Genomic DNA, 72,089 nt, shown 5'->3' with positions numbered 1-72,089 from the left:
TGTAAACCTGTGATAAAATCCATTGAAACCTCCTCCCAACGTTGGCTTGGGATGGATAAAGGTTGTAATAGACCCGGTGTCTTAATTGTTTCAACTTTATTTTGTTGGCAAACCAAACATTCCGCTACAAACTTTTGAATATCTGATTTAAGGCCATCCCAAAAGAATTCCTTCTTAACCCTGTGGTAAGTTTTTAAAAATCCTGAGTGCCCTCCTAAGGGAGAAGTGTGCAATTCCATAAGAATCTTTTGTTTTAGCTGGGAATTCTTACAGAGGTATAAGCGATCTTTGTACCATAACGAATCATTTTGCCAGCTAAATGTATCAGAAGTACTTGAATCTTGTTGTAGCTTTCGAATAAGTGCCCACACTTCTTCGTCATTCTTCCATTCCTCCTTTGCTTCATTTATCCAATCTGGTTGGATAATAGAAATGGCACACAACAATGCTTCCATATCCTCATCCTTTCTTGAGAGTGCATTTGCCACCACATTATGCTTCCCTTTTTTGTAGATGATTTCAAAGTCGTAACCCAACATCTTTGTGACCCACTTTTGTTGCTCTTCAGAGGATAATCTTTGTTCTAAAAAGTATTTAAGACTATCATGATCCGTTTTTACCTTGAAGTGTCTTCCCATTAGGTAGGGTCGCCATTTCTTAAGTGCATGGAGTATTGCCAACATTTCCTTCTCATAAATAGCTTTGCTTAAAAACTTTCCCTTGATTGGACGACTTTCAAAAGCAATGGGTCTTTCATCTTGCATTAGAACAGCACCAATTCCATTTCCTGAAGCATCACATTCCACAATAAAGGTTTTTGTGAAGTCCGGTGTAGCTAAGACTGGTGCTTGGCACATTGCCTCCTTAAGATGTTTAAAGGCCTTTGTTGCTTCCGGAGTCCATGAAAATGAATCTTTCTTCAATAATGTTGTTAGAGGTGCTGCTATTCTCCCATAATTCTTAACAAACTTGCGATAATACCCTATCAACCCAAGAAATCCTCGCAGATGCTTTATGGATGTGGGGATTTTCCATTCCTTAATGGCTTTAATTTTGCTAGGATCTACCTTAACTCCTTCATGAGATACAATATGACCCAAATATTCCACCTCCTGGACTCCAAAGAAACATTTGGATCTTTTTGCATATAATTGTTTCTCCTCCAATAGTTGTAGCACCTTGTCAACATGTTCAACATGATCCTTCCAAGACTTGCTGTAGATTAGTATATCATCAAAAAATACTAACACAAATTTTCTAAGGAATGGTTTGAAAATTGAATTCATCAAACCTTGAAATGTTGAAGGTGCATTGGTAAGGCCAAAAGGCATGACCAAAAATTCATAATGACCCTCATGAGTTCTAAATGCCGTTTTCGGAATGTCTTCAATCTTCATTCTGATTTGATGATATCCCGAACGAAGATCCAACTTGGTGAAGTAAATTGATCCATGCAATTCATCCAGTAATTCATCAATGACAGGAATGGGGAACTTATCTTTAATAGTGAGCTTGTTGAGCTCCCTATAATCTGGACACATGCGCCATGATCCATCCTTCTTGTGCACCAATACTACTGGAGCTGAGAAAGAACTTTGACTCGGTTGAATTATACCAGCCTCTAGCATTTCTGCAACCATACGTTCAATTTCACTTTTTTGGACATATGGATATCTGTACGGCCTGATGTTTGGAGGAACACTTCCTGGAATCAGATGAATAGCATGATCATGATCACGCATAGGTGGGAGACCTTTGGGAGTCTCAAATACCTTGGAATGATTGTCCAGGACTTTTTGGAGATCTGGAGAAATAGATGATTCCAATGTGGAAACATCTAGCGAACATAATTGTGCAATTACACCTCTTTGCTCCTTTTTTAGAAGCTTTGTCATGCCATTAGAGCTGATTATCTTTCCTGGTTTCCCTGCAATACCCCTTAACTCAACTTCCTTTCCTTCCACAGAAAATTTCATGAAAAGTTCTTGAAAATTAAAAGCTATTGTACCCAAGGATTGTAGCCATTGGACTCCTAGTACAACATCAGCACCTCCCATTGGAATGGAAAGCATTGGGCTAGTCAATACATATTCTCCCATGGATAGCTTGATATTATGGCACTTTCCAGAACAATTTATTGTTCCTCCATTTGAAATCATCACTTGACACTCTGGTGCTGGATATAGGAAGCAATTCAATTCTTTTGCTACCCTACAATGAATAAAATTGTGGGTGCTTCCTAAATCAATCAACACTATTACCTTTTTCTTCTTGATTTGTCCTTCTATCTTGATGGTTTGAGGAGTGGTAATTCCCGCCAATGCATTACAAGATATGGTCGGGTTTATTTGTTCTTCATCTAGGCTTTGTTCCTGGAATATATCCTCTTCTTTTGACCTTTCTTGCTCCTTTTCTTCTTCCTCTTCACAACCTATGTAGAATAATTTCTTCTCAGCACACTTATGACCTTTTGTGTATTTGCTATCACAATTGTAACAAAGCCCTTTTGCTCTTTTTTCTTCCAATTGTTGTGGTGTCAACCTTGTAGGTTGTGGAAGACTATGGGCAACAACACTTCCGTCTTTATAGTTGTGAATGGTATGCTTCCTAGTTGCCATAATTTTGCTTTCCATTTTTCTTGCTAACCTGAATGCCTTTTCTAATGAATCAGGTTCCCAAAGGCGCACATCATGTTGGATATTATCCTTTAAAGACCCTATGAACACATCAATCCTATGCTCCTCTGGAATATCTTTTACCCTTATGTTCAATTTTTGAAACTCCTCAATGTGCTCCATTATTGAACCCTTTTGTTTGAGACTTATCAATTGGCTAAAAAAAGTGTTGCTTTTTGTATCCTCATAATGTGCTATCAATTCTTCCGTAAAAATTGCGCAAGTGATAAACTGTTTACGAGAACAAAGCCATTGATACCATACAAACTGATTTGGTTCCAAATATAAAGTTGCCATACGTACCTTTTGTGTGTTTTGCACATTATTGAGATCGAAGAATTGCTCCATCTGTAATATCCATGTGGCGGGATCCTTGCCATCAAACTTCCTCATATCGATTTTTGGAACATGGTGAGTCTTCAATCCAATATTAGAGTCTATGGAATCATGATTAACATTTCTTTTGTTCTCATCATGAGTTTCCTTTAGTATTCTTTCACCCTTAGTGACTATTTCTTGTAGCAACTTATCCATCTTATCATCCATGCCATCAATTTTAGCATCCATGCCATTCACCTTAGCTTCCATGCCATCCATCTTAGCTTCTACACCTTTCTTTAAACCATCCATCTTAGCTTCTACATCTTTCCTTAAACCATCCATTTTAGATTCTGTTGCTTTTTGTGCAAGTGACACTCGTTGCACTTGTTCTTGTAATTTTGATATATCATATAGCATTTCTTCTTCTTCTTCATGAGTCATGCTAGAGATTTCAGGCTCCTTACTAGGTGTTTGCATTTTCTTTCCTCGGGGCATCAATTACCGATAATAATTCTCTAATATGCCCTTTGAATTCCTTCAAAATAAATTTTCAAACCAAGCTTAAGCAAAAATTAAAGAAAATCTACACACCTTTTTTCACTTTGTAGGAGCTCGATATTGCCTCCGATGTATCTCTGTACTTTATGATTATCTAGTTCTAAATTTGTGACCTGTAGTAGCCCTCTGTGTCCTCTTTCCAAATGCCACAATTCTGACCCAAATTGGATTCTCCAAGGAAGAGTTATGCGAAATCTCCCACAGTGACTTGATTATAGACTAGTTCAGTAGAGTGAACTTGTACGACGTGCCACGTGTGACTGTTTCAACCTTTGACTCTGAAAAATATATAAAAGAAAACTACCATCCGTCCTCTTTCTGTAAATTCTTACGAAATTTCAATCCGATGCTCAGAAAGAAAGTTATGATGATTTTCCCCAGGTCACCTGTTTTGAGTGTAATTCAGGAGTCTGCAAAAAGACCAACTTCCTCAGATCATATCTCCGAAAATATCGCGCGAAAAACTCTGAAATTTGGACCCAAGGTTCAGCGCGATTTATTCTCAAATGGTTTTTTTTTTTCGACTTCTGAAACGTCACAGAAAAAAAGTTATAGCGAAAATTCCACGATGACCTGTTTGGAGCAGCGAAACCCTAGAATCCAAAGCTCTGATACCAAATGTTATGAAACCAGCTCACAAAAAGATAGAAAAGAGAGATCCATGCCTTAGAATTCAGCCTCTTCGAGGGGGAAACCTCCTTTACATTACATAAATGAACAATTCTTGGATGATACAAATGACAAAACCTCCTTTCTATATATAGGAGTCTAAGGAGTCACAATATAATCCAGCCGACCTAACAATGATAATATAAAGCCACAAAAATAATAATAGAGGGATTCTATGGGGCACAGAAATAACAATATGTGGGTAATAGGGGCACAACAATATAAATAAGGGGTATAACTACAATAAAAATGGGGTAATCACTAGTATTATAGGGACCCAACACATATAAAAATTTTCCTTTGTTTTCTCTTACAAAATTATTTGGTGTAATCATGCATTGTTTTTTTCTTCTAATCTTAGTGTCTTCTAGAAGAAGAACTTTCCATCTTCATCCAACTTCATTGGTGTTGTTGATATCCAACTCAATATCTTCCAACTCAAAATAATCTCTTTTGCCAAGAAATTTGTTTATAATAGGTCGTTGATGCATAGATTTACCTATTTGTTTAAAATAGGTAGTTGATACATAGATTTACCTAATTGTTTAAAATAGGTAGTTGGTACATAGATTTACCTTGCAGATCTAAACCACTTTCGGAGATCTTCAGTGATTGAATATTTTTTATTCTTATTTATTTTATTTTTTAAAGAAAGGAAAATATAGATTGCAATGGCTCACATGCACAAAGTGTGATTTATAAAACATTTCCATCATCTATCTTATGTTACTATCTTTAGTCAAAATAAGAATGACTATCGTAATTTGAGCTAGCTTCAATTATGCTTGGGCAATGTCTTTCTTCACTACAACGATCTCAAAGAAATCATTCAAAACATATCCAAGCTTATTGAAGGAAATACTAGTTTTGAATAAGAAATCCTCCCTCATTGAATCAACAATCATGGGCCAATACCCCTTTTCTTTCTAATGAAGATGAATTTGTAAGTTGATTTATTTCTTTCCAAATTCCCTTTGAGACTCTTCAAAGGACAAAACATTTTCCCCTTTACATTTCATATACCTAAAATGATGATTGTTTGCCTTCCTCTTTACAAGTGCAATTAATTTCATCTCTAAGTAACATATTCTTCAACTCCACAAGTGTGATCACTCTTTGTGTTTGTGAGTGTGGCCACCTTCATCTTTGTGAGCGTGATCACCCGTCATCTCCATGGGGGAAATGACATTTCTCTCGATAAGCACAATGACCCTTCACCTTCAAAAGAACACTTAACATTTATCTCATGAATGCAATTTCCTTTGTCTCCACAAGTGTGATTTATCTCCATTTGTTTGCGTGGTTATGAGTTCATTCCCTCTAAAGGTTGTCATTATTCAATGCCTTTAAAAGTTGAAATATAGTTGTTAAATGCACTTTAATTTCTCTTTATAAACAATAAGTAATCACCAATTTAATAAAGCACACCTACTTGCCTTTCCATCCCATTTTTGGAACCCCTTTGGATCAGCAATCCAACCATGGACTTAAAATAAAATGCATGCAATCAAACCCTTAGAATGAGATCTCAATTCCATTGCTAAGAAGTTGGAAACACAAAATGCCACAACGACAAAAGCATAAGAAACCATTCATAAAGCTACCAATGAAAAATCACCAACAAAAACCCATAGCCCTCCACATACAAACTTAGTTGAAAATGAAACCAAAAAACATAGCAATAAAACCATCCATTTATACAATCCAAACAACACATATGGCCAAAAGCTACATTGCATTTTCATGTTGCCCATATAATCTTCAAGAACACAATTACAAATGCAATTCTCTAATGACAAAAACAAAATAACATGCACACATGCCTCTTTCCAAAAAACATAACATAAGACAAAACGCATAAAGAACAAACATAACATAGTTCCATTCCAATGACTCTCCCATTATGTACTATAAAAAATCACATAAACTTGTCCATGTAAAAGCCAAAAATCTAAAGTTTAACAAGGCAACTTCCAAACAAACAAACAAACAAATTTTAGTACCTACTACCACCATAAACTCACATTAAAACATTAACTACTAAAATCGACAAAAACAAACAACAATCAAGTCCCAAGCTTTTTCATTATTTTGGTGGTGGGCCCTCCTAGTCTTCTTCACAATAGTTTGTCCCAATAAATTTAAATGTGATTTAAAAAGCACAATATTTTCAATAAAATATTTTTAAGCATCACTAACTTTATTGATACTTCCTCTTGTTAAAAGGAAACAAAAAAAAATCATTTATTTAAAAGAATAGTTGTCAAAGCTTAAAGTCTACTTGGAGGTAAAAGAACAGTTGTCGTAGCTTAAAGTCCACTTGGAGGTAGGACTAACAATTGAAATAGACATTTTGAATGAGATTTGGTTTACATCAAATTTTAGTCTCAAATCTTATGAGAACAATGAGAATGAAAATCGCTTTAGAGAGATTAAGGTGCCCCCTTCCCTATCACCAACTAGTCTTCTCCACAATAGTTTCTCCCGTCAAATTTAAATGCAATTTAACAATCACAATATTTCAACAAAGTAAATTTAAGCTGTCAGGCCAGGGTAACTCCAGAATAAGCAGAAGAAAAACTGATATATTATTTCATTAGAGAACTATTGTTTATATACAAGAAGGAGACGGAACAGTTCATCTTCTTGATGACTGTTCACGTTCCAGTTCACCCATCCGTTGAGGATTAGGTGTCAACATTCCCCCACTTAATCTGAAGGGATGTTGGTGAGTCCAAGCATCGTTCTAAATCTTTCAAGCTTTTCTCTTCCAAGCGCTTTGGTGAAGATGTCTGCAATTTGCTCGTTTGTGGAACAATTACGGAGATGGATTGTTTTGGCCTCAACATGATGTCGGATCAGATGATATTTAGTATTGATGTGCTTAGTACGATCATGGAACTTTGGGTTCTTGGCCAATTTTATTGTAGAGGTGTTATCAATCATGAGTGGAGTTGATTGTATTTGTTTTACCTGCAAATCTTCAAGAATTTTCCTGAGCCACACAATTTCTTTCGTTGCTTCAGCTACTGCCACGTATTCTGCTTCTGTTGTGGAATCTGCTGGTACTGATTGTTTGCGTGATCTCCAGGAGACAACTTCTGATCCAAGACTCATAGCATATCCTGAAGTAGATACCCCAGTTTCTTTGTCTCCATCGAAGTCTGAATCAGAGTATCCAATCAAGTTGAAGTCGTCCACCTGTGTATACTTGATTCCAATGTCTTGAGTTCCCTTCAAGTACCTTAGAACTCTTTTTGCAGCAAACCAATGTCCCTCACAAGGCTTTTGCATAAACCTGGAGAGGATTCCAACAGCAAATGAAATGTCTGGTCTGGTAGTAGTGAGGTAGATGAGACTTCCTACAAGCTGTCTATACTTTGCTGCATCCTCAAATTCCTTTCCTTCAATAGATGTGAGCTTCAAGTTTTGTTCCATTGGAGTAGAAAGAGGATTGCACTCTGTCATGCCAAATCTATTTAACAAATCTCCAATGTATTTCTTTTGAGAAAGAAATATGGATTTTGGATGGTGGGTTACTTCAATGCCAAGATAGTAATGAACATAGCCCAAATCAGTCATTTCAAAACTTTTTCCTAATTCTTTCTTTATGGATGCAATATAGCTTTCATTGTTCCCTTTCATTAAAAGATCATCTACATATACCACAAGATATACAACTGTTTTGCCAACTTTCTTGACAAATAAAGTTGCATCATCAAGATCAAAATGTTTGAAGTTGAGTTTCAGAAGATGCTCAGTTAGTTTTTCATACCAGGCTCGTGGTGCTTGTTTGAGGCCATACAAGGACTTCACAAGTTTTCATACTTTGTGTTCATGTCCTTTCACAGCAAATCCTTCAGGCTGGGACATAAAAACATTCTCTTTTAGATCTCCATTCAAGAATGCAGTTTTTACATCCATTTGATGGACTTTCCAACCGTTCTGAGCAGCTAGTGCAAAGAGTGTTCGGATGGTGGCCCATTTTGCTGTGGGGGAAAAAGTTTCCTCATAATCGACCCCTTCCTTCTGTGCAAAACCTTTTGCCACAAGCCTAGCTTTGTGCTTGTCAAGTGAGCCATCAGCTTTGTACTTGTTCTTGTAGACCCACTTGCAGCCAATTGGTTTGGCTCCAAATGGAGGATCAACCAGCTTCCAAGTGCCATTCTTTATGAGGGCATCATACGCCTTCTGCATTGTTCTTTCCATTCATCATGAGAAGCAGCTTCTTTGAAGGAAGTTGGTTCAAAATCTGTAGACAAGTTCAATTCACAATCATAAGTAACATCCATATCAACAGGTGAATTAGAGTTATCTACATCACCTCCATCTTGTCGGTTTGTATTTCTGGTTCCTGTTTTTCCAATTTCATCAGGATGAACACTTTCAAGTGTCTTTGTCAGCCACTTTGGGGGACCTTTCTGAGATGGTCCAGGCTGTTCTGTTGATTGAGTTGGGACTGAATCAAGATTGAGTCTCCCAATTCTATCAATTACATCACTTAAAGCATCATCCGTTGTTGGAGTTTCATGCAGGGGAGATTGTTCTTCAGAAGAAGATTCCACATGTTGTTCTAGTATAGGAATCCCCCCTTCAAGATGTGGAATCTGATTATCAAATTCTTGAAATGATTTCGTTTTTGCGAATCTATCCAAGCGATCAAGTTGCCGCTCAACAACACTGTCAGATTTGGATGATTAAAGAAAAATGACATCTCTAGATGCAACAAACTTTTTATTTACTTCATCATAGAGACGGTATGCTTTAGAGGTGTTTGAATACCCCAGGAAGATACACTTACGACTTCTAGCACCAAGTTTGTTTCTATGTACCTTTGGTATTAAAGCATAACAGGTGGAACCAAAAATCCTGAGATGTTTTACCGAAGGAACATGTCCATACCACAATTCATAAGGAGTCTTGTTTCTTATAGCACTAGATGGACATCTATTCTTTATATATGCAGCACATAGAACAGCATCAACCCAAAACATTATCTTTACATTTTTGAAGAAAAGCATGGATCGTACCATATTCAAGATTGTTCTATTCATTCTTTCTGCTACACCATTCTGTTGGGGATTATAAGGTACATTTGTTTGATGTTTGATCCCATGTTGGCGAAGATAGTTTTCAAATTCATTTGATGTATATTCTTTTCCATTATCAGTGTGAATAGACCCAATATGAGATTGTGCATCATTTTCAATCCACTTATGAAAATTCTTGAATGTTTGAAAAGCATCAGATTTGTTCTTCAATAAATAAACCCAACACATTCTGGTGTAATCATCAATAAATGTCATGATAAATTTATTTCCATTTGCAGAAGGAACAAGCATTGGACCACATAAATCTGAATGAATGAGTTCAAGCTTCCTATGTGCTCTTGAATGTGAATCATGAAAAGACTGTTTGCTATGCTTTCCTAGAATGCAAGCATCACATTGCTTATGTTTTCTAGGAATGGTAGGCAAACCAGCAACACCATTTTCCTTCAACAAGCAGAGACTATCATAGTTTAAATGTCCAAATCTAGCATGCCATAATAAACTTGACGGAAGTGTACTTTCTTCATGATGAGAAATATATGAGAAATGTTGTGCATGAGCAGAGGTTCCTTGCAGTTTAAGAAGTCTTTCTTCTTCTATACCCCTCATGACAAGTGAGTGGTCAGATGCCTTTCTTACCTCAAGCTTGCCATCAAACATATGAATGGAGTGACCTTGCTGGCAGATGTGGACCAGGGACAACAAGTTTCTTTTGAGCTGTGGGAGATATAGAACATGATCCAGAAGAAAGTCTGGAAGACCCGGCAGTTTAAGCCTGATTGTGCCAAGCCCTGATGGCTTGATTTTTGACTGATTTGCAAAGTATACTGCTCCATCAACATTGTCAGTGAAATCTTCAAAAAAAAATCTTTCCTATGAGTCATATGACAGGTTGCTCCTGAATCAAGCAACCAATCATTTTTCGAAGAAGCAAGTGAAGCATTAAACAAATCTTCATTTACTCCAATGTTACATTGTGCCTCAATATAGTGAGCGGATTCAGGTGCTTTACCTTTGCCTGTGTCATCAGTTTTACCTTTCTGCTGGTTTCTTCTCTGCTCAATTTTGTCCCATGGTAGCTTGCATGTAGAAGCATCATGTGATCCATTCCGTTTGTAGCGAATGCAATGCAGATCTGCCTTTTCTCCTTGAGAATGTCTGCCCCCCCGCCTCTGAAGTATCTTCCTCTTCCTCTTCGTCCACCTCTTCCTCTTGTAGAATCTTGAGCAGGATGCTTTTCTTTATGAGCAAGGCAAACAGTCTCTTCAGAAGATTCAGGGACTGTCTTCTTTCCAAAGGCTTTCTCTCTTTTAGCAAACTTTTTCACAAGAGAGTCAAAGGTTATATCTTTAAGATTTCCATTTGCTTGTAATGACTCAAGATAATTGGAGTAGGTAGGATAAAGTGCTTTGAGAAAGGCAATAAGAGAGATATCCAGCTCAACCTTAGTGGATTTAATATCATGCATTATAGACTTTATTTCAGATGCAAGAGCAAGAGGATCATTATTTTTCAGTTCAAGAGTGAAGGGTTTAATCATGAGCTGAACAACTTCAAGTGCAGAATGTGTATCATAGAGTTCTTTCAGCTTTTGTAAAGCTTCAAAGGCAGTGGAATAGGATGAAATATGACGACTTACTTCTTCATTTACAGATGCTGCGATTAATGCATAGGCTTTGCTGTTCTTGTTTTCCCAAATGACAAGTTCTTTATCTGATGTAGGCTGCACAGGGTCTTTGTCTTCTTCTCTGACACACACTCCTTTCCACAACTCATTGTAGATGAGGGTGTGTTTTACCATCTGAGACCATTCAGAATAGTTCTCCTTGCCAGTGAGAACTATTCCGACCATAGAGATGATTGAATGCATTCTGTAAAAAAAATGTCTCTGCTGATAAAAAAACTTCTGTTGATAAAAAAACTTCTGCTGATATACAGTGAAGTAGTATTCAAAAAGGCAACAGATTTCAAATACTTTTATATCCTGTTTCTTCAAATCCCTCCGAGGATACTGTATCCACTATATTTCATATCTACAAGCTCAGTTTATAACTCATTCAAATGAAGACCATAATATATATATACTGGTTAATATAACCACATCGCACATATATATATATACATGATTCAACAGTGAATTTTTTTTTTTTTACTGCTAAACTCGATACCTCAATGATAGAGAAGTGAACTGCCTCAGCATGACGTTAATATTAACAGAAAACAATGGCTCTCGTATGTCGGAAAGGAAAAAATCCCCCCTCGATATGCTGCTAGCTCAATGAATACGGCAAAGCCATAGAAACGCTAGTCAAATAAACCAACACAGAGCACCATTTGAGAAAGCATAAGAGACTTGGTAAAGAGGAGCACGGTTCATCAGCAAAGAGGAGCACGGTTTATCAGCAAAAAAATAGCGCATCAAAATCACATTATCTTAGCAAAGAGGAGCACGTTTTAAACTTTCACTGTTTCAGCACATTGCGTCTCATGCAAGATGCATTGGTATGAGATCATTTCATAACCAAGTCGCAAATCTCATAACAATCCTTTTGATAGAAGGGCTATACTGATTGCAAACATACGCTTCAGATGTAATATTAGATTGGATTGCTCTACACCGTAAAACAACTACTGCCACGCAGCATGGAACCTTCAAATTGTTTAATCGATCTCATGAAGACATCATTTATGTAATAATGCCACAGCAAAATCAATGCTGTAAATTGTAAGTACCACAATTCCTGATCATAATCCCGAATTCAGAACGTAACTACAAGGATTCAAACTTAAATGAGGTTTTGATGCTCCCTTTAATCAGAAACGAAACCAAAGTCAGCCTCAAAGACAATATTTGTGTAAAATACTTAAGCCAGAGAGCAGTCGAAACGATTGCAGGGACAATGGATTGGAGATGAGATATCTAGTATAGTGTTTCAATACCGCCTGCTGCGTCTTCCATAGCAGCCGAAGCTCAACAGGTACACTTCTTGCGTTACATCGAAAAGCAGCTCGTAAAGCTCCAGCATCTGCTCGGGGCTTCCGTATTCAGTGCTTCCGTATTCAGGGTGAAATTCCAGAGAGCAGATTATGTCAGGACAGAGGCAGCGCTGGTGCGCCAGAGAGCGTTATGTCAGGACAGACAAACGTTCAGGCAGAGGCGCCAGGCAAACGTTCAGGCAGAGACGTTATGGCCAGAGGAGTTACAAGGAATCTGGGACCTGCGCTCTGATACCATGTCAGGCCAGGGTAACTCCAGAATAAGCAGAAGAAAAACTGATATATTATTTCATTAGAGAACTATTGTTTATATACAAGAAGGAGACGGAACAGTTCATCTTCTTGATGACTGTTCACGTTCCAGTTCACCCATCCGTTGAGGATTAGGTGTCAACATAAGCATCACTAACTTTATTGTGGCTTCATGTTAAAAAGGAAATAAATAAATAAAAATCATTTATTAAGAACAAGTGCCAAAGCTTGAAGCCTACTTGGAGGTAGGACTAACAACTGAAATAAGCAACAATTTGAGTGGGTTTAGTCTCCATCAAATTTTAGTTCTCAAATCTTATGGGAAGGGTTGAGAATGAAAATCATTTTAGAGATATTAAAGGGAATCTTATACGAAGGGTTGAGAATGAAAATCATTTTAGAGAAATTAAAGGGTGTCCAAACCAAGGTGGTGATAACATCTCACTATGAATAAATCATTCTTCTATCCGATATACAAAACTAACTTTATCCTAAACTTAGTTGTTATTTAAAAAAAAGTGTTGAGAATGAATATCATTATAGAGAAATTAAAAGGTGTCCAAACTAAAGTGGTGATAACATCTCACTATGAATAAATTAATTTTCCATCCAATAAACAAAACTAACCTTATCTCAAACTTCAAACTTAGTTATTATTTTTTTTAAAATGGGCCAAGGGTTGTTCCAATTGTTGAGGTGGGCCCAGTATGATGTGTAAAAATCTAAAAAAAACTATACAAAACATTTAAATAATGTCGGCTCATAAAAAAAAATTGCACGTGAAGAAATTGGATGCCTCTTCGGATTATTGCTTCTCTGAGTTTTGTCTTGACCCTGGGCCACCAAAACATAGAAATTTCGGGTTATTGCTTCGCTGAATTTTGTCTTGAACCTTTATTTTGGTTGTCTGTAATATTGCATTGCGTTGCAACAGTTGTTTGAGACCATTTGGGCGATAAAAAGAGAAGAATGGACAGTACATATTTTAGAGCAAGAATCCCACCTACTGAACCTAAAGCAGCGGAAAGTGAGAGGCAGTTGCAGAGCTCTGTGCTGGCCAAGCGACCTCGCTATGAATTTGAATATGATAATCACCTTTTAATTAAGAGGTATGGTCAACCTGATCAAAATGATGATCGCCTTTTAATTAAGAGGTATGGTCGTCACGATCATGGGTTGTCTAGTACCCCCGGCTATGTTAAGGGTAGATGCGAAGACAACTCGGACCTCCGAATTGGAGAGAGAGGCACCACAAACCCAGATGGGGTTCAATCATTGATAGAAACCAGAGAACAATATGATCCTCTTGCACCTTATAATTATGATGATTATCGTAGTGAGTTGCCAATTCGTGGTTCTGATAATGTTGACGTAGCAGCAGATGCAGCGAGCACACTGTTTGTTGAGGGCATTCCAAGTGATTGCAGTCGCAGAGAAGCAGCTCACATATTTCGCCATTTCCGGGGTTACAAAGAAATGAGGCTCGTCAGTAAGTCCAAGGAAGCTGCAAATCAAGGTGAAGGAGAAGCCAGTGTTAATGCTGTTCTGTGTTTTGTGGATTTTGAAAACCCCAAATGTGCTGCAGCTGCTATGGAAGCGTTACAAGGGTACATTTTTGATAATGATGATAGATATTCCCCTTCCCTAAGGTTGAGGTATGCATATCCTTCAAGAAATAGAAGTAGGAATGGCAGTAACGATAGATTTGCACGCAGTAGCAATCGAGGTCGAGGTCGTGGTGAAGTAGGTGAATATCGAACTCGATAATTTTGTCAACGGTTTTCTAAGATTCGTTTTAGAAAATCAATACCTCTTCTGTATGGGGTTCAGTTCCTTTCTTTTTAATCGTTCATAACAGTTATGTGACAATTATACCATGAAAGCCAACTGGGTTTTAGCTCTCGTGATACATATCTGTTTTAGAAAATGGAAGGTAAGTTGATAGTACATATTGTGTGTGGGTAGGGATTTAATTTTAACATAAAATGTTAGAATATCTTTAGCAAATGTCATGGATCAAATGATTAGAATATATTTAGCAAGTGTTATGATGGATTAAATGATTAGAATATCTTTAGCCTGTATTATGGTTGGATTAAATGTTGAAATTTATTTTTATAGTAGTTTTTTTCAGTGTTTTTAATTAAATTGATTAATTAAAAAATTTTATGAAAATTATTTATGGTTTGTTGAGCAAGTGGTATTAGTAAGTTTTTTTTTATAGTAGTTTTTTTTAGTGTTTTTAATTAAATTGATTAATTAAAAAAAACTTTCATATGAAAATGATTTATGGTTTTTTGAGCATGTGGTATTAGTAAGTTATGGTAAGCTATCTGTAACACCCCTCCCTTGTGTGCTAAATTATTGTAAACCTAAGCTGAGGAAAGCTAGGTGTGATACCCTCCCTTGTGGGTTAAATTATTCTAAACCTAAGCTGAGGAAAGCTATGTGTGATATGTAATATGAAAAGCAAATGTGTTATTAAATAAATTAATAAAGTAAATCACTTGAAGGGTGGAGCACCAAGAGAGAGGAGATTCTTGCCAAATCTCATTGAGGAATGGGATAGAGATGAATCTTTCATGATAAAGCTTTTAGATGTGATTCTAGATAAGCTTGGATGGATTGCAGATCCATCAGATGGATGGGAGATAAAGATCCATCGGACATAAAAGCTTTGCGGGATATAAAGGCAAGTTTTTATGAAGAAAAGCCTTGTGGGAGATAAAAATGAGATTTTCTTAAAAAGACCTAAGCAAATGGAAAAATCCATAAAGGCGGGACGCAACTAATGGAAACTAAATCATGAAAGAGAGTATTAAATACCCAGTGCATTGATCAATTGAGGACAGTTGATCCTTGGCAAGAACCTTGGCTCGGGGGGAATCAGAGGTGATTTGTTGTTGGGTGGTGGTGCTCCTCCCTCCAAGTGATGTTTTAGTTGGCTTCATATGCGAGGAATGTTTTGTATGTTGGTCTATCACCCTTATGTTTATTTCTTTCTTTGAAGTGATTAAATCATGTAGCTTAGTTGTATAGATGATGTGTTATCTATATGGAAATAATTGTAGTCCTATGTATGTGACACTTAACGTATTTGAGTAGTGGTGGAATCATAGTAATTAGTTGTTCATACTTGTGTCAAAGAGTTGGATTACTTATGATTGACTCGCCATTATATAAGTTATTATGTGTTGGGGGCTTCTATAAGATAATTTGATGCATGTGACATTAATATAGTCCAAGGAAAATTTAGTAGAGGAATGTGATATGTGGGTTGATGCAATACTCGATATGTTGTCACTCCTTTAACATAAGTGGTCACTAGGTGAGGAAATTTAGTGCATGGGATATGTGTAGGATTGAGACAATAAACATAGCAGAGTATGTATGTAATGATTTCCTTAATACTACTATGAAGTCATCTACATAAGGTTGTCATATATATTAGTGTTTGAAATAGATTAGTTATGTTAATGACTTGCATGAGATGTTTTGTATGGATGCATGTGGTAATTTATGGTACCTTGATGTAGTCCAAGTTGAATTAAGTAAAAGGAACATAATAGGTGAAATTAGTGAGATTGTTGATATGTTGTTTTATCTTTAAACTTATGATATATCTTGTTTCTTAAGATGATGAAGAGCTATGCATGAGACAATATGCATATATGATTATGTTCTAACGCTTGAAAGGATGTAACCTAAGTCCTGACTATCTATGCTACGCATAACCACCATGATCTTACCTCTATTCAATTATGCATGTGGGACGGTGATCTTGATCCATAGCTATGCTAGCCATAGTAGACTTAGACCAATGTCCATTAATCCTTATAGGGGTTATATCATAAGTGTGATGGTTGCGTGTCATGATTTTTTTATATTTAAGGTTAAGGGATGATATAAATAGTGTGAAATATGGTTCAGTAACTTGTTGGTGTTTAGTAGTTAAGATTTTGAGTACAGTTGTCGAGATTATCAATGTAAACAATTATTGCTTAACTACACCTACAACAAACATTGAAAATTTACAATAATTAAAGAATTTTTTTTAATTAATGGAGCCTACGGCTAATTTTCCGGGGTAGGCCCAAGGGGTATGTTACAAATGGTATCGGAGCGTTAAGATCATTTTTTTTTATTATCTCGGTGATGGAGAGATTCGAGGCAGCCTGTTAATTTTAAATGTTGTATAAATACAACATCCTCGATAGAGGCAAGGGGCATCATTTTTAGGAGGATTAGAAGAGATAATTTTAATAAGAGGATTGCATTAGGCATTATTACAATATATGTATCAGGAAGGGGGATTAATAGAATGGAATAATATGAACTTATCTTTCCTACGATTTAGAATTCTCAATTCACTATTGTATGAGTTTCTCCGAGTTGTAAGAGAGGACATGAAACTTTAGACCCGAGGATTGATTATGAGTTTGTAATTTTCACAAAGAAAGGAAAGTTGGAAGTGATTTGACTCCATAAGGGTGTTCTACAGGCACAAAGGAGTTTCATCACTATTGCAGACGTGATCTCACACTGTGGATTTGTCTTTTGGCACTACAAGGAGAAGGAGAAACAAGAGCAAAGTTGCTTGCACTATTGTAACAACAGGTTCCCTGATTTGTAATCATTTTATTATGTAATTTTTAATTGCATAACATTAACAATCCATTGCTTTTTGCATTATTGTATGAGTATATGAGTTTGTTTATATTTCTACGAAATTTCAATTTGGTTCTGTAATTGAATGATAAGGCAATTTCACTATTGTAATTTATATTTATTCAATGATGTTTGTAAAGCTATCTTTGTAGTAATCGACAAAACTGAAAAGAAATATGAGAATGAATTTAATGGAACTAATACGTAATTTATTGATAACTATTTATCAGTAAATTCCAGGATTGTTTTCAAATTATCATTTTGATCAATGAACTATTTCTTAAACACCGTGGAAAATTAATATGTAAGTTGTATTCTCAAGGATCTAGCTACTTCTCACTTCTTTCAATTGACTGAATGAGGACTATTCCCATTTCGTTCTAATTAATTGAATTACATTTCTCAGAATTTATCTTTTAAAATTTTGTTCTAAGTAATGTATTTCATTTTGGTATTGTGCACTAATGTCGTACCAATAGTTTATGTTATTAAAAAAAAATTAGAACTATCTATGTAGCATAGAACAGAGTTAAATAGATTCTGAATTCATTGAGATAGTAATATGTTAGGAAATAACTATTTATTCTCTTGATATATTTCTATCTTGTTTTATATTTTATTGATTGAATGAACTATTTCTTTAGTTCATGAAGATTATTTAATGAATTCAATTATATAAACAGTCTCGTTTCCCTGATTAATTAATTTGCTCTCGAATTGTGAAAAAGGCTATCCTTTTTCCAATTCAAGATATGTTGTAGATCTAACCCAGAAATATATGATAATGTAAATAAACCCAGAAAAAATAAGAGAGAAATAGATAGAAATGCTTCTTTATTATCAAGACCCTTAAGGTAGGGCAACACCATACATTCACTCCTTAAGGAAGGAGAACACTCCACAAGCCATATGCCTATTCATACAATAATTCTTCTCTTAATATCCCTCCATGTGGAGTCTCTAGCCTCTATATAGGCCTCATACATACAATACCATGCATCATTACCATGGTTTCCTCATACCATCAACTAATACCATGGGCCCCTTACATTATTATTAACTACTTGTGGTCCCTTACATGACATGGGTTAACCACCTTATTTATTACTATGGCCCATCCCATTATTACATTATTACCATGGGTACCTCCCTTGGTACCCCATATTATCCCCCCTAGGTATATAACATTCCACCCCCCTAAGCATGTTTCGTCCTCGAAACATGGGAGGAACACAAATAATAAGATCTACTCAAAAGAGTAGTCCACTGATACCATGCACGTGCATCTAGCCATCCAAGAGAAAGGTGAACCCTTGATCTCGCTGGTGCCTCGCTCACTTGAAATGGAAGTTGACCGTGGCAGCTCTTCTGTGTGTAGTAGGTGGATCGTCTCTCCTTTCTATCCGTCATGTGACTACTTGGTTTCCATCTTGATGGTTGTCTTGCGGGGTGATGTGGGTGATGATATGTTGAAGTTTTAACCCACGATAGCTTTTGCTTGACTTCACCCTGCTTGTTGGAAATAATACTGAGAGGGGGGGTGAATCAGTATTATCAGATCAATCAAACTTTTTCAATTTCATGCTCAGAAACATATACGCTACTTCAATTAAGTGAACCCGCGTGTACACGCTACTGTGTCTAATGAAACTCGCGTATATCCAGAGATCTTATAATTCAGTTAGCTTAATCTTCAGTAAATGCATCAGATCATTATTAAGCATATTAACAGTAAACAGGTGCAGAATAACAGAACAGAACATCACACAAGAGCCACACACATGAACACCATGATATAAGGTGGAAACCCAATGTGGGTGAAAAACCACCTGCTGCAATTCGTCTCTTTCTTCTTTAATAAGAAACTTCTTTTACAATGCACTGGTGCAGTCATTTACCAGCACGCAGGCTGCAACCTGCAGAGGGCTACAACCCTCATAGCTCTTGTACTAGCCGATCCATTTACTAGTACGTAGGTACCAACCCTACAGAAGGCTACAACCTTCATAGCTCTTGTACTAGCCGATCCATTTACTAGTACGTAGGTGCCAACCCTACGGAAGGCTACAACCTTCACTCGTTTTCCAGCTGCTCCTGGAAGGGAGCTACAACCCTCTTGGCTCTTGTACTGGCTGATATGTTTACCAGTACGTAGGTGCCGGCCTACGATCTTCCCGGGACCACGTTTCATACATTTTCATACTGGATCCATAAGACAATCATCATTGTAGTACAACCTGCATCATTAATCACTGAAACACCCAATTCTGAATCACTGTAACCCTATCAACAATAACCAGACAATCATAGCAACAACCAGATCCAGCTCCATATTCAAATATCATACTTCACATTGTATACGCTACTTGGATGAACCCAACCTGCGTGTATACGCTCTTTTACCAAAACCAACTCGCGTACAGATCTATAAATTCAACCTTAAAACTCTGCAGCTATATCAGACATCAAAACATACCCAGATCATAATAATAAACATGCGTCAGTAGATCTAGTCTATCCAGAGTCAAACCATATGAAGATAATCATTCCAAGCCTTGAGATCTCGTTCCATCATTCATCATCCTCCACATGGGTGAAACCTTGGTTCAGATCACCAACCCATAACCAGCACTTGGATCACACACTTTCTCAGATCTTCATCACTCACACTTACGCACTTTGGCCTAGTGATCTTCTCCTTATATAGCCTTAGGCCTTGCTCAATACCAAGAGCCAAAACCATAGTAACACAATACCATCAACCTCGAAACTAGGGATCGACACGTCCGTCGAGACACCATGGTCCAAAACCATAGGCACAACTTCCAAGGATTAACCGCCATGGACCAAAGGTACGTTTTCACATGTACGCGCTTTTACTGAAGCCAACCTGCGTGTACACGTGGATTCTCCTTGCTGAACCTGCGTATATCTCTTTCTTGTCCTGCTGTACTGAGATCTGTCCTCTGATCAAGTTGCCATCACCTGTACCAACCTCTGAGCACCTGTACCAACCTCTGAGTGAGTTGCCATCAAGGACAACACTTGAAACATAATGCCAACACTGCTGTGGTGCCTTCTTTTTTAATATGACTTCAACCACTGAGCCCTCCTCTGATGTATCATCACCTGTAACCTTTTCTTCTGCAGCCTCTGTTTGTGTTTGATTGTCGATCATCAAAGGCTCATCATCTGATATGTCAGTCCCTTGAACATCTTCTGCTTCAGCCTCCATGTGCTCTACCTGTTTATGGATGGAAATATCCTGTAATGTAATTTTCTTCTTTTTATACCATAGCTTTAGGAATTTCTTCTGCACATTAATATTGATAGTACCCACGGATTCCATCCAAGGATATCCCAAAACAACATCCATATTATCCATCTCTGAAGCATAAAAATCACCATGCAACACATATTTATCCATAGAAATCTTCAAATCCTTGTACGCTTGAACATCCTCATTATCAACCTGTGTATGTTCAATTTGTTTTGCTGGGACTTGCAATTTTTTTGCCAAATTAACACTGATAAAATTATGTTTACAACTAGGATTGATAGAAACAATGATTTTCTCTTTCTGAATCAATCCATGAACCTGCAATAAAGATATACCAGTAGGAAATAACCTTTTACGTGGCTCATTCTCCTTTTTTCTAGCACGAGACCATTTGTCTAAAAGGACTTTTTCAAATTCTGCATCTGAGAATTCGGTCAACTGTTTGTTATCAAGTGAGAAATTCCATTTTTGAGCCTCGCCTCTCATATTAGACAACATTCAAAACTTCCAAAATATCCCATATGTGGACTTGTATCTTTGTATGCATTCTTCAATAGTAGGACCATCATCTTTTCCTGTAAAATATAGAGTCGCCATGAAGAAAAAATTCACTTACTTGGAAAAAATTTGCAATTGTCACAGTTTCGTCAATATTGTTCAGAATCTCTATTATAACTTGTTTTTGGAAATGGAGCAACCATTCTGCATCTGCCCATGTGATAGAAATCCTGATTCAGACACTGGAATTACAGATCTGCGCTGCTACTTTTCCGCCATCACCCAAAATTTCTGCAAAAAGAGCTGATTTTAAATCAGCGATATCTCCCTCATCCGGACTCCGATTCGACTGATTTTTTTTTTTGAAATTGGGTATTTTTTCCCAAAGAATCCAGATCTGCAATTAGATTTTGCAGATCTTGTACCAGGACATCTAGATCTGCGCCGCAAAATCGCTGCCCTGAAAATTGTCTGCAACCCTACTGATTTTTAAATCAGCGATATCTCCTTCATCCGGACTCCGATTCAACTGATTTTTTTTTTTTGAAATTGGGTATTTTTTCCCAAAGAATCCAGATATGCAATTAGATTTTTCAGATCTTGTACCAAGATGTCTAGATCTGATCTACAAATTCGCCACCTAAAAATCCCTGCAAAAAATGAAAAAAAAATTCTCCACGGTTTGCCCAAGAAAGTGCTCTGATACCAATTGTTGTAGCTCTGATACCAATTGTTGTAGATCTAACCCAGAAATATATGATAATGTAAATAAACCCAGAAATATGGGGTACCAAGGGAGGTACCCAAGGTAATAATGTAATAATGGGATGGGCCATAGTAATAAATAAGGTGGTTAACCCATGTCATGTAAGGGACCACAAGTAGTTAATAATAATGTAATGGGCCCATGGTATTAGTTGATGGTATGAGGCCTATATAGAGGCTAGAGACTCCACATGGAGAGATATGAAGAGAAGTATTCTTGTATGAACAGGCATATGGCTTGTGGAGTGCTCTCCTTCCTTAAGGAGTGAATGTATGGTGTTGCCCTACCTTAAGGGTTTGATTAATAAAGAAGCATTTATATCTATTTCTATCTTATTGTTTCTGGGTATATTTGCATTATCTTATATCTTTGGGTTAGATCTACAACAAGTGGTATCAGAGCTACAACAAGTGGTATTCTTGTATGAACAGGCATATGGCTTGTGGAGTGCTCTCCTTCCTTAAGGAGTGAATGTATGGTGTTGCCCTACCGTAAGGGTTTTGATAATAAAAAGAAGCATTTATCTATATTTGATCTTGTTATTCTTGGGTTATTTCTATTATCATCATATCTTTGGATCAAATCTACAACAATTGGTATCAGAGCTACAACAAGTGGTATCAGAGCTACAACAACCTTACTACAATCATGATCAATCATTATGCAATTCAACAAGCACATGGAATGCAAGTGTAAGAGACACACATGCAACTGGCATGCGTGCATTACCAACATATTCACTCAAGGAAAGCACAATCATGCTTTGATACCACTCTATAACACCCTCCTCACACATCTACCAAAGTAACCAACCAACTGGGGTAAACATGTGAAGAAAGGCTACTATGATTGGATTCGACCTCCTATGTGACCTTAAGGAAGTGGAATCGATGAAACACATCAACCAACCTATCCACATCAACAAAAGAACCATCAGGAGACATGTCGGCCACTCAAAAATCATGTTCGTGGATCCCACTGATGTTATAGACATCTTAAGCCTTAGTAACTCTCATGCTATAGGCATGAGAGCGTCCAAAAACTTAGATTCGCTCTCGCAGGCTTGCTTGCCAGCGTCCAGAAACATAATTTTCCAGTTTTGTGCCAACATCCCCATGATTTGATCCACTTTTTAGGGCCCAAAACCTAGGTCACTACCTAGAATGGAATGATAAATTAACATCAGTGAAAGATCAGGGAAATAATGATGCAAAAGAAATAAGTTAAACAAGACCTTAATGAGATCCTTACTAGCCATGACATGCATTTCATCAAATTCTGTAATAAAACACATAACTGCTGTCATAAAAAACACATATAAACAACATAATAACAACATAAATACTCATGAAAGTACATCCCTATAAACTACATATAATCCATCAAAATGTTCATAGAAATACAAGGAGAAATAACCTTTCATTAATGATGAAAAAACCAAACTTGGAATGGGACTTCCACATTCCACCAGACCATAGAATAGCTTAACCAAATCTCTCTTCAGCCATTCATCCCCATGCCATATTCCAAGCATGGATATGGTACTCAACCAAAATAACCACCTAGGGCATACCGAGGCTAAATCACCTCATCCTCATCAATAGAGACCAGGATTTACCATAATCCATCCCAAATCAGTGGGTCAACACAATGAACACATCGAAACAAAATTTACTATGATCTCCACCCGATCACTAGGCCAAACAAGCATGGATGCCACCAGATTTATCCACCTACACCATGAGGAATTTTATTGTCTCCTAGTCTCTCAGGCTTTACTGCAATCCAAACCTAGATCACTAGGCCCTAAACCGAGACTCATGTTCTAGGCTTTATGACATATCCCAAACCTAGGATTACTAGGCCCAACAGAGAGAAAACCACCTCTTTCCTTTACCATATATGTTGTCATTCACTGGAAAGGATTCTTAGGCCCACTGAGGGAACACAATCTTGGCTTTACTACAACCAACAATCTGGCTCAAGGGTCACTGGGCCAGTTGCTTTATCCTAATCCACAGTCCAGTTCAGGGACCAATAGGCCATGTGCTCTATAATTTGGAGATCCACCCCACTCAGCTTCGAATCCATTCGACAATTCATCTCAACCAAAGCATGAGAACCCCATCACACCATGGCTATCCAAAAATGGCAAGGCTATGCTGAAAACACTATTACACATGGTAGAACCCATGCCATGATAGAAAATAACAACATGCAATACCACGCATGTCAAATCTGACAAAGGAAACTACACATGCAAATCGATACATGCAAAGAATCCTGTTGTAGCTACTTGATATTGCCCTTCGTTCCTTGATATTTGCTTCCTCTTGCCTTCTTTGCCTTTCTTAATCTAATGCAAAATTGCTCCAAGAAAATTCTAAGTGTCCAAGAGCGAGAGAGAGAGACAATAATGAGAGAGCTCCAAAACAAAACTGATCCAACCTTTCCCACTATTCCTCAGAAGCCCTTTTATTGATGAGACCTCTATCTTCTTCATTTCCAATTATTTTCCTTCATTTTCCTCCTCACATGCAACCTGTGACCTTTCACCTTCCTTTTCTCATAATTTACATTATTTTCATAAATAAATGTGCCAAAAATTCCATTTTTCCTTTCCAAAGCCTTAGCCATTGTCTTTTTCAAATTCCTTAACCATAAACAACCAAAAGAATACCCACACTAGGATGTCTTACCCAACATTCAGCTTGGAATACTTGTCCCATCACTGTGGCCTTATATATATTTTTACATGAGTTTTTCACTAGGGCTGTTACATATGGACCATGTATTGAAATGGACATAAGGTGGGATTTTCTATAAAACATAACGTTGTAGAGAATGACCAATCCATATCAACCATTGTCAGAGTTTTTCCCTTTGTGACTTAGGGAGGCGAAGGAAAGCTCATGTATATGAGAGAAATTTATGAACAAGTCATTAGGTCTTGATTCAAAGTCCTTTCATATGATCAATCCTAATGGGAGCATAGTGTAACATCTTACCATTTTTCTTCTCGGACCTTGATAACAAAAATAAAACAAAAAAAAAGTATTTGTAGGCTTGTGGAGTGATAATGCAATGGATAATAGCGATAATATTTACATGAGGTCATGCAGTGGTACCATGATTGTTCCTCACAATTCAGTGCATGATGGGAACATTTATCAATTAAAGCTATTATGTGATAAGTATTGTCCCAAGAAGCCTCCCAATGTAAGATTATTTTCTTGGGTTAACATGACTTTTGTTATCTAAGATATTGGAGGAGTTGAGTCGAAGCATTTTTCAATGCTTGCAAATTGGAGCAATGAGTATATAATGGAAGACATGCTCACATAATTGAAAAGAGAAATGTTGGCTTCTTATAATTGGAAATGCCATGACTAGGGAGTGCAAGGTGAGTTGAAAGAGCTCAAATGACGAATTGTTTGATGTTAGCCAGGTCATGGCATTTGAATCTTGACCCATCAAGAACATGATCGGCGATACAAGCTCTGCGGGTGCTACTCTGCTGCCAATTTTTTTAGAAATATACTCTTAAAGCTCTAAGATCACTGCAGATCTCAATTATTTTATGTGTTGGAAGCTTTTGAACATAATTTTCGGCACCATTGATGTTTTCCGACTCTTCAACTTTAACAAGGTATATATATTTTAGGTCACCTTCATGGGGACTTACATTTATTTCACACTTTGAGATATGATAGTTGGTTTATATCTTGGGTATTATTTATTTATCATCAATGCCTTTTATTTTTTTGCAGTCTAATATGGAGATATTACTCCCATTTGCACAATAACGCACAGGCAGGTAACCAATATTTACGGTGCTATTGACCCATTAATTTTTGGGGTTTGTTTATGCCTACCACTAGATAATGTACTTGATTAAATCAACTTAAAAGCAATGGTAACTTCCAAATGGTGTTTTTTTTGTAATTTTATTAGTGATATTGCATTGTAAATGGGTGCATTTTAAGTAGAAACCAACACCTATTTTGAGTTTCATGCATGGAGGATCATGGTTTTCTTATCTTCATCCATGTGAACATTTTATGAACTTATTCATCCTCTCACTTTGTATGGGATAAGAGGGGATTGACAATGAGGCTTCTTGTTTTGAATCCCTATGCCTGAGCAAAAGTGATATCATTTTTTCACCTTGTATATGAGGGGGGGAATTAATGAGCAACTACCAATTTTGAAGAGCCTAAGCAAGAGAACATTAGGGAACATTTCCTCTAGCAAAAGACTTTAGCTTCTAGCTAGACTTGGAATTGTTCCAAGAACTACAATAAGCATTCTAGAGTTAGTGGTCAGCCTTAAGCCACCATAGGTTGAGACCTCAATGGTCTCACTTTTCCAAGAACGAGGGAGAACTTCCTCTAGAAGACTTCAACTTTTAGATATGTTTGGAATTGTTTGAGGAACTAGTCTCCCTTTTCAAACAATTAGGGAGCACTTCCTCCATAAATTTTTTTTTTTCTACGTAAAGACTGAGCTAATATATTAAGAAAAAGAAAAGTATTTACAAAGAGGGACTGGCCTCTGAGGATGAATAAATTCACCCTCCATCTGGAAAACATAACAGGTGCACAAGGCTGCCTGAATTACAACGGAACTGGAAGTTCGGATTTACAAAAATAGATGCATTGAAAATGAGCATGGAAATAACAGTTGCCTTAGGACTTCCTCCATACCGAACCTTAGCAGCATAATTACGACACCAAAGATCCTCTTTCCTCTGCTCTCTTCTTGCTGCCATTGCCATTTTACTGATAGAGGGTAAAATGGTTGGTGATTCCAGAAGTTTGGAAACACTACTGGAACTGGGTACACCTCTATTCTTAAAACAAAAAATGGGCATCTCTGACAGAGTGAGACCCCTCCAAAACTTCAAAATTTGTTCAATTTTCATCAATCAAAACTTCAAAATTCGCCTGCGAAGGCTCACCTTAAACGTTTTTGTCCAAGTCTGGAATATGCGCATCTTCATTCATTAACTGGCTAGAACTCGGAGGAAATGCTGTCTGTTGAGACTGACCCATAACTCGAACATGCTCGTCAGAATGAGCAGCGTCTGGAGGAGGATTATCGTTGCCCAGTTCCGCCCTCTCTTGCGTCATGCTGGCTTGTGCCAGCTCCCCTGCATCGTCCTCCTGGCTCTCAGAATCATCATCCTCTTCCTCTGTTGCAATAACTGTGATAAGCAGTGAAACCTTGGATCGATTTTTCCTGCACCTAAATGTAAAACTGGAAGTGTGCATTTGGCTATCGTGCTGGTCCGACTCCTCAGATGGAGAAGACGGTGGAGAAACCATGGCCAGAGGTTGAATTGCCCTTGCTTGGGCCTCCTCCCTTCCGCTGATGCCCAAAACCCCTCCTCTTCTCGGAACACCACGTCTTCTAGGCGCCATAATGGACTGCTGGGCCAAACTCTGAGTACCCACTACCAAAATCCTCATCCTACAGCGATGGAGCTCCCCCTGAACTAAGGTATTTCCTCTGTCTCCACTCACGCTAACAGCAATAACATTCTCTCCCCTCTGCTCATCGCAGAGCCTTATAACATCACAGACACCCATGATCTGAAATCGATTCTCCTTAATGGCGTTCTCTGTGCGGAATTCTCTGGAATCCGCCATTCCGAAAACCAACACAATGGCGTACAGTACCATGGAGCTCACCTCACGCGAACCCATCCCCCCTGCTGCCGTTACCTCCATTCAGTGTTTAATAGCATTAAAGACTGGTATCGCCATCTGGAATGGCCTTCCCACCAGCTCTTAAGTTCACGCCAGCTGCCCTTTGTTGGTTATCTTTATAACCACCCGCATCCGGGTGACACTTCCTCCATAAAATTACTTCTAACTAGATTTGGAATTATTCCAGGAACTGCACTAAGTGTTCTAGTATTGGTGGTTAGCCTTAAACCACCACTAGTTGAGACCTTGAGTTCTCCCACCTTTTGAGTTTGTGTTCTTCCTTTAAAGCCACCATTTCAAAGAGCACATTTAGACAATTGCTACGATGCATTTATTGGCATTTTTATATTTCATCTCTTCTTGGACTCATATATACCCCTTCAGATTAAGGGGGGAATGTTGGACACCTAATCTACTAAGGGTTATGGTGTGGAAGGTGAACAATCACAGAGATTTGAATAGACCTTGGAAAATGAATATAACAATCACACAATGTATTTATATGTAATATATTTGTGAATAATAAAGTAATTCATGCTTAGTTTTTAGATCTAGTTGCACATTACAACACATCCCTAAGACCAAATTTAATGCAATGGTTAACACAACCCTTGTTAACAAGATTGCAATCACACCAAACTCCAGAAGGTGATGAGAGGTCTACTCCTTCTACTCCTTCCTCACCTCTGAACACTGTCATGACCAGAAGACCACTCCATTCATTTAAACTCCTGCATGAAGCTCCTTGCCATAAATTATTAAAGAGGTGGTTGTTGCAATGGCTTGATATTTATTGGTCTCTACTATTAATTGAGAGTCCAAGGTCATCCTTGTTGGTCAACACAAATATCCTTATGTGGACAGCTAGGTGGAATAGGGAGTGGTTATGTAGTCACAATCATTGGTGCTATGTATGAACAACATTTTTTTCTTTCTAATTTGACATATTTTCTTCTTCCCTTCTTATAAGTGGAAAAAGTTTACTCGTAATAATGCATAATGCACATTGAAAACAATGTATAGATATGCATTTAAAAAAATGACAATGAATAGTTAGACATAATGGGAAAGATGCCATAATAAAATTGTTTTTTAGGATGTTGATTCTAATTATATTTATTTTTATTATTAAGATAGCCCATTTATTCATGCATGTTCATGATCTTGTTTAAATAAGGTGAATTTATAAAATTTATGAATATCTCTAAATTAGATATTTACCTAGTATTTTAAGATTAAAAAAAAAGAAAGACTTTATATCATTTCTAATAAAATTGAATGCCTCTTTTTTATTTAATTAATTCAGTTTATTAAAGATTTTTGAAATTCTAATTTATAATTCCAATAAATCTGTATAAATTATTAACAAAACTAACCAAAAATACAGATTATGAAAAAATAAAACTGTACAAATATCCAAAATGATCTTTCGGAACAGAATCATCTCCTCATCATCTTCCATCTCGAAAACAAATACGTACTCCAAGTGCTGAAACGAAGTTTCCTTTCCTTGTTTAATACTATTATTATTAAAGCATAATTTTCACACTTTGTGATATTGAAAAATTGTAAATTATGGGAAAATAAAATGTCATTTATAAAGATCACAAAATAACAAATAGCATGACAATTTGGTTTGGGAAAATTAAATTTGTTTTAAGGTTCAAAATGATCTTCGTCGAAATTTGCTGCGTGGAGATCGATCGTTACTGCGTGCAAATTAGGAGCCATTCCTATTCCTATTCATACTTCTATTCTCACACTTGTGATATTGAAAAAATGGTAATTATGGAAAAAATAATGTAATTTATAAAGATCACAAAATAAAAAATGACTTGACAATTTGGTTGGAAAATTAAATGTGTTAAGGTTCAAAATGATTGACGTCGAAATTTGCTGCGTGCAGATCGATCGTTACTGCGTGCAAATGAGGAGCCATTCCTATTCCTATTCATACTTCTATTTCTGGGTGGATATGCAAACCTCAGCTTTAGGGAAGGCGATTCTCTATCATTCTTGGCGAACCTGTACCCTTGTAACGCTTCCATAGCAGCTGCAGCACATTTAGGGTTTTCAAAATCCACAAAACACAGAACAACATTAACACTGGCTTCTCCTTCGCCTTCACTTGCAGATGCCTTGGATTTATTGACAATCCTAATTTCTTTGAAACCCTGGAAATGGCGAAAGATGTGAGCCGCTTCTCTGCGACTGCAATCATTTGGAAATCCCTCAACAAACAGTGTTTTCGGTGCATCTGCTGCTACGTCAACATTATCTGGACCACGAATTGGCAACTCACTACGATAATCATCATAATTATAAGGTGCGAGAGGAGTGTATGGTTCTCTACTTTCTCTTAATGATCGAACCCCATCTCGGTTTGTCGTGCCTCTCTCCCCGATTCGGGGGTCTTCCCAGCGACGAGTAACATAAGTGGAGGTAGCAGACAACACAGGATCATGATGACCTTTCCTCCCAATTAGAAGGTGGTCATCATATTCATATTCACTGCGAGGTCGCTTGACCACTACAGACCGCAACTGCCTCGCCCTCTCTGGAATTCTTGCGCTTAAATATGTGCTCTCCATTCTTCTCTTTTTTTGTATCTCCTAAACGCTCTGAAAGAACCGTTGCAACGCAATGCAATAATACAGGCAGCGCAGTAAAAAATAGGGTCAAAAAGAGACTCAGGGACGCAGACACCCGAATTAATTTCTGGACTTTGGTGGCCGAAGAATAAGAATGATCTCAGTTGTAAGTTTTGTAGTGATCACGTTGTAGATATATAGGTAATTGAAACAAGTGATGGGGAGGGTCGATCGATTACTTATCGTTGTTTTACTGCCCCGAAGGGAATGCACGCAGGTCGCCCTATTTCATATGTGGCCCCTGCCCTCCTAGTGGACTTCAGCGTTGGTGTCGGCTTTCGCAGATTTGCTGCTGAATGGACCAATTTTTTCCCTTTCTTCTTTTTAATATCACGATAAAATTATTGGGATTAAAATCGCACTGGTTGGGTTTTTTCTTTTTAAAGCTATGCCGGTATTGCCTAAAAAAATATTATATTAAAGGATACATATTGGTAATTTCTGTGATAAACCGTGAATAAATTTACATGAATAAGTTTTTTTGAAATGTACATTTGTTTAAATTACAATGATAATTTTTGTGATTTTTTAAATTTTAATATGGATTATGTCTATATGTATTTATTAATATAGGAAAGAAAAAACTAGTTCGTGATAGAGAGAGGACACAACGAAAATAACTAAAGAGCATGGACTTGATTGCAATAAGTTTTTTTAATAGTTTATGTTTTTATATGTATTTAGGAAAGAAAAGACTATTTCGTGATAATGAGAAGTCACAAGGAAAATAATTAAAAAGTATGGGACTTGATTGTTATATGTTTTTTTTTGGGATATTTTATGTTTTAACATGTGTTGATGGTGGTAGTTAATAAGATAAAGATATTTATTTTTCTCAGTTAGAGATTTGTTGTTAGATTTTAGATTTCTTACTTTTATATAGATAAGTCTATATGCATTTTTTAGAGTACATATTGTTAGATTTTAGATTTCTTAATTTTATATAGATAAGTCTATATGCATCTTTTAGAGTACATAGTCATGGGAATAGACTTATGTATCTGCTTTATGTGGGTTTTTTTATGCTATGTCCTATCCACAACCAATTATCTATCTTACTACATAGGCATATTTCTATTCCTATATCATGTGGAAGGTTACCTTATCTTAAACAATTGCATATCCCTATATTGGGTTTGGTTCCAAATATACCTGCATCATGCTCTTAAAAATTACATTAGTAGAGGTACTGAACTGGCAGCCAAAATCCTGGCCGTAAAGATGGAGGGCGATGTATTGATTAATCAGTGTTATGTCTAATACGTATCCCATTCAATACTGATCACTTAAACAGCGTTGGTGGTGTTCCTCGCGACCTCACCCATTGTATGAGATATCTCCAATGATGAGATGCAAAAGTGACAGAGGGAGCGATCTTTTGATCTCACTTGTCATCAGCTCTAGTATCATATCTCCAATGTAACAATTAATGATCCTCTTATATCAAGTTTTTTTTTTTTTTTGAATGTAAACAGGGATTATCGCTCATAACTCGTAAGTACAGAATAGCCAAAATTAGTAATAATCCAGAATCGCGTTCAATACGTGGATAACCCTCACGGGCCAAAATAGAGAATTCCACCAGAAGCCTGCTGGGCCAGAAAATTCAGAGGAACTTCTAGTCAAACGCTACACAAAGCGAAATGAACTGAGCGAACCAGAACTGGAACCACGTGTATATATGTGTTTGCATATGCTTACAATTTAGAGAAAATTTCAGCCTAAAAGTAGTCTCCTAAGGAAAAATAATAAAATAAGAGTTATGAATTTTGGATGGAAAAGAAGATTTTATTTTTTTTAATTGTATTTTGTATCGCCATCTAATCCCCAAATCCCAGCGTTTCATGTTTAACCATCCTCGCATTGTAATGCCCCAGTAAAATGTAAATATTTGACTTTACTGTGGTAAAAGATAAACTGAATATGACATTATTATTTCTTTGAAATTTAATAATATTTTTATTATTGTTTTTTTTATTAAAAGATAAGAAATGTTTTCTTTGAAGTGCTGGAAACTTCTTGAGGAGGAGGTTGGGAAAAGACGGTTGTTGTGATTGCAACCCTAACTACCTCCCCTAACTGGAGGGACTTCCAGAGAAAAGGAAGACAGGGGAGACAAAATCTGCACTATAGGGACAGGCAGAAGAAAAAAAGAGGAAAATGGCTAAGTCTGGTGATGACCAGATAGCCAAGCACTAAGTGCGAATGTCTTACTATGGACAATGGTCATGCAAGAGAGCTAGGGGGGAGATTCTGGTCCCGAAAGAAGAATCTCATGGACAGGTGGCAGATTGGGATTAGATGAACAGAGGTAATCTCGGCTTCTCAAGTGTTTTGCGAGTTACAGTGACACAGGTAAGTGGTTGAACTGTTTTAGAAGCATTTAAAAACATTAGGGAAGTAAGCTATATTAAATGGTTGCACTATTGTGATAAATTATCAAAAACTGAGTCATTGGTGAAAGAGACTCTTACTAGAAAACCCATGTTAATAACCGAGGAACAAAAACAAAAGAATACTGTAAGGGTCATCTTAACAGAGAAATTGTACAGTTAAGGGAAAACAAAGTTTATACATGTAAAACCATCTCTTATCCTGTTGGGACGTAGAGCAGAGCATTGTAGAGGTAAGGGAAATTGTGTTTTAGTGAATAGGGAAAATCCCTGGAAGAACAACACTGTATAACTCTACAGTTGCTAATTAAAATTGCCTTATGTGAGGGGGAAATTTACAAACTCATGTGCCCAGAACCCTAGGTGTAGGGTATCATTCTAGATTTAAAAGCTTGCTATAGCAGGAGTTGAATTACATTTAAATGACGGAAGGGAGACCTGTGTTGAGGGTCGACCCAGCCCTCCGAGTGGACGGTTTTCCTTAAATTCTTTCAGGTAGCCCAGAACCCTCAAATTATCGTGTCTGTACTCAAACCCTCAATTGAGGTAATCAACTATCTAATCAGTTAATTGTCGGATAAGTATATGTCTAGTGGCTATACTATTTCCGTTGTATTACAACAACAAATAACCCTGTCTTCACTGTCAATTTTAAGTATATGTCTAGTGGCTATACTGTTCTGTTGTATTACAAACAAAGATAAAAAAACAGCCGTGGCTTTACTACCAAATTTTATCGACAAAATTATACAACAATGTATATAAATACCCCTCCGCTAAATTGTGTAGCTAGAGGATTGTAACAAATGAGTGAGTCGAAAGACAACGTTCTTTGGAAAATAGAGCAAGTAATTCTGTGCAATATTAAACTAAGGAAACCATGTAAACAATAAACGTGGAACTCATATTTATACATATATTGGCACCGCCTGGAACTCTGCGGTAAAATAAGTTGAAGAGCTATATTAGGTAAACAAAAATACATGATAATCTCATTTGGAAAACAATATAAACCCTACAGTAATCGTAACCCAGGAGGGAGACATTCTAAATGTACAGGACATACATAATCATCCCATAAACCAAATGTCATTAGCACATGACTTTCAGTACTTATAATGAAACATAAACTTAAGGAAATGGACAAGCTGTAAGATAGTTGAAAATATTTACAAATAGGCTAGCGCGGCTCATTCGGCTTCAGAGGTAAAACCCTCGAAGCTAAATTTCTTTACAAAAATATATACATGATACATGAGAACAGAGTCTCGATGGGTGAGCTAAAAACCTGAGCAATACATTGCAAAAATAGTATCAAACTCTGAGATAGGTCCCTTTCACAAGAATATTAACGGAGCAATAATTTGAAAACCATAACCAGGTGGAAACCCTCATACCCGGAGGAATTTGGAGTTAATTCCTTCTCTGGAGAACTGTGGTTCATTCGGTGCCAAGCTCGAAGACAGAGCCGAGAGGAACCTACAAGAGACCATAGACATTAAGTTAGATATCCAAGTAGTCTCAGGATAAATAAAAAAAAAAGAACTCTGAATGCATGAGGGAGTTTCAACCATTGTTGCGCAAGGAAATTGGAATTACACAGTCTATACAGCGTAAGTCTTACCAGTGATGAAGTTGGAGAACGAAGACCAAAGTAGGGCGTGCTAAGCACCCTCCATTATCACCGCAGAAGATGGGATCGAGGAGCAGAGCAGGACATGAACGAGAGTAGCAACCAAGCAGCAGATCAAACGAAATGGTGGAAGAATGAAGTTCCGAATCAAGACCAAGTGGTGTGTACAAGGACCAAGCTCTCCACAACTGTTGGATTGCCAAGCCAGCTCCAACATTGTTGATCCAAAAGGGATCCCGAGGCTGTAGCAGAATCGATCAAAACTGCACATGCCACGTACAGTGGTAGTGCAGGTATTAAAATAGTAATTCCAAACATTAACAACAACAAGGTGGATATATCGACGGCCATAGTTCCATAACCCATTTTCCCATGACAACAGATGGTGTAGATTGAACTCGCACTGTGGCTTGATTAAATGCTGAGTCTGCCACCTTCATAAATATATGGATTATGCGTACGTAGATGGGATGCGGAGTTAACTTGCATTGAAATATGTATATTGAATTTGTTTACAAACGATGTGAATTAATTAACTTCGGGATATGTAAATGCTTATAATTATAACTGTAAAAAAAATTTGTTTGGGGATATAACACACATAAAAGGAAAAAATAGACATAGGAACTTCATGCCCAAAATCACTACCTCCTTAATGTTAAGGTTGAGGTTTTAATCATTGTTGGGGGTCAGCACTTTTTTTTCAACGTTTTGTTGACCCATTAAGGCCCAACCATATGCCAAGGCTGCACCTGAGGTCAGGGCCGACTAACTAAATCCAATTCAAATCACAAGTGTGTCTGACAATGGGTTGGGGCTAACCTTGCATGCAAAGAAGTTGGGGTCAGGATGTGGATGAGTTTGACCTTTCTTAGACCTTTACAAACCTCCCGACAATTCCACCTCCTCTAGTGAGGTTTTGACTTTGTTCTTGGAACATTTGAATGTGGCTACTACAAATTTTCTCTAACCGACAATTTGAGTCATCTTTCCTCCTTTGTCTCTATGCTTCCTAGTCTCCATGGAACCCAAAGGCCCAATTTTTGGGATTATTCTCTCTCCCAACATTTTTATGGTTGATTTGTATTACCCACAATCGAAGCATATAGACTTCACCTTGAACTTGCAATCAACGCCAAACCATAACCTCGAACCCTTAATGAATCGAACCCTTAATAAACTTTCATGGCTCTCGAAAAAAGCATAATAGCCATACACATTATGAACATTCTATAGGGTTTACATAAAAGAGCACAAACATAGATTCAAAACTATACTTGGCATTTGTATTAAAATAAATAGGTTAATTTCATGGCATAGCTCTCGGGCCTCACCACCATCTTAATTTGTATTGGACTTTTCCTTGACTTGGTTTTACATTGAAGTTGGCCGCTCCCCAACATTACGCAGGAAGCTTATAATCCAAGAAAAAAACAAACCCTAAGGGGAAAATAATCTCGTCCACCAGCTCATGATATTTTTTCTTTCTTTAAATATTTTACTGAAAAGCGTGTCCTCTCACTTGAGTGCCACGAGCTCCTTCTGCAAGCCTCAGAAAATCAGATTTTATTTGGGGTGGGGTCCATGCCCTTGCATCGTTCATCATATTTTTTTGGGGGTGTATATTGCATTTTATAGAAATGTACGTGAATATTTAGTATATTTGGTTTATAGTTTGTTGGATGTACGGGTGTCAGTAGTGTTAATTGTTAGATTTGATTTTGGATTTATTTTAGATTGTTCCTACCCATTAAGATTTGATCATAATTATAAAAAAGGGAAATTAAATGAATTAGAAACTCTTACCCACTTTAAAAAGTATATATTTATATTTAAAATATTTAAATTAAAAGGAATTAAAATGGAATTTTTTTTAAATACATTTTAGATTAACATAAATATATCTAAATTTCAAAGTAATTTTATTTTCATGGAAGTTTTCAAAAGGTTGTTTTTGTTTTTTGTTTTTTTTTTTAAATCATTATTTTGACATTATTTTCATGGAAGTTTTCAAAAGGTTCTTTTAGTTTTTGTTTTTTGTTTTGTTTTGTTTTTTTTTTTTTTTGATCATTATTTTGACATTTGAATTAAAATGAATTTAAGCTAAATTTGTATTTATATGTATTTTTAATATTGTGATAATAACAAATTGCACACTTAAAAAAGTATATATTTCTATATAAAATCTTTAAATTGAAAATACTTAAAGTTGATTTAAAAAAAAATACATTTTAAATTAACATAAATATATCTAAATTTCAAAGTAATTTTTTCATCTACGTTTTCAAAACTTTGATTTTTTTTATAATTAAAATATCATTATTTTAACATTTTAATTAAAATGAATTTAAGCTAAATTTGTATTTATATGTATTTTTACTTTTTTGATAATAAGAAATTGTTATATATTTTTAAAACAATACTTTTAATAGTTTTTTTTTCAAGTACTACAAATTCATTATAATAATTACTTTACTCTTTTCAACCATTTATTATAGTAGTCACTCATATATTACAATTTTGCTTATCTTTTTATTTAATTAATAAATTTTTTTATTTTGTATTTTTTTCTAACATATTATACTAATTGTTTTTATCTTTTTAAGAGCCACATGATGAGGATGTGAAAAAAAGAAAAAGCAATGACATTGCCACAAAGTGGCTCTTGTTTCATTTTATCTACTAACTAACCATTATATTAATTTTATTCATTTTTTTGTAAGCTTAGTAGGACTCTCCAATTTTTGAGGTTTTACATGTCCATTATTCACCCCGCTACGTGGGGAGGGTAGCACAAGTTCAAACCCAATATCTCCGGTTCGGTGAGACTTCATTCCATGACCATCACCACTTGAGCTACCCCAGGTGGACAATTTTATTCAATTATTAAATGACAAACAATAAAATAATAATTTGATCATTAACATTATGAAATACTTTCAAGCATCACATGTGCCCAATGCATCGGTTAAAATATAAAACTATGGTCATCAGATCATCAAGAGGAGGATAAAATGACCAAGAACCATTATAGGGGATTTCTTTGACAAGTGACATTCATAATTTATGATCCATGGAATGTGCAGTGAAGAACGATTTGACGTTTGACATAACATATAGAGATTTCTCTGTTGTAATCTTTCGCCAAAACCAAAATACCATAATGAAATTCAGACATTTCGAGGAAAACAAGATAACAACCAACGTTTCAACATGTAAAAACTCTCCCAAATCGACATATGACATAACAAATTTCTAATACTGTGCATACTTCCCAAACGAGTTTGATATTTATATCACATCATCCAATAAATAAAACTCACTAAGTGCATTAATGAGCATTGTAAACAACCAAATACTAATTTCTCCTATTTAACACAACACAAACAACATTTTTTGTTCAACACATGAATGGAAAAACCAAGTCTAATCAAACACTCCAAAATTTTTACATACAAAATAGGTCAGAAAGTTACGAAAGCATTACTGTAAAATAATTTATTCATTTTCACTTCAAAGATTTTAATTAATAGATAAGCTCAGTTTTACCAAATAGTTTAGAAATTTAATCCTAAATGATGACCAAAATGTACTTATTTTTATCCAGTTCCTAAAATAGAAATTATTTGTTAGTGTTCTTACAATTATGAAAACTTTAAAGTCCCATAGAAATACAAATGTGAAGACAAATACCACAAACAAACATATACAAACACCACAACTAGATATTCACTACCCATAGAGCTTACAAATTTGAACATTTGTGCATGATTACGTAGAAGCATATACATAAGAACTATAAATTAAAAATAATAATTAATGAACATAGACCACATTGCTTATATGGATGGATTTATTGAGCAGCTAAGGAAGGGACTTCCACTTTACTCCCAATCATAAACTAGTTGAATTGTGAACTCTCTTGTAGTACATCACTCAGGTTTGAGGAAGTTGAAAGTAATTTATCAGCATAATCATATTAGCATGCTTAGGAAGATATATTTTAATCTTTGTCTTCTAGGCTAATGGTATCAATATACACATGGGACAACTAGTGCTATAAAAAGAAATATTGAAGTGAGTATTTAGTGAAGAAGTGGTGTGAATACTATCCCAGCTCAAGCGTTGGATGGTTAACCAGAGTGGGGGAAGGGCGTCCTTTATTAGTGGGAGGTGATATGTGTTGGCATTATGGCTAGTGTGTTTTTCTTGATGTCAATCTAGATGTCAACTTGGATCATGATCTTGTCACATTTTGTCATCATGATATTGTCACAACACAAAACTCTTATCAAATTATGTCTTCACGATCTTGTTACACTAGGGCACTATTGGTAAATGTGCAAAATTGATGTGCCTAGCTATGCCATGGATTGATGATGATGGTTAATCATTACAAAGGGGTCTTGATGATTCAATAAGTGTTGCAAAAGGTTACATAGGTTCTGGAACAATTACAAGAGGATGGACAAGGTTTGAAGATGCTTGAAAGTAAAGAAAATTGAGGTAACATTGGCAATTGGTTGAGGAAGGTTTACTAATGATTATAGAGATTTTTTAGGTGTCATAAAGAATTATCAAGGCTTGAAAAAAGTCCTTTAGGTGTTGAAGAAAACATGACAAAATATGGAAGTAGTTTGAGTAAGGATTGACTGGGTTTTGAGCTAGAAAATAGAGTAACACGGGTCTATTGAGTACTAGGAATGTTATAAAGAAAGTCGCTAGTGCAACAGGTGCATTATAATGCCCCTTCCCGAAGAATAACATGTGTTGTTTCCTATAAGCATAGAAAAATAAAAATATCAGGGAAAAACCATGGAATTTCCCAAGTTATTCTTGTGCAAAAGGCTTAGTAATGTCTATTTGATCCCGTCAAACATCACCATCAACAAATCCATTGGATTTGGTTGTGGTATTGGCAAGACAAAGTAGCTATTAAAAGGAAGAAAATTAGATCAGTTGTGTATGCATTTTTTGTGAGTTATTTTTTATTTGTTCTAGAATAAGTGTGTACGATGGCATAAGGACAAGTCTCAGATCTGACTACATATTGAGAGATTTTAAGGAGACTTGATTATAGTTATTTATTGTTTGTTTTGTCCCTTAATATGTGAGGTCACTTGTTTGCAAGCGTCAAATACAGTAACGTATTGAGTAATCTATATATCTAAATGTTCTAATACATGTTGATCTGTTGTATTGTTTATATTTTTTTTGTTCTCTACAGTGAAGCCTAAAGTAAATGAAAATTTTCTCACTAACATGTGATATTGCTTCAAATTTGTTTTGTCTATGTAATAATTATCAGTGCACATATCTAATTTGGGTTGATAGAAGTTCTATGGTCGAGAGTGCACAAATCTAATCATTTATCTTGCAAAGACTAATGATCATTGATGACTACAGAGCTATAGTTCAAAGAGAAGTCTATTGGGTTAGGACATCAATTTCGTGCTTAACAAAGTGGTCTTTAAATAATCTTGTTTTCCTTATATGCCTGAGTCTAATTGGATGAGATGGATTGATGAGATGGTTATGTATGCTACTAGTTATGAAGGTTTTTGTTATATGTATGCTTTTGCGAAGAGTATGGTTTAGTTTTCATGTATATGAGGTCACTTTATTGATTGTAGAAAAGAATATTGTGATGAGCACACTATTTATTCTTGGAAACACTAAGAATTAATTGTAGCGATCAGTCTTTGGTGTATGTGGAAGAAGGTTGTGACTTGTATTGTGACTAGGATTTTGTAGAGTTCTTCATATACTATTAACTTTGCATGCTTGTAGTATGCAGAGATCTAAGAGTAAGTCAAATCTTGTGTGTTTATTGGAGGAATAGATATATAATAGAATATGCAAGAAATATGTTATTTGTTGAAATCAAGGCTTATGCTAGAGTTAAATTAGTACACAGAACAAAGTCTTCTCTTTGTCAATGCATTAGAGTGATAAAGTATCAGCAAAATAGTGCATAAATTGAGGTAACTAATAATGGTGGCTGCAGGGAAAGAATTACTACCTTATATTATTCACATGTTGATGGTGTTTGTCTAGTTGGATGCCTATGATTACTCCTTGCTGGCCAATTCATATTATGTAGATAATGATTGGAGTGTTGTTTTTTTGAGGGCTTGATGAGGTTGCTACTAGATCTGACTTGTCATTGTGCTGTATTGATGAGCTAGGATGTGTCATTAATAATAGACATAATACTTCATGAAAAAAGAGATGTTTCACATGCTTCTATCAGAGAAATACATATATGATCGAGTTATGCTTAAATAAGTTGTTTGATTATTAAAGAAATAATTTATAAACTGAGTCATGTATAAAAATTAGGGTTTGACATTGAGAAGAGGGTTTGGCATTGTTAAGAATTGTTTTGTTGCTAATTGTCAAGGATGTCTTGATCAATTTGACATTTGATGAGCTAGAGATTGGTGATATATTTTGTTGATCAGAGATTTACTGGAGAGAGTTTGGGTTTGATGGTCCATTGAGCATATTTGTTACAAAGAGGTTATTAGTATCTTGTTATTTAAATGAGCATATTGTTGTATGTGGGTCCAATTTGAAATTTAGATGAATTGTGGCATGCGGGTTTTTAGTCATGGTTGAGTCAGTTGGATCTCGAATGAAATATTTTGAAATGTCGTCCACAAAGGGAATGTGGGTTGGATCCTTTAGTGAGGGAGAGGTAGCTTCCATCTGGTGATTTATGATAAATTTGATGAGAGAGTAGCTTCCTTCTAGTGGTAGCTTGAGAAATGAGAGGAGGTGGTAGCCTCCAACATGTAGGAGCTTGTGCACTGGTAAGAGTCTACGCTAGTGCAAGATGTAATTTTTTTTCTTTATAATACGAAGGAGTTAGAGACAACAACAACTATGGATTTTCCTGGTTAGATTTTCCACCTAAAAATTCGATGTGATGATGTGTTGATGGTGTGTTTCATTCTTGTGGTTTACATGCTCTTACGTTTAATGCTACTAATGGTTTACTAAATATGATTAGATCTACTACATAGTGTGCTACTAATGAAATGATGGTTGAAATAACTTTGAAAATGAAAGCATAAATTAAGTAAAATTTGATCTGACAAGAAATACTGAATCCCCCCCCACCCCCAAGTATATTTAATAATTGGTATCAAAATAAGTTCTCTCCATTAAAACTTAACCACTTGAGAGCAGATCATGGAACATGGGAAAGAAACACAAGAAGAACATAAGACAAAGGAAGAAGTCAACTCAAGAAAATTGTGACAGTGATAGTGAAGTATCACACGTAGTAGCAGTATATGCAATCATCGATGAAGGAAAATCATTAGCGAAACAATTCAAGCTAGGACTTATAAATAATAAAGGTAATCTTGTACTCAATAATGCAAATTATTGGGATTGTAAAGAAAATGTGAAGTCTAGGATAATATCCCTTGGATTTGATCTTTAGAATTTATTCTATAATGGTTACACTAAAACTCCACCATCGAGTCAAGAATTGTAGAATAATGGTCAAGCATTAAACAAAATCTTTTGTATCTTACCTGATTCAAAATTAGACAAAATTATGCACTGTAAAATTTCAAAAGAGGTATGGGATAATCTATAGGCTATCCATGAAGGAGAAGTCAATATAGTAAAGGAATATGGTTTTTCATTAGGGAGACCAATAAGTAATCTTACTTTGGAAACATTCAATGAATCTGGAAAATAAACTTATAGCCCATTAGAAGATTAGTATGGCCATGAAACAACCTTAATCATATTAGATGGAGTTATTGATTCAAAAGAAGAGAGATTAGAGGAAGTATTTAAACTTGAAGGAAACTTACTTATTATTTGAAAAGGATTAATAGTCTCAAGGTTAAGTTGTAGGTTTATGAAAATAAGTCTCATGAAGAATTAACTAACACTACAAGAATAAATTAACAACCTAACAAAAAGAAATAATATTGTGAAGGAGTTTGAAGTTGATATTATCTCTCTGAAATTTATTTGGAAAAGTCAAATACACGAAATGAGGAGCTACTTCAAGTATTTGAAGAACAAGAGAATGAGCTTAAATAAGAAATTATCGAGTTAAGAACATAATTGGAAGAGATAAGAAGAGAAAAGGAGGATGAGGTAAGATCACTAGTAGAAGAGGAAAAACATTTGAGATTTCAAGATAGCATAAAGATATTGGACAACCTTATTAGCAGTGAAAGGACTCCCTCTACTAAATCAGGATTTGGTTTTCATGAAATTGTGAAGGGATAATATAACTCACAAGGTTTTGCAAGATATTTTGAGGATAAAAAAGCAAATTCTGAAAATCCTAGTAAAGAATTAAGAAGGGAGCTAAGCCAACAACCAAATAAAGTGAATTTCCAAAGGAAACAAGTTGTTCCCAATGAATATGACAAAAATATAAATAACATTCCATTTTCTCCCTTGATCAATGATATCAAATGTTTTATTTGTCACAACTTTGGACGCATTGCGGTCAACTATAGAAGAAAATTATTCAACTCTCAGGAAAATAGTCTCTCCTTATGAAGATCATCGGTTCGTTTACATGAAAATTATTTGGTCACAAAGCTATTGATCGTATATCATATATAAATGAAAGAAACACAAAAAATGATTTACTATTATTCTCTCACACCCTTCTCTGGTTACATAAGGTGATAAACCTATCGAAGACAAGCAATTATACAAGAATCTAGTTATAGAAAGACCTAAAGAAGATGCATACATCATCATTCATCATATCAAGAAAAGGAAGAGTAGAAAGTGAACTGTGGTCTTGCTTTGTGAACATTAGAAGATGAAGATAAGTGGTACATAGAAAATAGATTCTCTCATCACTTGTTTGTAAATAAGAGGATATATACCTCTCTCATGAAATGAAAGGGTGGTGAAGTAGTTCTTGGAAAGAATGCACCAACAAAGGTTCTAGGAAAAGGTAGAGTTTATCTTGATGTTAAAAATACAAAAGAACCTAATGTATTGTTGATTGAAGGACTAGGACAAATTACTAATTAATGGCATGTAGTTATATTTACCTCAATAGGATGCAAAATTATAGAAGAAGACATTAGAATGGTAATATAAAAAGGAATAATAAAAGTAGACAAAGTATATGTACTAAAGGAAAAATTGGGCAGACATAACAAGACAATATCCTCGTCTTCAATTTCAAAGTAGGGGAAGATTGTCCCCACTATAGTCCATTGTACCTGATGCATATTTCTAAAAGGATTATAGAAATGGATTATTGGTGCATGAGTTCAAGGGGAGAAGTGTATGAAAATAAAGCTTACAGGTTTGTTGGTTCAACTTTAATGATGACTCTATGTGTTGCTAGATTATTCTTTTGATGCAGTATTATGATTAGGAGTGGTGATGATGGATTGGCACAAGTTCAAGGGTAGCGTCTCATATGCTTTTGATAGTTCATCAATGGAACTATGGTTCCTTACTAGCAAAAAAAAGGAAAAGGCACCACTTGGAGAAATTTGTTATATCTGACATTGGTTTATTGCAAGAATTATCAATCTGTAGCAGTTACATATATGCTTATCTATGATGAGCTCATAAGTTGTTGATCATGCCTCATAACAAACTCCTATATTTTTGCTTCTATTTATTTGTTTTCTTACATTACGTCTTTGATTTGTTTCTTACTATTGATTGAATTTTCATTGATGAGGAGGATATCTATGTTATTGTCACTATGTCAAGCTATTTGGGTTGTTGCTACAAAGATTTCATTGATTGGTTGGTATTTGATATGTGGTTGATCAGTCCTTTTCTTCTACTATACGTAATGTCTTGTGATGCTAAAGGTCTTCTTTGAGACTACATTTATATGTTGATGAGAAATCCACATATATTGTTGATGTGACTCTTTATTTATGGAGAATAACCATGCGGTATCATATTCCATGTATTATAGAAAACATATTATTGTTCATGAATGTGTCATAATCATAACATAATAATATCATAGAAACTAATCCACATACTAACTCTCAAATTTCATCATGAAAACATAAAATCATTGTTATGACAACATTCTAAATAGTAAAAATTGCATACCCATGCGTGTAATAAAACTTGCTTGCAGTAACTACATGCTTATGATCTTTTATATATATATATATATATAATTTTTCTTTTTTTCTAATCATATAAAATATATTATATGGTTAATATATATTTAAACTATAATTATTTCAAATTTAAATTTAATTTTAAATGATTAAAATGATTGAATTTAAAAATATTAAAAAATTAAGATATAAAGTATTTAATCATTATATATATAATACATGTTCACTCTTATTTTTAATGAATTATGTAAAAGTTTAAAAATAAAAGAATAGGAAAATATATGTGCAAATTTATGAGTAATTTAAACATTTGATTTTTTAACCATTTATGGAAATTAAATTATATTTAGAAAGTAGAAAACTCTTTAATATTTATCTCTCGGAATATAATGTGTAAATTATGAGTAGTTTGAATATTTGATTTTTTGATTTTTTGATTATTTTATTTTCGAATTAGTTTTCAAAAATTAGTTACTTGTTTTCTAATTAATTTTTCCCAAAATTCGATTAGTTGTTTTTCAATTAAGTTGAGTTACAATATATATTTATACTAAATAATTATTGTAAAGTTAATAATTACCTTCAAAATGGTTGATAACATAATGCTTTCATCACACAATTTTTCCGTTACGCTTCTAGAAAGACTATATAGATTTACTTAATGCATAATTAAGAACAAGAGTTAAATGTGCTAAGCTTTGTTGCTAAAAATAATTAATTTACTAAAACTCTAAAATAATAATAAACCATATATCAAAATATTAATTCTTCTTATTAATATGAAACAAAAAATAATTATTATTAACACATACATTAAAAAATATTATTGTTTTTATATTAAACACAATGTTTTTTTCTATAATATATTATATGCATCTATTTAAATGAACACATTAATATAATTAATGTAATCTTGAATTTCATATTTTTACATTTCTTTTACTTTCGATAGTATAAAATGAAAAATAAAAATAAAAATTTAAACTTATTTTTATTAAGAAAGAAAGAAATAAATTATTTTAACATTCACGAGGCTAAAGACAGCCTATAAGACACATTACTCTATGTAAAAATTAAATTACAATTATGATTTTTAATTATTAAAATTTTATTTACTCGCCAGAAAAGATTAAGTGTTTAATCTCTTAAATGTTGTAGACTCTAATTTTGGTTTATATTTGCAATATTCTTTTAATTTTGCTTTGTGTTTATTCAAATCTTCACCAATTTAATTGTATGAGTAGTTGCTATGCAGTCATGGTAACACAAAGTTTAGTAAATCTCATGCCATTTACCATGATTATAAATATGGATTATATAAATATTATATGTTATTAAATGAATTCCTTTAGTTGAATTAACCAATGAATTTTAGCTAATTTTTAATAGAAATAAAATAAAATATATATTATTTGTTTTTAGATATACATTCCTTTAAAATATTATTTACCCGATTTAGTTGTTCTAAGAATAATAAGAATTAAATATTTCAAGAATATTAGGGGTTTGACTTTGATCATTAGGTCAAAATTAGCCGTTAGCATTATAGCCGTTGGAGTCTCTGCACGCTCTATTTAATCAAGCTAAGCCGGATTGGTTCTTCAACTTGTCCTGACGATGAACCACACTGGTTGGTTCGAAACGCGTCGACAAAAGATTGGTTATGTGATTTTGCCGAAGAATTTCTAAACAATGTTATGGATCACAGAAGTCTAAATTCCTTAATGATTGTAAATATTAAAACATATAAATTATTATTATTATTATTAGCAGTAGGTTTGAGTTTAGGAGATTTCAACTTTGAATTTTATAGTTTACACAATACTTCATAATGCTATGATTTTCAATTGAACTATTCAAGTGGAAATTATGTTTTCAAAAAAATTGCAAATTGAATATGAAATGGAAAAGTTTATTCCAAACCATTATGAACTCATATTTACAGTTTTACTACAATAACTCTTGGTAAGTATACTTTTATTTATATATTGTCCCTATAACTGGTTGTAAATATGTTATTTATGTGAGTATGGGTTGTTTTACAATTTCATTGCCCAAATATCTAAGAAGCATTGCATAAATTAGAAAAACTTGACAGTTATCTGCATGGCATTCTATTGTATGAAAGCTATGATAAAGCCTTCAAGTTATAGTCCAATTAAATGTTTGAAAAATAATTTTTTCAATAATGTTGAAAAATAAATATTAATTGTCAATGTTAAATATTATAACTTGCATTGATAAAATATAAACTAATAATAATCTAGAAATAAATAAATAACTAAAATCTTATCTTAACAAGAATTAATAATATATTAAAAATAAATAAATAAAATAATTATTAATTTACTATAATAAATATATTTCTATATTATTGACATTCACATTTCTTTTTAATATTTCAATAAAATTCAAAATTATGGTTAGTTGTTTACATATTATTATATTGGTGATGATACACCTATATTATTTAAATTTAAAATATTTTTGTATAATAATAAGATTTAATTTCACATTTCTTTTTAGTATTTCAATAAAATTCAAAATTATGGTTAGTTGTTTACATATTATTATATTGGTGATGATACACCTATATTATTTAAATTCAAAATATTTTTGTATAATAATAAGATTTAATTTCGTTTAATTGCATAGATCTTAATATATTTGTAAAATAGTGTATATAGCAATTCATTTAATCTTATTGATTTATCTTTCCAAAAAATAAACCATTCGGCTTATGAGGGTTTGGTGCGAGTTGGTTCCGTGCGTGTGCCAGAAGATTAAAGATGCCTAATAAAACTGCTATTAAATTAATCGCGATGCATGCCTTAGAATTTAAATGAATTTGATGGTATTCTTGACAGATGTAGAATGACGTGACATTGGTATTTTTCATCCAATAGTTTTCATTAGAGAGTGGAGGGTGAGATGTACAGCAGTCATGGTTCTTTTTATTAATTACCAGTAATAATGACAAAATGAGAGTTATGACAATATGAGAGTTATGACAATGAAGGCAATGGCATTTTAAATAAATAAATTTAAATATTATGAAAAAATAATAAAATTCAATTTTTATTGCTAAATTATGAAGGACTCTCATTTTTTTTGGTCAAACACAATTTGTAGCTAGTAAATGTAAAATTGAATGCGTTAAAGGCAGATCCAAGTAGGGTGTATGAGGTTTCATGAAAGGATTCATGGGTATCATTTACACTTGACAAAGGAGTTTGCTAGGAGTTTTGACAGTTTGCAAGCAAAGGTGGTAACATTAACTTTTGCAGTCTTTGCTCAATCACTACTTGAGGCTACTAAGATCCATTTGAATGGAGAGGAGTGGTTCAAAGGTATGGACTTTAGTTTGGTTGATTTCAAAGACTTTCTCAAACCAAAACACCAGGAAGCATATGGCTCTGTTGTTCTAAGAAGCCATCTATGTGACCATCATAGTAAACTATTGGAAGTAATTCAAAGGTACTTCACATGTGAAGGGAGGTTCAGTAAAGTGTATCACTATCACATCACTATTTTAATGCATTTTACTAGCAAGAAACCTTTGAATCTTCATTATTATTTGTTTAGGAGTCTATGTAAGATGGCTCACAAAGTTCAATAAAAAGGAAATGACATTGAAGCCAATTTGTTTCATTTTCATTAACCAAATTGATGGTGATAAAGGATCTTGAGGAAAAGGAGCATTCATGGTAGGAGTTTTCAATTTCTTCAGGATGGGTAGAACAATATTCAAACAACCAGAAAATTAAGAAATACACCCCATCAGTTGTGATTAAATAGGCTTCACCTACAATAGCAAGCTCGGTCAAAAAGCCTTTGACTAAAATCAAACCCTTTGATAAGAAAAGTGCCAAGTAGCTTCATTTCTCACCTGAAGCAGAAAAGTGGAAAGAGTACCAAGAACAAGAGTTGTAGAAAAGAGGTTTCTTGTAGGTCATCCATCTACACCTATTCAAGTTGTGGAATCATAAAGTACACATAAGGAAGTGGAAATTGATGAAAAATACCAGAAAATTGGAGAATTACAAGGTCAATTGGAAAAGGCCCATTTGGCAATAGCATATTTGCAGCAAGAGAATATGGAACTTAGGCATAAAGTATCACAAGAAACTATTCAACCTAGTGAAGGAGAGCCATCAAAGAAAACATTAGCACATGTTGACAAAGGAAAAGGAAAACTGGTCATTGATGTTGAAGAGTTAAAGGAGGAAGTTGAGCAGTCAAGGAGACCTAGAACTAGGTGTGCTTCCAAGGCACAAATGAAAGTAAAGGAGTATGTTAAGCTTGAACAGAAGATGGTTTTTGATGAGCAAAAATAATTTGAGAAGTATTTGAACAACTTGAAGGAGTTCAAGAATAGGTGGACAAGCTTGCAGAAAATGATCACAAGGATAAATTGTATTTGTTTAGGTAGTTAGAAACTATTGAGCCTATCCTTGAAAAGGCTAAATAGAAAATGAAGTGGACCCTGCCTCTGCATAGGCAAGTGAAAAAATTGCATGTACAAAATTTGGTAAAGCACAAGCTTGCTTAGGCCAAGCAATTTGGAATAAACAAAAAGATAGGTAAGTTGGAAATACTTGCAGAGGTTAGTACAAAGGTGAATCTTCAGTAGGAGGGTACTAATCAACTCTAAAGTTTTGTCTTTTGCTCATAAATAAGTTAGTTTTTGTGAAGTTTGTAAAATGCAGCAAGGACTTGCTGCAATTTTGTATAATCTTTGGTACTAGTGGGATAGTGAAGTTTTTAAGGTTTGATTGTCATAAGGGGAGTTATATGAAGGTTACAACATTCACATTGATGCTTCCAACATTTTATATCAGATAAAAGTCACCTTATGTTCAGATTTTTGAAGGCACTGTGAAAGGAGACAATCTTGCTGCGAAAGTGGGGGATAATCCAAAGGGAGGTTTGCAAGAACTTTGAATCTTATCTAAGAGGTTCAATACCATCACAGGGATATTTGAAACATACCCATTTTCTTATTTTTGACCGAGGAAGGCTTCAACCATACATAACATGTAGGCTACTTCATTTTGTGAAACTCCTAATGCACTGCAAATCTGGACAGTCAGCACCATTTCATTTCAAAATTTGAATTCTTGACTTCTAGAAGCAGTTTTGAGTAGTTGAATAGGTGTCTAGTAGAACTAATTCATGTAATTAAAGTTGTTAACCAAATATTCCATTTAGTTAATGTTTTGAAGATGTATTGGTCGATAGGAAAACCACTCCTATTTTTCAGTATATGCACTAAAACTTTGATGTATTTAGTTAAAAGTTTGTTTTTGGTCAATTATTTCAACCATCTAGAGTGGGATATCAAACCTCATGATGTATATAAATATAGAAAAACATGGTAATGAGTTATGTTGGTTGGATTAGAGAAGAACAAACTTTTTGTGCACCACATTTCTTGAAAACTTTTCAAGGGAATGAATGAAAGTTAGAAGGTGATTTGCAGGGATTCCTGTGTCAGAATCTTGGTGGTTTGTGCTCCTTTGATATTGTAAGTTGTCTCATGTATTTAAATTTCTTAAATTTATATCATATTGCTTGAAAAAATAGTTTAATTCAGAATTCATCTTTTATGGTCCCCTGATTTAGTTTTTCAAGTTATCAATGTTCTCATCCTAAAGCAATAGTTTGGAATTCATCTATGGTATTGGTGTTCTATGTGTTTCCTTTAACCTTTCTACATTAATTCTCTACATCGATTTAGCCTAAATTCCACCACCAAAGTTTCTTGCCTTGCCCTTGTGAAGAAACCCTTTCTTTCTTCATCATATCACTCGACAAAAACTGATTTGACATGACTCCATGCCCAATGGATTTGTCCCTTTTCTCATCAAAATAACTTTAAAAATCAAACATTATTAGCATCATACCTAGCCTAATAACATATTTGTTGAGGAACCCAAGTGAGAGAGCTCTCTCCAAAGCTAGAAGGGCTAGATTCTGGCCTAAAATTGGTTTGTGGTTACCTCTGCAATTTCTCTCTTCAGCCTAGGGAATTTACACTACTATATTTAAAATAACATGAGTAAACATGGGATGCTACAACTTCCAATTGGAGTTGTCTAACGAGGTGGAGGAATTGCCTGGAGGCGGAGGAATTGCCCGGACGACCAAAAGTGGCTGGAATCCAGGCAAAAAAATTTCAAAAAATCTTGTAGAGACAGTGTTTGAATCGTGGTTTTGATGGTGGAAATGGATTCAGTGCCATCAAAAACGTCATGACACCTAAAATTTTGAAGTTTAACAACCATAATTTGGATTTACAAAAATCCTTGCCCAATTTTCTCTATTTCGATAACTTTCCAGGCAACTCCTCCGCCTTGTTAGACTACGCGCTTCCAATTTGGTTTGAACTTTCCACTTATACCAATGTAGTTCAATGCATATAATCCTTGTGTCTAGTTATATATAGTAAAATTCTGATTGTACTTTTGCAATCATCACACAAAGTATTAAAAAATATATATGCTGAAACAATTCGATAAAATCCGTTGATCACTTATTTTTTTTATTAGAGAATTGAATTGCTGGAGTTAAAAACTTATTTTTTTATTAGAGAATTGAATTGTTGGAGTTAAAAAGGATGGTTAAGACGCAAATATACATTCAATCGAAACTACTACATATACATGTTATATTCATTGTATGAGAACCTTTTTACCCATCTCCTTTTTCCTTTCCTCGTACATTGTTAACTTCAGAGTAGTCTATGTAGGTGACAAATTCTCCTGGAAATTCATCGGTGGATTTTTTTGTTTTGTTTCGCATGACGGAGAACAAGAAGAATGTTTTTTCCACCTTAGGTTTGGATCAGATGCCAAGCATTCTTTGGAAAGTCTTCGTTCATATGTGTCACTCCATTTCCTTCATCAGTGGAGGTACACAAGTGTGATATTGAGAGGGAAATGAAAATTCAAAATCTAAATGTCGCACCATTCGGGATTAAAGATTGATGAAGAGTTGACCGTCCCTTCTCTCGTTAAACTACTCCACTCCTAACACCTATTCCTTCCCAATTTGATGCCTGTGGCTGAAGACGTTACTGCCATTCTCCGACACATATGAGTGGAAATGAATCTAATAGATATATTTAGTTTTAAGGAATAGAATACCATGCATGTTTCAATGGGTGCTTTAATATATTTCACTTCGACGAAGATAGGCATATCTGAGATAAGTATTCTAGAAGGTGTTTTACCTTCCCTTGAAATTCTTGGTCTTTCAAAAATTAGTGTGCTAATAAGGTTAAATACTTTCCTTTAACATTAGGCTAAACCTGCAACGATGCTACCAATTGAATGCATTAATAACCCTTTCAAATCTACCAATTGAAAGTATTAATAAGCCTTTCAAATCTAGTACATCTCAAATTCGTCTGCATAAATCATTGCAATGAGATGGAAACATTGAATGTCGAAAGTTTGACATCGTTGGAGGAAATTCAAGCAAAGGTGTGTTGGAAACTTAATACATTAATAAACCTTTCAAATCTGGTAGATCTCAAATTCCTGTACATAAACCGTGGTGAAAAGTTGGAAACCTTGAATGTTGAAGCCCTGACATAGCTGGAGGAGATTAAGTGAAGGAATGCTTGAAGCTCCGAAGCATACATGGACTGAGTCAGCTGAAACGGTTAAAATATTTCTGCATTTCAACGAACACTGATGTTATGTGGAATGACATTTACAACTTTTTGGTTATTATTGTTCTAACCCATCATATTAATTCAAATGAAATATTTATATATTTTCTGTGCTAATTAAGAAACCTAGGAATATTTAATCATGCTCTGTTTGATCTGTCACGGTGCATCAGTGGGTGGCCAATATTATTGTTTAATTTACTACAACTGTAACTGGAACTGCGGTGAATTTAACCAAACTACATTATACTTTATATATATCAATGGATTTGGGAAATACGTGCAAACATCGACCTCTAATGAAAAGTTATCAAATACCTTCTTTATTGGAAAGTTAAGGATGGGTTATCAAGACACATAAATCGTGGTCATTTAATATTCTCGAAGAGTAGATATAATATTTCAAGAAATAATGATTGAATTTTTAAGTTATCAAATTTGATTCGGTTTTCTAAAAATTGTGTGGGTCATGAAAGAAATGTAATTTATTATGAATAAGTTTAACCTGAAAGTAGTGAATGTTGTATTTCCTGCAAATTCTTATAATTATCATGATACTTCGTTTGAGTTTAATATGAAGATGGAATATTTACAATGGTATGGTGGTATGTTGATGTTCTTTCTCACTAGTAGTAATGAACTCTATGGACTCAATCAATATCATTGGAAAGTTGATGCATTTTGATGCATTTTGTGTAAGGTTTGAAGCAAGTAATGACCGAGGGTTAAGTGAGAAAGAATAATTGTGTATTAGATACAGAGAGTGAAGTGTTGGATACACATGTGGAGGGACTTTGGAAGAGTGTGATGTGTTTAGAGATAAGAAAGGTATGATAACATCACCTATCTTGTGTGTCATGGCCATTTGGTGAATTGGACAAAAAAGATGGAACATGATGATCCATAAGAATATCAATGTCTCACAAGTTTTAAAACAAATTATAAAGTCATTATTATTACGTTAATTCCAATTGTTTTTATTTTTATTTTTATTTATATAAATTTTAGATTATTTAAAATAATTACATGAATTATTATTTTATTTAATAAGTGATTCAGAATTTTATATATATATATATATCATAATTTTTATGTAAAGTTCCTATATTTTTCAGACAATATCTCTATATTATTATTTGAAAATTAAAATATGATATTATTCATTCACATCATTAACAACATAATTATCATATTATTTTGCATAATAATATTTATTATCATTATTTATTATCATTATTTATTATAAGTATTAATATTTTTTGAAATTAACATATGATAAATCATTTATTAATAATATTGTTATCATTCTAATTTTTAAAATTAACGGCTTTTGATACAATAATTTTATTTTATAAAAGAAATATATCTAAATTTTAACTATAAATATGTAATTATTTTGTAATAGTTTTATTTTTCTTATATAAGCTCCCCATTTTCATATCACCACTATCCGAAACAATTATAATGAACGATGTGATAAAAATGTTTTAAGATTTTAATTTTGAATTAAGAAAGGAAAAGAATACATTACAAATTTAACAAGAAAAGTATCAAAATATTTTACAGATTTAATAAGGCCCATTGATGACATTTCTTGAGATTTATAACTAGCTAAAACATATCATAAATAAGCCTCTTGAGAAAATACCTACCATGTATACTAAAGTTTAGTTGGAGTACACCCATTCAAAACTCCTCCATTTATGGCCAATTCTATTGAATCTGCGCATCAAAGCATTTCTCTATTCAAGAATTTGTTCATCACTTCTGAAAAAAATTGTAACATGAGGTTACATATGTTGTGTCCACAATAAAGGAACATGAAGTTACGTATTCTTAGTTTCTAGATGACAAAACATTATTATCTAGACTTCATCTTGAAAATGGGGGATTCAAAATTTTACCCTTAACAATCCTTAGGTAAGGATAGAATTTTGAAGCCATAGAGGAAGCGGTTGTTCCCTTTCTTTGAATACCTCCATGGAAAAGGAGAATCATGTGGGGGGTTAGTCCCTTTGAATTATATAAATGACTAGCATATAACCATCTTCCATTTTCTTTCCAGAAAGGACTAGTTATTGTTGATTGATATGACCCTCCTCATCTTAAACCTTAGTCTGTATATCCCTAGAAATAGGTTTCGAAATGAGGATTTTCATAAAAAACTGCAAGACACCTTCAATATGGATGACCATCTCTTACAATTGTTAGTAACTTTCATATTCCGTCGTTTTATCATCATATCCCATATGAAAAAGAAAAAAAAAGAGTGGCCAATGTTAGGTCTTCCACCTTTGGCTACCAATGCACCCCATCTAATTTTTCAGCAATTACCCATGTGAGTTTCAATCTATGGGCTAATTTGGACTCTAATAGTAACATAAATTACATGGCAAAACAAAATGCAAAATTACACTACATAAATGAAATTAAGAAGGGAAAATATAACCAATTAATAACTGATTCTTAATAATATAATTTTATCCTCTTTCCATGTCAACATGCCATGTCACTTCACCATGTGTGCTTAGCCATCGAGCCCAACTCCAACCACTTGGCCCTCAAGGCCTTAAAAGTTTTTTCCTATGAGATGAGGGGGGAACATTGAAAAATAGGGCAAAAGGCCTCGAATTGGAACAGGATAAAAATAGAAAATATTTGAAATTTAGGAAGGAAGGTGATCCAATCTCACAAAGAATCTAGCGAGATAAAACCCATGAAGAACAAAGGGACAAAGAGGGGGATGGAAAGCCAAAATCTAAAATAGCACGTAAGAGAAAACAAGGAACATATAAAATTATGCCAATATTGAAAGAAGTTATAGGGAATAAGATAAAGGCGTTTTAACCTAAATAAGAAATAACCATGAAGAGGAATAACCCGTAAGAACATAGAAAGTCTCAATCTATTGAGATGTACTACAAGATTTATGGCTTGAGTTTGAATGTTTTCCAAATGCCTTCCCTGATAGCCCAAAGTTGTAGCTCCTTAGGAATTGCTTCCATGGTTGTAGAGGTTATAATCGAATCCAAATTCCTTTGGTTAGTTGTGAAGTGGTATTCACCCCACTTCTTTGTATTATGGCTTCATCGCTACCCATTTGTAGCCATGATTGTAGCACTGGGTTGTCAAATGTTTGAACCTCTATGTCAATGTACCTTCTTGATTGCTCGAATGCTTGAATACTATGTGAATGAAAAATTTCCAAGATTGGATTCATCCTTATGGCAACAAGGTGGCCATGAAGGATACCAATATACCCCTCATAAACCCCGATTACCTTCATCGTTGTCATGTCACATAGTTGATGAGCACCATGTGTGGGGAAACACTTATATTTTAAAACCAAAGAGAAATTAATAATTTGATGTGTGTGTTATGATATATTATTTTATATACCAAGCTAGATCCATGTTAACATTAGATCTATTAAGAAGAGAGAGGGATCAAATTTTTCAAGTTGCAAATCTCTTTCTCACGCGAAAAACTTGAGGAAAGGTTTAATATTATTATTAATAATATAATATTAATACTATTAATATGAATGGTATTAATAATATTTCCTTCTTATATATTAACTTCTAATGACATGTAATATATTTTTAGTCACAGTAATAATAAGATGGATGATGTGCAAGTTGAGGAGCATGAAAAAGTAGAGAATGAATAGAAATAAACAACAAGAAAAAATTCAACAAAGAAATACAAAAGAAATGGCAAGTAATGAGTATCAACGACAAAGGGGCACACATAGAACACTACAATCAACCTGTGTGAGGTGTCTAAGATCATCAACAACTCCACAGGATCATGTTAATGTTTATACAATTGGGTTAACGCTTGCATATCAACATAATGGAAAGTTCAACAATATGTTCTTGATTTCAACTCTAGTTATGTATTTAATTCAAAGTCGAGTTTAAGAATAATATGAGAAAGTAACTACATTTAATATTGAAGATGGGCATTGAATATCTATTTTTAGGGGCAGGGGCCCTTTGAATTTGTGATTGACACAACTAATCCTTGGAAAGATAATAAATAGAGTATGAATATCACATTAATTACATCATGATAATTCCAAAAACACTAATATTTTGGAAATTATTAAGAAAAGAAATCAAAGTCACATAGATTCCTTAACTTGAGAAGAAATGCATGAATACTTGTCAAGGGATTATTTCAAGGGGTCACTTTGGTTTGCTGAGTTGATTGGATGAGAAGCCAAGTTTACAACATTTGGTAAAATTAGTTAACAAAGAAAATAATAAGGTTGTTGGAACGTTTAAGGTAAAAATAATGACTATGTTACTTCCAAAGTGAAAAAATGTTTTAGAAAAATGAAAAGTGGTCAAGGAAAGTTATAGAATTTAGAAAACACTCGATAGATACAAAGAATATTTATCCTTGGTCTAAGATTCAACACTATAGTGATTTGGACTTATTTCAATGATAAAATTTGCAATATCAAGATAGTTTTCAAACCAACAACAAGAACCTTCACAAGCATCAAATTTAAAATACAACATTAAAATACAAGGAGATGGAGTGTCACAATCATTCGATTCAATAGAACAATTAGATTGAGCTAGCATATTACGATTAGCATCAACAAGAGTAGCCTAAAAAGACAACATCAATCCATAGCTATCATGCAACAACAATTGTAGAGATGCAAAAATCAAATCCAAATAAAAAAAGAGAAAGATATGTTGCAAACATCTTATTTTTATTTAATTATATGTAAAATAGATTTGCATGTCATAATTTGTAGTCATCAAACCGTGAAACTAAGTTCAATATCTTTTTTCACCAATGTCTTCCATCAACATGGTCATTGATGATCAAGCTAGTGGTGATGATTTGGTGGGGGGATAGTGGAAGGGAGCTTCATGCTATGAGAAATATTCACATCAAGGAAAACTGGTTGAATATTTTTTCAAGGCGCAAAGGAGTAGGGGAAGAAAATTCAACACTCTAATTGTTCACATTATTTTCAAATTTTCTCCAATGACAATGATATGATGTTTTGAATAAGGACTTGAAACTCTTGAAAAGGGTATTGAAAACCTTTATATACCTCTTAGAAAAAATTCATGAAAGGACATTCATTTTAAGTGGGTTAAATAATTTTATGATAGTCACCTACAAGAATAGTCTAGGAAACTGAAAAAAAACAAAGTATTATATATTTATCCCCTTCCAATATAATTTTCATCAAGGGATATTGAGGATATTCTTTTCATAAAAAAGAAAACTATAGACCCCCATTGATGCAGTCAAAAAGCAATTTAGGAAACTAGATTGGAAATGTTTTAATGAATTCTTCAAGGATTCTAATGTCTCCAAATATTCAATGTTAGCTAAGGGATAAAATCACAAGACTATTGGGCATGACTAAAAACTATTTTTTTAGAAATAGTTTGCTACGTACTCACATGCAAAAGTTTTTAGCTGGTGGTGATCATAGGCCTCTAAAAAAGCTATTTCATGGTCCATTTTGCATCTACATTCCATCCTTTTGATGTCCAACATGACTTATGCTTATCTAATTATATATAATTATCTTAATTAAAGTTGAAATGTGTCATATTCTTGATTTTATGGTGATTTAGGGTTTTTATTATTATTTCATATGTTATATATGGAGGTATATGTTTTCCCCAAAGGCTAAGTGCACGAAATTAAATGAGTAAGACAAGATTGATCTCCCTCATTCATTGCATCCACCAAGCTTGAAGATTATAGATATTTTAAGGGATTATGTGCCTTCATATTCTTTAGAAGACTCGAGTAATCCCATAAATTATGCTACATGCTTTCAAAATATTTTGGAACAAATTTTATTAGTCAATGGATTGATTAAAAGGTTTAGTTAAAATTTATTTTCAAGTATAAACTGAAGTATCTTCTTGAGGATTGTCATTCATCAAATTAAAAACTATAGTTGGGATGTAATACAAGTTTTGGGCTCAAGTTTATTTACAAAATAGGTTTTTTATCTTAAGGGGTTTATCCCATTCCTTGATTAAGGGTGTGGTCCAGTTTGGAGCTACAATGTGTTAAGATTAATACTTGACTTAGTAAATTGTTTTAGGTTTGTTGGAGATTGTTGAGATATTCTCTCAACCATAATATCCATGTTTGGATTAGTTGGTCTGACTCCAACTATATGAATGTATTATATTTGAGATTGAATATATGGAATAGTTTTATGGTGTCCAAACAGAATTCTTTGTTTTTATCAAAGCTAATATTTAGGCATAACTCCCTTATGAGAGGGCCCAAGAATATGTAGGTGTAATAATTTCTAGTTTGTTTTAGTGTGAGATTGTATGTGTGTCTTTTGTGGGACACAAAGTTGCATAGAGTCTATGATCAAAGAGCTTGATTTAATCTCATCATTTTGATTTTGAGGAGGAGGATATTAGATATAAGTGATATAGAGGCCACTCAGTCCCGCACTTGAGGTTTCAAAAATAGATTTTTGAGCATTATTTATTTAGATCTCCCTTTTTTTCCTACAGTGGTTCGCACAACAGTTTTGTTCACCATACAAGAGTTCACCTTTGACCAAGGATTATAAATAAAACCCATCATATGACCATCATGTTAGGTAAACTTGACTCGGGATAGAGTCAAAGTTGACCAGGTTAAACAGTGATGGTTTTGGGGCACATGGTATTTTGCACCCATAGTATTCTGCCCATGGTATTATATGTAATGGAGCTTATAAAAGGCTGGAAGGACTTCATTGTAATGCAATACCTGGAGGTGAGTGGTGAAGGCTCACTTGGTCGGATTGGCCAGGGTTTTGGCCAATGCTAATGAGATCTTATTAGGTTGGGTTTTTCTTTGGATTTGGGGTTTTCCTGGATAAACATTTTTGTTTATGTGTTTATGGTTGTTGCTGGTTATTTTTATATTTGTTTCTCTCAGTAATTCTCCGTAATTAATTTGTGTTCTCGGGTAAATTTCTTAACACATCACCCAATATGTCTCCTGAGATTTAAATAAGGTTGTCTCATTTCTAGATTTTGTTTTGGCCCGCTTCATTGTTTGTTTTGTTACTCTAATGGAAGACAAGTATTGAAAGGGAATAACAATGTTGGTTTTGACGAAAAACACATCTAGGAATGTGATTTTGGATTGTTGAATTTGTGTTTGACTCCCTAATTATATTTTTGAGTACCATTTCATCTTTCCTTCCCACATAACATATTATATATTATGGAAGTGAGAGACATTGAACCCTTTGTTGCAGCTACACCCACTTTGATCAATTGCAAACTTGGGTCGTAAATACCACGAAACCTACCTTAGAATGATATAGATGTAAAATGAATGTGACAAGAAAAATAAGTGTATTGACATTCATGATTATGGGACTTCATCTTCATCTCTTTTTATAGGTAGAGTTGGTCATCAAAGGCATATAACAAGCTCAATAATTGCATTTGGTTAAAGCAAAGATATAGAGAAAGTGAAGTGGTTAAATGACTTTGTGTGTAGTTTTGGTTATATATGTTATATTTATTTTTATTTGTGAAATATGAAGAACCATTCATAGAACAAAGCAACATAATTTAAACTAGTGGTTCTTTTTCTATGCGGTACAAGAACATGTCAATGGTTTAATTATGTCTACAATATGTGATGGCTTATTTTTTTTGGAGGATGTTGTGACGCAAGAACAAAAACATGTTATGTGATTTGTTGTGTGCTTGTGAGTGTGTAAAGAGGTCACTTAGTATCATTGAAAAATAGATATGTTTAATATCTAGATTTATTTCATATATAACTGATGAAAATGAGGCTATATCTTAATAAAATGGGAGTTTATTAATAAAATGATTTGATATTGAGGTTTCTTCTCTGGTACAATGACTAGATGATAGTATGTTAAGAATTATTTTACCCACAAATATGTCAATGATGGCTAGAAGAAATTGTATCTTAAATGATCCAAGTGGTAGCATGAAGTTTGTGGTGGAGAAAGAGAATAGTGTATGGGATGTTAGAGTGGATAAAAGTGATGATAAACACTAGACTATACAAAAAAAAATCAATGTGAAATATGTTTATGTGACTTCATTACTAGTATTTGAAATGTAAGAATTAAGGGAGGTTGTTAGGATTAATGCTTACATAGTAAATTAGTTTGGGTTTGTTGGATATTGTAGAGATATTGTCTGAACCATAAATTCCAAATTTGGAATTAGTTGGATCTAACTCCAACTATATAAATGTATTATACTTGAGATTGAATATATGAAATAATTTTATGGCATGCAAATAAATTAGTTGTTAATGGAGGTTAAATTTATGATTCACCCTATCTGGCTGTGGTGGATGCTGCATGGCAGCTGACCCACGTGATCTTCTTGCGTGGTAGCTGTGAGATTTTAGTGAGGGTTTAATGGGGCTTTAATGCCACCATAGTTCTCGAGGCTTCGAACCTCATGTTGGCTCTAAGGCTCCGTTGGAAGTCTATTCTTGACCATTCGGTTGTTCCGCTGGGTTGCTCCACTGCTCCGTTCGCTGTATGAGTCTCTTCTAGGGTAATAGTAATGGCGCTCGACCCTCTTCTACCTACTAGCTCTGTTTTTAGCTTGTCACTGTAGGTAGACTCTGAAAGTGTCCATGTCAATGAAGTTTTATTTTCACTATTCGTTGGTTTTTTTTTGGAGCTCTGCTATTCACCTGGTTTGGTGGTTTCTCTGTCAGGTCCTTGGCTCGACCTCTCCAGTGAAAAACTTTCTCCTTTCAAAGGTACTTTCTCTCCTCTAGTTTTATTCCTCTTCTCTACAATTTATCCGCTGACAACCCCGCTCCTTGTGAGCATTTAGGGTTTTGTGGCCCTGCGGCCGTGGCTTAGATTCCTCTGGTCTTATTGGGGTTTACGATCTTGATTTCCCCTTGGCTCTACCGCTAGTTTGAGGTTTTGATCAAACCTTCTCATCCGCTTAGGTAACCTCTGGTAACTCCTTACTCTCCTCATGTTCTTTTCATTTTTCTGTTTGCAAAATGGTTATACTGCCTCTAAATATCTTCTACTATTTGTGATGTGCAGGTGGCTCATATGCTGGTGGTGAGGGTTTAGTTTTGGTGGCTCACCGTCTTTCCCCTCCTCTGTCTGTGCCTTCACTTGAATCGGGTAGGTTCGTTCTTCTTAGACTATATAGCTGCTTATCTAGGGTTATGTCTATTGAGTCAATGTATGGCTATTTTATCCGTGAACTCTGTAGGAGCATTGTGGCTTTAGGTCTTCATGATCATGGCTCTGTAGTTGGTTTTGAGATTATTGTGGCCTGCAGTTGCTATGTGATTCGGTCCATGCTTTGTTTATGTCTATCAGGAATCATTGGTTCCCTCCTCTGTATGTGATGTTGGACTCATGGACTATCCGAACTGTAGATTTGTATATGAAGTGTATGTATGGGAACCGTATGGTATTTTGGAATGTTAATTTGACAGTTGTTTATGCAACAATTTTATACATGTATATGTATTTATAAAAGAAATACTCAAGCTATTAATTGTGAGATCGTCAGTGAATGTTCTGCGAGTACCTTGGCTTTACTCTAAGAATGCCGTGTTACTCGATGTATGCACAGTCTTTATACTTGTCCTCCATTCATAGATTTCATTCTTGCACAGTCTTCATGCTTGTTCTCCATTCATAGATTTCATTTATGCATAGTACAAGAAATAAATCACAAATCAGTCTCTGGTTACCTGAAAAGTTTCACTATCTTTTCTTCTTGATTATATTGTCAGAAAGTTTTACAGTCTCTACTATATTTCTCTTTATCTAGGTAGCAACCCTTGTTCATTCTATTAAATGTATTTTTATGTTGCTAGTAGCCTCATTCAGTTGAGGAACTACCTGTAGTTACACTTTACAATTGCTTTTCCTATAATGGTTGTTAAACTAATCTAAAACTACATTCATAACTTAAAATAAAAATAAAAAATAAACATTTGGCATTGGCTGTGACAACCTTCTTGGAAAGAAAATAACATTAAGATAAACCAAAGTAAAACTTTTTAAAATGTGCCTTAGATAGCATGTCCGCCTATTGCCTCGCCATTGGATGCTCCTGCATCAGGCTCCCAAGGTGAATGAAACTCATGGCTCTTGTCCCTGAGCTCTTCAATCAAATATCTAGCACGCTGAATCTGTTCGGCATCCATCCAGGTATTGTCCTCTATTAGACGGTCCTTCCACTTAACCAAGTGCTGCAAGTAATCCTTCCAGCGTGTCTGCCTAGCTACCTGAGTTTCTAGTGTTTGGTCAATCTATGAGGGCTTGGCTATGGGCAGTTGCCTGATCCATGTCCTTGTCTCTTCATCTCCCTGGGTGTCCCTTGTGTGTCCTGCTGAATCGTCCTCCGTGTTTGCAGAAATATAGGGGTATAGGTATGAAACAATGAAAATGGGTGAGATCCCAATACCCGGGGGTAATTGCAGTTCATAAGCATTTGTAGAGAATTTTTGTAGAATTCGGCAAGGCCCTATCTTTTTAAATTTTAGCTTCTTGTACTCTCATATAGAAAACCTTTCATTTTGTAGGTGTGATAGTACCAAATCTCCTATATCAAACTGCACTTCCCGTCACTTCGAATTTGCCTTTTGCTTATACCTTTGACTACTATTTTGCAGCTTAGCTTTCACCTGTTTGTGAAGTTCATTAATCATCTTAGCAAATTCTTCCCCGTCAGCACTCCTCCATTCCAATCGACCCAAATCTCGTAATTCATGCACTCCTCGGGGGTGCATGCCATACAGGATTTGGAAAGGGCTTCTACCTATGCTCCTGTTTGGAGAGTCATTATAAGCGAACTCTGCCTGGGTGAGTACGCGATCCCATTGTCATGAATTCTCTCCAACTAGGCTACGTAGCAGATTTCCCAGACTTCGGTTTACTACTTCAGTTTTCCCGTCAGTCTGTGGATGATAAGCTGAACTGAAACTCAGTTTAGTGTCCAATTTCTTCCACAAAGTTCACCAGAAATGGCTCGTAAACTTCACATCCCTATCTGAAAGAATAGATTTCAGCAAGCCATGCAACCTGACAATTTCTGTAAAGAATAGATGGGCTACATGTGTGGCATCGCTGGTCTTCTTGCAAGGGATAAAATGTGCCATTTTGTATAACAATCCACCACTACCATAATTGAATCGTACCCTTTTTGTGTTCTCGGCAAACCCAAAACAAAATCTAAGTTAACTGAATCCCAAGGCCTGTCTGGAATAGGTAATGGTGTATACAACCCCGTATTTTGACTACGTCCCCCTTCGCTAGTTGACACATCTTGCATCTAGCCACATACTGTTGCACATCTCGTCGCATCCTTGGCCAATAATAAAAATGACTTACTTGGTCCAATGTCTTGTCTATGCCAAAATGTCCGGCTAGACCTCCATTGTGCTTCTCTTGGATTAGATTTTCCCTCATTGAACACTTTGGGATGCACAATTGTCCACCTTTGAACAACAATCCTTCCTGCAAGTTATAATCTAACCACAAGCTATTGTCCCTCAACAACGGATTCTGGCAAGCTTCGTATGCTTCGTGAAAATCTGCATCTGTTTTGTACAGATCTTTAAGATGTTCAAAACCCAATACCTATACTATGCTTTCTTGCATAATCAAACTCCTTCGACATAATGAATCTGCTACTTTATTGGCTTGTCCACTGATGTGATTTAACATAAACGTGAAACGTTGGAGATATTCCACCCACTTCGCATGTTTGTGGTTTAACTTGTGCTACTGCATAACATATTGTAGAGCAGAATTATCTGAAAATAGGATGAATTCATTTCCCAACAAATAGTGTCTCCAGTGTTTCAGTGCTTGTACTATTGCATAGAATTCCTTATCTTAAGATGAATATTTTTGTCTGCTCTAGTTTAATTTTTCACTGAAATAGGCCACCGGTTTATCCTCTTGACTTAGCACTACTCCAATGGCTGTCCCACTGGCATCACAATGAACTTGAAACAATTTGTTAAAATCCAGCAACTGTAAAGCAGGTCGCTCAGTAATCTTCTTTTTCAGCAGCTCAAAACACCTTTCAGCTGAATTAGTCCAATGAAATGGCTGATTGGCCTTCTTGATAATTTCCACCATGGGCATGCAGATACTGTTAAAATCCCTTATAAACTTCCTGTAAAAGCTTGGTAGCCCATGAAAACTTTGTACTTTAAATAAACTCTTTGGGGATGGCCAACTAACTATGGCTGCAACCTTTTCCGGATCCATCTTCAACTCATTCTTTGAGATCATGAACCCCAAATAAATCAATTCCTTCTTGAAAAACATGCATTTCTTCAAATTTAACAACAATTTATTTTGCTGTAATTTTTCCAAGACACACCTGACGTGCTTGAAATTTTCCTCCCTGGTCTTATTAAAAATAAGAATATCATCCAAGTACACGATAACGAACTTCCCGATGTACTCTTTCAACATCTCATTCATCAAGCGCATGAACGTGCTGGGTGCATTACTCAATCCGAATGGCATGACCAACCACTCATACAGGCCCTCATTGGTCTTAAAAGCAATCTTCCTCTCATCATATTCTTGAATCTATATCTGATGATAACACTATTCAAATCAATCTTGGAAAAGTATGTTGCTCCACTTAAGCAGTCCATCATATCGTCCATGTGTGGTAAAGGAAACTAGTATCTAATAGTAATCTTATTGATTGCTCGGGAGTCGGTACACATTCGCCACTCTCCTCCTTTCTTGGGAGCCAAAATTGTTGGTACTGCACACGGACTTAGGCTTTCCCGAATCAGTCCCTTGTCCAAAAATTCTTGTACTTGTTTTCTAACCTCTTAATTGTCTTTTGGGCTCATTCGATAAGCAAATTTGTTGTGTAAGTTGGCTCCTGGTATAAAGTCGATATGGTGGCTGATACTCTGTTTTGGAGGTAACTTATCTGGCAAATCATCCACCACTATATCGCTGAATTCATGCAACATATCTTGGATTTCCTCCGATAAATCCTTAATTTCAGTATGAACTAACACTTCCCTTGGCCTTTGTACGATTTTAATTTAATTTCGTCATCTCCCATCTGCTGTAGGAACTCTTTTCCCCCTAGCAACAAGGCTTTCGGTCCACTACTTTCTGTTGTATCTTCTTCCTTCATGGGTACCAGTGTATGTTTGACCCCATCTTTCACAAACTTATAATAGTTTGTTTTTCCATTGTGTACCACCTTCCTGTCATACTGCCAAGGCCTTCTTAGCAGTATATGGCACACATCCATCGGCATAATGTCACACGTTACTTTATCCTTATATCTGCCAATATGAAATTCCACCTCACACTTCTCATTAACAAGCAGCTGGGGCCCTTTCTGTAGCGAAGACACTCGGTATGGTGTTGGGTGTTTCAATTGCTTTAGGCCCAGCTTCTCCACCATCTCTGTGGCTACTAAATTATCCGTGCTTCCACTATCAATAATCAGTTTACAACACTTCCCCTGTGACTTACACACAGTCTGGAATAGGGCTTTCCGTTGTATCAGATTAGCTGATCCTTTAGCTGGCTTCAATAAAACTTTATTTAGTACCAAGGTTTCGCCTGTTTCAGGCATGTTCTCCACTTCTTGAGGTGGAGCCTCGGTTTCCTCGGGCTGAGCAACTTATGCGCCTCTTTGTCCTTCTTGATCACTTTCAGGACATTCAAACGATATGTGCCCCCATTTGTGGCACTTGTAACATTGGTAGGCAGCTCCTCTGCCTCTACCATTACCTCTACCTCGGTGGTAATTCCTTCCTCCCCTAGTGTTACCGTCTTTATCTGTTGACCCTGCAGCTTTCGAACTGCTACCTTCATCATTGCTGCTAGCAGTTCTGCCCCTGCCATAGGACTGTCCTTTTCCTCGATTCGATCCACGTCCTCTCCTAGCATTCTGTTGTTTGTTAATTTTCTCATTTTCTTTTAAAGCACTTTCATATGCTTCTTCTACAGATCTGGGAGAGAGAATACTGATCTCATCCAGTATCTCCATCCGCAACCCATTCACGAACCTTGCAGTCTTTTCTGGGTTATCCTCGACATAACCTGCTCACAGATTCACTCTATAAAATTCCTCTGTGTACTCTTTTATATTCACTGACCTCTACTTCAGGTTTTGTACCTATCTATGCAATGCAATCTGATAGTCTTTAGGTAAAAATTTACCCTTCAATTTGGCCACCATCTTGTCCCACTTCTTAATCGGTGGTTTGTTGGATCTTCTTCGTTCCGCTTGCACACTATCCCACCACAGTGTTGCATGCCCCTTCAAATTCATAGCTGCAAACCTAATCCTCTTTTCATCACTGATCTCTTCACATTCGAAGTACTTATCTAATGCACTAATCCAATCCAAAGGTAATTATGCAGATAAGCTGCCATCATAATTTGATAGTTTAGGTTTCAGTTTGCTATTTGCTAACAAGACAGATTTCAACAATCTTATCTTTGGTCCTTCCTCATTGGACCCATCTGTTGTATCTATAGTCTCTACATCGCTATCATCGCCATCCTCTAGATCCCTGTGCCTCCCTACATCCACTACTACTAGTCTAGCACTTAGGACCCTGATTTCTTCACACAGTCCATCTTTAGCTGCTCTCCAAATACGTCTTCCTCTTCCTCTTCTTCCTACCTCCATACTTAAACTTTCTTCCCTAAGGAAAGAATTGCTCTGATACCAAAAAATTGATGACTCACCCAATCTAGTTGAGGTAGACACTGTGTGGCAGCTGACCCACGTGATCTTCTCGCAGGGTAGCTGTGGGATTTTAGTGAGGGTTTAATGGGGCTTTAATGCGAGCACAGTTCTTAAGGATTCGAACCTAATGTTGGCTCTAAGGCTCCATTAGAATCTACTATCAACCATTCAGTTGTTCCATTTGGTTTCTCCATTGCTCCATTCGTTGTATGAGTCTCTTCCAGGGTAATGGTAATGGTGCTCGACCCTCTTCCACCTGCTAGCTTCGTCTGCAGCTTGTCATTGTAGGTAGACTATGAATGCGTCCATGTCGATGAAGTTTTGTTTTCACTTTTTTTTTGGGTTTTTTTTTGGAGCCCTGCTATTCACATGGTTTGGTGGTTTCTTTGTCAGGTCCTCAGCCCAATCTCTCTGGAAATAAACCTACTCCTTTCAAAGGTACTTTCTCTCCTCTGGTTTTATTCCTGTTCTCTGCAATTTATCCGCTGACAACCCCACTCCTTGTGAGCTGTTGGGGTTTTGTGGCCCTGTGGCCATGGCTCAGATTCCTTTGGTCTTGTTGGGGTTTACAGTCTCGATTTCCCCTCGGCTCTGCTACTATTTTGGGGTTTTGATCAAACTCTCTCATCCGCTCAGGTAACCTCTGGTAACTCCTTACTCTCCTCCTGTTCTTTTCATTTTTATATTTGCAAAATTGTTATACTGCCTCTAACTGTCTTCTACTGTTTGTGTTGTGCAGGTGGCTTGTATGCTGGTGGTGAGGGTTTGGTTTTGGTGACTCACCATCTTTCCCCTCCTCTGTCTCGACCTTCGCTTGAACTGTGTAGGGTCATTCTTCTTAGACTGTATAGCTGCTCTTCTAGGGATCTGTCTGTTGAGTCAATGTATGGCTATTTTATCCATGAGATCTGTAGGAGCATTATGGCTTCAGGTCTTCATGACCATCGCTCTGTAGTTGGTTTTGAGATTTTCGTGGCTGGCAGTTGCTATGTGATTCAGTCCCTGCTTTGTTTATGTCTATCAGGAATCACTAGTTCCCTCCTTTGTATGTGATGTTGGACTCGTGGACTATTGGAACTGTAGATTTGTATATGAACTGTAGGTATGGGAATTTTATGGTATTTTGGAATTATAATTTGACAGTTGTTTATGCAACAATTTTATACATGTATACGTATTTATAAAAGAAAGACTCAAACTATTAATTGTGAGATGGTCAGTGAATGTTCTGCGAGTACCTTGGCTTTATTCTGAGAATGTCGTGTTACTCGGTGTATGCACAGTCTTTATACTTGTCCTCCATTCATAGATTTCATTCTTGCACAGTCTTCATGCTTGTTCTCCATTCATAGATTTCATTTATGCACAGTACAGGAAATAAATCATAAATCATAGTCTCTAGTTACCTGAAAAGTTTCACTGTCTTTTCTTCTTGATTATATTGTCAGAAAGTTTTACAGTCTCTGCTATATTTCTCTTTATTTGGGTAGCAACCCTCGTTCATTCTATGAAATGTATTTTTATGTTGCTGGTAGCCTCATTCAGTTGAGGAACTACCTGCAGTTACACTTTACAGTTGCTTTTCCTATTATGGTTGTTAAACTAATCTAAAACTACATTCATAACTTAAAATAAAAATAAAAAATAAAAATTTGGCATTGGCTGTGACAACCTTCTTGGAAAGAAAATAATAGTAAGATAAACCAAAGTAAAACTTTTTAAAATGTGCCTTAGACAGCATGTCCAACTGTCGCCTCGCCATTGGATGCTCTTGCATCATAAATACCCTTTATGTATGGATTGAATGGCTACTATTTTATTCTATTCTCAAAGTAGTGGTTTTATTTGTGCAATTCTTGTGCTTCCATTGCCAAGATGCATTTTCTTATATTTCCTTTCTTTTTTTTGTTATATGGTTTTTGTTTTCTTGCCATTGTAATAGTTTAATTTCTTTAATTTATTTTATATTCATTTCATTTATACACATTTCCTTTATTGCAACTCTCCTTTCTTGTTATTAGATTAGTTTACATTCAATTTGCTATTTTACTTGTAGTAGAGTTACCATTTGTTTTATGTTAATTTTTGTGTTTAGATCTTACATCCTTAGAATTACCATGCTTCATTTTCTAAAGATGGTTGTTTCAATATAGTTTGCACATATAGTGTAGAATGCGTTGCAAGTTTGTATGGATCCTAGGTTGACATTTAAATTGAGGAATTCGAAATTCTTGTTTCAATTATTTAGCCCATAAACAACTATGAAGTTTAATAAATTCGAAGGTTTTCATAATTCTTGAACTTGAAATCAATGGACTATCTTCATCCTATGTTTAGATAAAACTTATAAATTAAAATAGTTTACCAATGAGAAAATCCTTTAGTTCATTTATGGAGAGTTTTTGGAGTCACCAAACAAGAATTTTGATGTTTAATGTAAATTAAACAAAGTTGGAGAAAATTTGATTTTTTTAAAGAATAATTTAAATTTTCAATCAAAATTTGATGAAGTTGGAGAAATTTTGAAGGCAATAAAGAAGAAATTTGGAGTTCAACGAAAAATTAGTGAAGTGGGAAAAATTACAAGAATTTTAGAAATCATCAGTGGACCATTTTAGGGACCTTTGAAGTGCATTTTTGGGATCATAAATGGAGGTTTTTGGGTGAATAATTGGTGGAGACTCTTTGGTGAATCACATATGGATACTTTTGTGAAAACCATTGATGGATTCTATCAAGTTAATCATTGATGGAAACTTTTAGGGAATTCCATTGGAGACTATTAGGTGAACCACTAATGGAAACTTGTAGGAAAACCATTGATTGAGACTTTTGGGAAAGCCATTGAAATTTTTTCTGTTGAGCCCTAATCGAAAAAGATATAAAACATCAATGTAGAGGAATTAGATGACCCCTAATGGGAAGAAATTGGTTAACTTGCGATCAAAAAAAAATAATTCACCTCCAATGGAAAGAAATTGATTAACCCCGATGGAAAGTAATTGGTTGACCCCCAACGGTTAGAAATCAAATTGCCTTCAATGGAAAGTTTCCATTGACTGCTAATGTAGGATTTGACCAATTGTTGATGAAGGTTTTTGATGACCATTGACAAAGGGTTTTTCTGACTATTGATGGAGTTTTTTGTTGAGTGTATACAGAGGAATTAGTTGATCATTGATAATAGTTTTCTTTAGTTTGGTGATAGGGTTGATGACATGATTGAATCAAGGGTTAACAAGTGGACATGAATAATAAATTAATATCCATGAGTTGTACGTTGTTGGTGATATTATTACATCAAAAAGGTCTTTGTTAAGAAATAGAAGCTTGGATCCAACACTTATTTTAGCCGTAATAATGCTATATTAAATCTACATTAGGTGATTTTTTTTGGGTTAATTCCATTCTAGACAAATTTGTATTTATAAATTTTTCCTTGTTTTTCTCCATTTGGGAAATATAAATTTTCCTTGAAGATTACAACTTTTATAAAAAAATGATGTTTATAATTTTAGAATTATGCAAAATTTGACTAGTGCATTATATGACAAAATAGGAAGTTGTTTTTCTTGTAGCATATTATTTGTATTATCTATCAAAACTATATATTCATTACATGCATTGCAGTGACATTCTGATCCATAAGGATCTAGGCTTCACTACTGCAAAAACTATCCCTACTCGGCTTAACTCAAACATAGTTGTTTATATATCACCAAACTAAAATATAGAACTAGAAAAAACTAAGAGAACCAACACCTCAATGGGGCATGAAAAGATGACAAATTGATCACATGAATAGAGAAAAAGCCAATACATTAGAATAAACCATTATGTTGGACATATAATCCACTAAGAGTTATGGTGTAGAAGGTGAACCATCACTGGGAGTTTGAGAGACCTTGCAATATGAATCCAATGGTCACACAATGTATTTATATGTAACAATTATCTAAATAATAAAGTAATTAACACTTATCTTTCATATTTGGTTGCACATTCCAACAATGGTATCAGAGAAGGTCTTGCTCGGAGACCTGTCATATTTTCCTCACTATGTTTGTCAAATCTACCACTTTGAGCACTCTTGAAACCCTTTGTCTTTTATTCTATTGCTCTAAAACTCTGACATTGTATCAACCCAAGCTCTAACACTTTCAATGATCCAGATTTAAATAGGAACACAACAAATTACATAAATAACCATAAATGCAGAGATGCAACATAAATAATACTTCATTTCAATAATGTAAATTGTTGAAATATGCTTACAAACAAAAATGGAAATAAACCAGCTAGGGCAATGGTAGCTTATATTTGAGAAGGGATGTGGTGGCTACATGGCTCTGAATTGTCTTACAATGAGGCTTGAAGGCCTATTTATTGTTTAGAAACAATGGAAAACCATAAACATCCAAAAACTTAACCCTAGGAAATGAAGCACCAAACTATGGGCCCTGTTTTGGAGAAATTGGTACATCAACTTCCTAGGGTCATAACTTCGGCATATGATCTTTGTTTGACATGCACAATACCTTGTTAGAAATATCTATCCAAGGAATACAATTTTGTGATGAGGAATATTATTTCATGGACCCATGTTGCTCCCAGTTTTCCCAAAAAATGTCGTTTAGGGCATCAAAACGACTCCAGAAGTTTATGACATGAAAAACTGCTAAAAATAGTAAACTACGCTACAATTAAGGAAATTGAAAAACTGAAAGAGATAGTTGTGGGGGTCCAAGTGGGATAGGTGGGTGGACACAAACATCCACCTAGATCATTACTACTCTAATGTTCGCTCTACCATTGTTCGTTAAACGTAATGTTCCTTCATTGAACAACACTGGTCTGAGTAACACTCAGCTATGTGAGCCATTGTAATGTCAATTCTCTATCCTCCTTCGCATTGAGAAATTGTCCAATGCCCGAAGCTTCTATACTATAATTTTCCTTCTAATTCACTCAGATATTATTTCACTTAGACATTATTGCAGTGGTTCAGTACAAAGGGGGTTCAAAACTATTGAGAATGTATATCAACAATGTCCCAGAACACTTTGACTATCTAAAATGACCTTCTTGCTATATGGTGCCACTACAATACACAATTTTCCATTACATCCTAGTTTCATGTATTTTTGTTATGTCTTTGATGGTGGACAAGATGAATTTGAGCAAAATTATACTAATAGGATGAAAAATGTGGTTTTGGGCCCTATGAGCATTCTTTTGAAGAATGTTGTCAACACAATTTATTGGATGAATAGTTTATAACTACATATTCTCAATACAATATGGGTATGCACATTCTAGTAGGTGAGGTAATGATGCGAACCTGTTGAATATTTTCCTCTCTACACTGCAATTTAAGGAAATATAGTACAACCTATTGAGGATTGCTCAGGAGTGAGATAAAGAGAACACCCATGATGGCT

This window comes from Pinus tabuliformis, chromosome 7 (assembly GCF_031772625.1).
Source record: "Pinus tabuliformis cultivar Carrire ecotype Pingquan chromosome 7, CPIR1, whole genome shotgun sequence".
In the NCBI taxonomy this organism is placed as follows: Eukaryota; Viridiplantae; Streptophyta; class Pinopsida; order Pinales; family Pinaceae; genus Pinus; species Pinus tabuliformis.
Note: the sequence above shows the minus strand (reverse complement) of the source record.